This window comes from Battus philenor, unplaced genomic scaffold (genome assembly GCF_028537555.1).
Source record: "Battus philenor isolate CCGP_79_NKW_IND1 unplaced genomic scaffold, ilBatPhil1.0.hap1 SCAF_18, whole genome shotgun sequence".
Taxonomy (NCBI): Eukaryota; Metazoa; Arthropoda; class Insecta; order Lepidoptera; family Papilionidae; genus Battus; species Battus philenor.
Window position 1 is genome coordinate 6,308,160 of NW_027181680.1, and position 71,031 is coordinate 6,379,190.

At 33.5% G+C, this 71,031-nt stretch overlaps 8 protein-coding genes across 10 annotated transcripts; 5 read left to right on the top strand and 3 right to left on the bottom strand.

The window, feature by feature from the left end:
- Positions 1-1,908: 1,908 nt before the first annotated feature.
- Positions 1,909-4,824, top strand: LOC137920424 (prophage side tail fiber protein homolog StfR-like). The gene is made up of 5 exons (XM_068763777.1): positions 1,909-1,970; positions 2,509-2,656; positions 3,353-3,533; positions 3,851-4,044; positions 4,658-4,824. The coding sequence occupies exons 1-5, from the start codon at positions 1,953-1,955 to the stop codon at positions 4,822-4,824; spliced, it is 708 nt and encodes a 235-aa protein (XP_068619878.1). The 5' UTR covers positions 1,909-1,952.
- Positions 4,825-6,249: 1,425 nt separating this feature from the next.
- Nmdar1 (NMDA receptor 1) lies at positions 6,250-22,683 on the top strand. Its single transcript, XM_068763459.1, has 16 exons — positions 6,250-6,405; positions 7,770-7,892; positions 8,391-8,662; positions 9,394-9,546; positions 10,850-11,023; positions 12,357-12,618; positions 14,183-14,284; positions 14,545-14,656; positions 15,329-15,496; positions 16,534-16,658; positions 17,457-17,691; positions 18,356-18,504; positions 20,211-20,368; positions 21,353-21,525; positions 21,951-22,204; positions 22,504-22,683. The coding sequence occupies exons 1-16, from the start codon at positions 6,250-6,252 to the stop codon at positions 22,681-22,683; spliced, it is 2,796 nt and encodes a 931-aa protein (XP_068619560.1).
- A 1,537-nt stretch (positions 22,684-24,220) lies between these two features.
- On the bottom strand, positions 24,221-28,475 carry Vha26 (V-type proton ATPase subunit Vha26). The gene is made up of 5 exons (XM_068763878.1): positions 28,316-28,475; positions 27,975-28,150; positions 26,363-26,531; positions 25,780-25,974; positions 24,221-25,132 (listed from the first exon to the last, which is right to left on the bottom strand). Exons 1-5 carry the CDS (start codon positions 28,346-28,348, stop codon positions 25,025-25,027), a joined length of 681 nt encoding a protein of 226 aa, XP_068619979.1. The 5' UTR covers positions 28,349-28,475; the 3' UTR covers positions 24,221-25,024.
- A 485-nt stretch (positions 28,476-28,960) lies between these two features.
- Positions 28,961-36,516, top strand: Rga (Regena). 3 transcript variants are annotated; one of them, XM_068763517.1, is made up of 9 exons: positions 28,961-29,085; positions 30,556-30,843; positions 31,124-31,307; positions 31,995-32,219; positions 32,719-32,751; positions 32,916-33,120; positions 33,854-34,018; positions 34,896-35,031; positions 36,372-36,516. In XM_068763517.1, exons 1-9 carry the CDS (start codon positions 29,035-29,037, stop codon positions 36,444-36,446), a joined length of 1,362 nt encoding a protein of 453 aa, XP_068619618.1. In that variant the 5' UTR covers positions 28,961-29,034; the 3' UTR covers positions 36,447-36,516. The 3 variants fall into 3 exon arrangements, with proteins under 3 accessions (XP_068619618.1, XP_068619619.1, XP_068619620.1); XM_068763519.1 differs by lacking the exon at positions 28,961-29,085 and adding an exon at positions 29,562-29,760; XM_068763518.1 differs by lacking the exon at positions 32,719-32,751 and having other exon boundaries at positions 28,962-29,085.
- Positions 36,517-38,697: 2,181 nt separating this feature from the next.
- Cdc37 (cell division cycle protein 37) lies at positions 38,698-42,165 on the bottom strand. Its single transcript, XM_068763489.1, has 5 exons — positions 42,025-42,165; positions 41,158-41,724; positions 40,637-40,752; positions 39,925-40,114; positions 38,698-39,226 (listed from the first exon to the last, which is right to left on the bottom strand). Exons 1-5 carry the CDS (start codon positions 42,055-42,057, stop codon positions 39,017-39,019), a joined length of 1,116 nt encoding a protein of 371 aa, XP_068619590.1. The 5' UTR covers positions 42,058-42,165; the 3' UTR covers positions 38,698-39,016.
- A 1,289-nt stretch (positions 42,166-43,454) lies between these two features.
- Positions 43,455-47,865, bottom strand: LOC137920208 (gustatory and odorant receptor 24-like). The gene is made up of 5 exons (XM_068763474.1): positions 47,320-47,865; positions 45,335-45,592; positions 44,720-44,998; positions 44,156-44,317; positions 43,455-43,649 (listed from the first exon to the last, which is right to left on the bottom strand). The coding sequence occupies exons 1-5, from the start codon at positions 47,848-47,850 to the stop codon at positions 43,455-43,457; spliced, it is 1,425 nt and encodes a 474-aa protein (XP_068619575.1). The 5' UTR covers positions 47,851-47,865.
- A 12,498-nt stretch (positions 47,866-60,363) lies between these two features.
- On the top strand, positions 60,364-61,699 carry LOC137920392 (uncharacterized). Its single transcript, XM_068763721.1, has 2 exons — positions 60,364-61,101; positions 61,274-61,699. Exons 1-2 carry the CDS (start codon positions 60,364-60,366, stop codon positions 61,697-61,699), a joined length of 1,164 nt encoding a protein of 387 aa, XP_068619822.1.
- Positions 61,700-63,374: 1,675 nt separating this feature from the next.
- On the top strand, positions 63,375-65,367 carry LOC137920303 (uncharacterized). Its single transcript, XM_068763598.1, has 2 exons — positions 63,375-64,235; positions 64,861-65,367. Exons 1-2 carry the CDS (start codon positions 63,465-63,467, stop codon positions 65,287-65,289), a joined length of 1,200 nt encoding a protein of 399 aa, XP_068619699.1. The 5' UTR covers positions 63,375-63,464; the 3' UTR covers positions 65,290-65,367.
- Positions 65,368-71,031: the final 5,664 nt, after the last annotated feature.

Consider the following 71,031-nt stretch of genomic DNA (forward strand, 5'->3'; position numbering starts at 1 on the left):
TGATGATGATGATTTTAAAATCTAGTGACTTAGCTTCATTTACTTTAAAATATTAATTGGAAATAATAAGGCTTTACGTACTTTATCCTTGATTAAATTTTGATGGCTAAGAAACTTCTAAAGGAAAACGTCTGTAGAAGTATTTTTTTAATCCTGATGCGTAAAATGTTTTAGAAAGTTACTTGTTGGATAGATAAAAAACTAGGATTTTTCGGCTTGTGTATTATAGGGTGGATGTGAGGTTGGTGTTAAATAGTCGTTTTCTCAAGGTAAGTCCGATAACGATAACACGAAAAGAAACTAACATAGACGCGTCGAAGCGAGTGGTTCGACCAAGGCTTTTTTCGAAAGAGATAACTTCGCTGTCCACCTAGACTGCCAATTTAAGTTAGGCAATATTTATTTTGCTTCTACTGTGAAAAAAGAGAGAAATATCAATATTTATATTGCTCTCCTTACTCTCTGCGAGCGTGCCTGAGTCCAGACATAATTGACGCCTGAATTTCGTCTTCAAAAACTTAACAGGTCCTGCGTTGGTCTGAGTGTACGCTAATGTAAAAAAGTTCCACCAGATCTTAGGCCTTCTCTTTTTTTGTTTTAAATCTAAAATTTAAATTATATTATTAAATAAATCTTATAATAACATTCAGGGGTTGATCAAAATGTGTAGTACTTGGTTAGTAGATTCATTTATATGGTCAGTCCTTTCAAGCATCATTTCACTCATGATTCACACTCATTACATGAATTCATTAAACATTGTTTAAAAAATTAGCTGTTGAGTTTGTAGCCGGTTCTTCTAAGGAGATTAGCGTTCTGAGCTATTGCTAGCATACTATATGTAATGTTAAAATAGTGCCATAGCGAATACTTGAACAGATATATTTCGAATTTGTATGCATACCGACCATCCTCATCAGCGGATTAATGGTTTTAGAATGACTCAAACAGCTGATCCATCGTAGAGATTTGAGAAGAGTCTCAACTTTTTTGTCTTGTTCCGCTTGGTTTGTGAGAGACTAGAGTAAATCCATTATCTGTGTATTATATTAAGAGACCGAAACGTAAGATACGCTATGTTTGTACGCCATAGGCTATGTAGCGACGAAGAAGGAACGTTATTTGTGTTGATTTAGATGACGTAATTTTTTTCATTCTATCGGCGGTAACATCTAATTAGTGTTCACTTATTTTTTCTTACTTTCAACTTTATTTTTATTACTGTTTCCCTAAAATAAATAAATAAATTTGAAAACACAAATATTTCTACTAACATCCTTCAGATATTTTGGTTGCAAGTTCATACATACATTTCGTATTGATTTTCTTTGTAAATAGCACAACTCTGGTTTAATGAGGAATGAAGCGGAACATGTTACTCCACACAAGCACACTGGCCGGCGTTTCATTGGTGACCTCGATCTACAGCATATCCGACCCTAAGAACATCAAGACGACATTGTCAGCAAAAGCTTGTACTCAAAACCCACCAAAAGGAATCCTTTAGGGAAAACTGGAATAAACTAAGAGCCTTTACTGCTCCGTCACCTCAAACTCGGTGAAGTTGTAAGTACCAAAGATGGGCTTGCAACATTTGTTTATGAAAAAAAAATTAAGTCTTTCACAATATATTGGTTATATAAAATACGTTTAAAAATATGTTACAATCTGCAGATTGTTTACAATATCTTAATTGTTATCTAGATGATTTTAGACAATGATAGCGTTATGTCATTGTTTGGTTTCAGCGAACATTTTGAAAGTGAGGGAATTAATAGCAGGTGTCCCGCAGTTTGGTATTTTGTTCAATTATCCGCTATTGATCCGGACATTACCTTTCTACTTTTGTTTCGCTGAAAGTCTTCCGTCTAAAATCATATAAAATGTTCTAAGTTCTATCAACGTGTATCACAGTATCAGTTGACTACAAACTCCAAACATCTCCAAACAAAATGGTTTTTAAAACTTTGGTAAGTTTTAACGATTTATATTTTAACCTATGTGTATATTTTAACTTTTTATTACATATAAATTTTAATTTTTTATTACATTTATTTTATGACATTTTTTTCTTTATATTTAAATAGCGACAATAGATTCGCTTCTGTAAGTAAAATTATGAATAAATAATTCAGTATAAAGATAAACTCGAAAATTAGAGCGGTCTACTGTATATGTGTATATTTATAAAAACGTAAATTAAAATATGAATTATAAAACATCTCATTGTCATAATTGAGTTAAATTAAAAGTTTGAATAACATTTATGAACAAATATTAAGGTAATGTTAAAACTCCTATTACATTTAGTTACAGATAATAAACTAAGATTTATTTCCATTTTGTATGACCTATTGATCTTCAGCCTAGGTGTTAAAAATTGCAATTTTGGGTTTTAGATTGCGAGTTTGATGATTGGAAGCATCGCTAATCATCTGACTCAACAGAGATTAGTCGTAGGCGTCAAAACTTTTAGAGCTTACCTTTTTTATTTTTTTATTTATTTAGGTGTTTGCTGCTCTGACGATGACCGTTGCTTCTGCAACTACAACTCAAGAGAAACGAAGTGCAACTTGGGACATAGTGTCATCATCGGGATGGAATTCTGCTGGCAATGGTATTCCTGCGACAGTTGTTATAAATAGCAACAATAACGGTAATTATTTGAATTTAATTACATGATTTTTATTCTATGTTGTGTTTTACTGTTAATGGTAAAATAATAATGAATATTTACAACGCGTCGTGCAAAAAAACGATTCTATGTAATTAATTTATTGTAGTATTTAGATATAATGCAAACATATATATATATATATATATAATTATATATATATATATATATAATATATTTATATATATATATATATATAAATATAATTTATATTTATTTATATATATATATATATATATATATATATATATATAAATAAATATAAATATAGTGTGCTGGCTTATACATAAGTAAGCATTTAAAGTTATGTGTACCATAAACGGGTGTCATTTTATTACAGTTTCAAAATAGAATTTATTATCAAATAGACCAGTATAACGTATTACGTAGAGGACGATGTAATTAAAGAGCTATGTTTCATCAGAGATTTCAAAACAGAGGTTATGAGTAATGTTCTTATCTTCTAAGATAAATAATGAATCCATTCATTTAACCATTAAGCTTTTTGACTAAACACGAAACCATTGCGAAATACATTGCTTATCGTCATTATCATTATCATTTCAGCCGTATGAATTTCACTTTTATTTTTATTTAATTTTTTGTTACTTTTGTTCGTCTATAGTTGCTATACATTGTCTGTCTTAGCTTATCGTTTATAATATCTTTTTAAAATAGCTGCAGGTTGGTCAACAGACGCGAACAGTGATGTGGCAGGAGCGATTGCAGCAGCAAAGGCAGCAGCTAACGCTGTAATGGCAGCCCAGCACCAAGTCGCAGCTGCCAAGCACGCCGCACTCGAACAACAGAGCGTTGCAAGTGCCAAGGAAGCTGCGGCCGCGCATGCTGCTCATAAGAGGTACACATTATGAATACGTTAAACAAGCGTGGAAATACTGAATCAGAAATAAGGAGGTCCGTAGAAGAACCACGGTCACCGACGCTGCTCGAAGAATTGCTTGCCCAAAGTGGTAATGAATGGGGCACACTGCACGTGCTGCAATTGTTGGGGCTGAACAGTTCACGAGGTGGACTGACTTTTTGACTAAGTCGCCGAAAGTCGCTGGATGCGGGCAGCGAAAGACTGGTTAACATGGCGGTCTATAGAGAGGGCTAATGATAATGAATCTGGTAAAAATAATCGTCATAAAATACACATTTTAAACGCATTAACAGTGAAGAAGCTTCGAGAAAAGCTCGTGCTAGAGCATTGGAGGCCGCACAAGCTGCAGTCCACGCTCAGGCTCAACTCGCATCAGCTAAGGCCAGGGCAGCCGCAGCACAGAAAATTGCAGCGGCAAGAGAAGCTGAAGCTGCTAAAGCTATACAACGCGCAGCTCATACACAAGCTGCCAGGCTGCAGAATGCTGGTATGGTTTTATTGTTACATTAACAAATATTGACATTATTCGGGATGTTATAACTATTTTGATAACCATTTAATATTCTCGTTTAATTATTTTACTAGAGTATTTTACATTCAAAATAAGTTCGATTTAAGTTTTTCGATAAAAATAACCTTTCTTTTCGTCTCACATATCGATGAATTGAATTATTAATGACGGTTTCGATGTTATTATATGCCTTAAAGATATATTTATGATATACGGTTCATGATTGAAGGTGTAACATCGATGACAGATTGATTACTTTATCATAAAAAAAAATTAAAAATCATAAAAAATTCTCAATTTGACTAAGGTTCTTAATAGGAAGGGGGTATTTTATTTTGGAAATTGGAATATCGTGTTAGAAGTTTATAACCTTTTTTTACATCGATTATACTTTCACAGGTACATTTTGCTTAATTAATAGCCGAGAAATAATTTGGAAGTATATCATTAGACCTTGTTAAGGTCTTCAGAAGACGCTGGATCCAACACCTGTAATTACGACCAATCTTTGTGCAACTAAATAATTTAATTTGTATTATACCAAGCAATGGCGTTCTTTGTGTAATTAAACATTGCCTTTTTGATTCAGATTTAGAATCTCTGAAACTATCGGTGCTGCAAAGCTCGGGCGCTGCGGGAGCCGCAGGTGCAGCTCAGCATGCTGCAACTGCTGCAGCTGCAGCTCTACGCCCGGATAACGCAGGATGGGTTCCCGCAAATGGTTGGCAACCATCGTCCAACGCTTGGGTTTGGTGAACGGATTCTACAGCGTATACAACTGGCTCCCGATAACATTAATATAAATATGTTATAGAAATAATGTATGAATGGATAATTTGTTTGTTTTTAATAATCTTTCGCTTTATAATTTTTTTTACATGATTATATATCGATATTAATTTTTAAGTTGTTTTTTTATGTAAGTATTTTTCTATAATTAGTAATATTACGAAAACTCTTTTCTTTTTGGTATGTTGTTAAATAGTTTATAATTTTAGGTGAATATATTAATGATTTCAAATTCTGCCTCTATGTTTTGTTTTTATATATAATTCTTCGAGTGAATGTTATACAGCAAGTCGATGTGTGTTTGAGGTTATCGCTAACTCTTTTATGAATTTAAATAAAGTATTTTTGACAAAAGGTCTATTACTTTTATTGGCAAATTATCATTATCTTCTTTAGTTGATCTAAAAACCTTAAAATAATCTTTAGTGACACATTGATTATTTCTTACCGCGACTGCGCGATGGTCTCTATAGCAACCCGAGATCCAAGCTCCATCTGCCGTTATTCTCCAGCATCCAAGCATTTATTATTCTTACATAACCTGCCCTTATCTTACTTTTATATTAACTGAACAAAAATGTAAAAGAAGGCTTAAAATTTAACTGAAAGTGAAATTTCTTCAGGTACTAAATATTTATGTTTATGTGTTTGATTTTGTGTGTGATTTACTTATACTGAGTAATTGTGAATATTTGCGGTCAGATTTTAAAGAAAATATATTTTTCTTGTTTTCTTGTACCGTTACAATATACTTCAATTACAGCTAAAAATTGAAAGTTAGTTCTCTACAACAAGAGGCTAAAAAACTATAAATCTGTTGAAAATAAAGTAAATTGTGAAGAAATGCTATTTTAAATATTCTCCTACAGATAAAATAAAATAAATGTTAGGTTCTAAATTTAAAATAAAGTCCGAAAAACAATTATTTCGTTAAAAACCCAATGTATACTTTAGTTGAAGCCGATTATTTAACAACTGGATAATATTTAGTGTGCGGTTACTCCGTTGTACAATCTACTGATTTTAGTATATAGTGATTGCTTGCAAGATTTCGGTAACACAAAATGACTCCGGCTCTTGAAATGTGATTTGTATTTAAATTTTTAGCTAAATCTTGCCGGGATTATCATTTATTTATTTATTTTAATAAAAATTACAATGACAAAATAAAAGCATGAAATAGAAATCAATAGTTTTACAATAATTATGTAAACATATAGTTAGTATTTGCAGAAAAAAATCAATTAAAAATTTACTATTGAAATGAAATTATTATTTTCCTAGAACATAAGCAGGTTTAAAGTGTCCTGGACGATAGATGCCATCTGTTATTAATAAAAGAAATAGATAAGTTTTTTTTATCACGATGTTTACTGGTTATTTTTTTTTAGAATGTTGATTTATCAACTGACCATTGCACTCATATGGAGCAGCAAACTAGCTAACACGGAAATTGACCGCAGACGTTTCTCCAACCCGACCTATTACAATGTCGGAGGGGTCTTGTCGAGTAACGAGTCAATTGCATTCTTCAAGGACACTATATCCGTGAGTATATTGACTATAAGACTAACTTCAGTCGACGGTTGTCAAATTTTTACACAGATTTCAGGCTAATTAAATTTTACAATTAAAGTGACATTTTTATAACCGAACAGATAATAATATTAATATATATATATATATATATATACATATATATATCTATACATACATATATATGTACAGAAATAAGATATAATATTTATATCATTTTCATTTCGTTATTATTGTTATAAACGTACTTTTTTCCCGATAATCTTATAAAAGCAATTTGTAGAGCCGAGGTTTGATTCTCAAGGGCACGGTTAATTCCGAATGTGTGACGGGAGAATATGCCTTGGGCGCCTTTTGAGCGCAGCAAGCCAATCTAGGGAAGTCCTCAAGCTTAGTTATTATAAAGAGACTAGAACTTAAACACCTTTAACGCTCTCCCGTCCCACCTCAACTCAACCGGTAAACAATATTCGTTAGCAATATAAATAATATACGTATATGATTAAAGAACAATCCAGCTGAACATAGGCTCAGTAGGGAGCGGCCTACATGCCGAATCTTTGGACTATCTGAACGAGGTCGTCTGTTTATCATATAGGTTAAAAATACCACATAAAATAGGTTAGTCAAGAAGGCTAATAATACAATACAATTGATTTTATTACACAAAAAATACGCGATATAATAGTTCCGTTACCATCTTGCGTCTTCTGACGACCTTAGCAAGGTAGGTAGTCTTTTCTTCTAGCCGGCATACATCCTACGCTGCTCTTGCACGTCCATGGTCTCTGCCTTTTTATTTAAAAATACTCTTTCCCCATCTTGTTTTCGGGCCAGGGATATACCAATTTTTACCTTCTTTCTTCCATCCTTCACAATATCTCTCTTTATTCCCTTTTTCAACATTCAACATACAGCATTCACCCATTCACGCATTGCCTCCCATACTTTGCCAAAGGTCCTGTTACACGGTTATGTTATGCCAAATTACGTCACCCGTCACCCTGCAAAACCGCAAGTTAGTGTGGTTCTCGGCTTCAGAACCTTTGGCCTGTCCGCTGTCGCGTCATCTTGCCATTCAGCTGGGCTAAGAAAATACTTAGATATTTTAACGTGATTGCGCTGAGCGAGGTGAGGTAAATAGAAGCAATTAAATTTGTTTTTAACATACCTCACTACACATACCATCGCTACGCATCTTCGCACAGCTCTGATCGAAGCGCAGTCCTAAAGACCAACTCGTTATAAAAACATTGTTACCAAAGAACAGACTTGATATGACGGTTTGTTAAAGTAATAATAAAAAAATAATTTCTTAAACTAATGTTAATTGGCACCGCCAAAAATTTGTTTATCAATTTTTTTTTAAATTACAGAATCTTAATTTTAAAGACAAGTATGTGCCGCGGGGGGTTACTTACCACGACTACTCTATTTTAATGGATCCAAATCCTATAAAAACTGCTCTTAACGTCTGCAAAGACTTAATTGGACATCGCGTAAGTATAATGCTTAAAGTATTTTCAACAATTACTTTGTTCTTTAAATGCGAAGCGAAAAAAATCAAATGAATATTGTATATTACTGAGACTAAAGTTCGGCTGATATAGCACAGAAATCTCATCTTTTATTAAAAAAAAACTGTTTGCCATAATTTCAGTGGCTGCGAGTTTTAGCATCATCACAGAAACCATACCTGTTAAAACGTTATATTATATAAAAAGAAACATTTTCATACAAAAAATATAAATAATAAACGATGGAAATATGTATGAAATTAGACAAGAAATATGCTATAAGCATAAATGCTATACATGCTATAAACAGTAATTTTTTGGTATATTAAATTCAAAATAGCAATATCTTACTACAAAAAACACATTAAATGGCGCGCAATACCTCCATGGGATGGAATAATTGAGCTTTAAATCTTGAATTAATTCACCAAAACGACGAATTAAATGTATTTTTTAATAAACATATAATAAAATTTTCAGGTATACGCCGTGATTGTTTCGCATCCATTAACCGGAGAGCTTTCCCCAGCAGCTGTGTCGTACACGAGTGGGTTCTATCATATTCCGGTCATCGGCATTTCCTCACGGGATTCTGCCTTCTCCGATAAAAACATACACGTATCATTTTTGCGTACAGTGCCACCGTATTCGCACCAGGCGGACGTCTGGGTTGACGTACTCAAACATTTTAATTACATGAAGGTTATTGTTATCCACAGCTCGGACACAGATGGCAGAGCTATTCTTGGACGGTATGACACTAGTATTATTAATATCTCATAAGTTTTTTCACTATGTTCTATTCCTTACATCCACAAATAAAGTCCTCAATTAAAATCAAAAGACCTACCATCTGTAATATTAAAACAGTATTTACAATTTACATAGCAAAAATTTAAGAGGTAGGTTCACATGCTACTGAAATCAGTGTACCGCGCCTAAGGAAATGTGTTCGCACATAAGACTCGTTTTTTTTTTAAAGTCACGAAATTTTTCATTATACAAGCCGAATCGAACACAGTGCGTATTACACTTTCACATGACACATTATGACAGATGTAAGAAATGAGGAGCGCAAAAGAACGAAAATCACTTTCTTGTCTGAAATGACAGTGGGCGGGGCACAAAGGCGAAGGCTATTGGTGACAAAAGATTCTCTAATGGCGACCACGAGCCATAGACACGACTTGAATATGCTCCCTGCTAGATGGGCTGTCGACATAGGCAAGCTTGCGGGTAGTCCATGCGATCTTTGGGATTGCCTATGACATCCAGTCCATCATCTATCGGCAGACATCATGATAATGGTTTAAATAAATACCACTGATAATTGCTTTGATAAATATAGGCAGATGCTAGCAATGTAAACATCAATAATGAATAGATTCTCTAATTTTAAATGAATAGTTTGTAAAACTCAGTCTACGTAAATTAATATTCGTAAATTAATAAATCTTTCTAATATGATAACGAATGTTCTCAGATTTCAAACTACATCTCAAAGTATAGACGAAGATGTCGATCGCAAGGTGGTCGTGGAACAGGTTATTGAGTTCGAACCCGGGTTAGACTCGTTCAGTGACAGGCTAATTGATGTAAAAAGTGCCCAAGCAAGAGTATTCCTTATGTATGCGAGGTATGTGTCTTATATATTGCTTCTTAAATGATTTTTATTAGTACAAAAATCTTGAAATCTTTTGAATGATTTTCCTAGAGTTAAAAAAGTAAGATATAATCGCATAACTTTTATGTAGCTTTCTTTGATACCGTTTTCACCCCACATCAATATATCTATTTTTTAATTAATAAATCAAAAAAAAAATGGTCGTCCGTACACCACTTATCTTTTTATTTATATTAATATTCAATTTAATATCAAATTTCACAAAATTTATTACGAATTAAACAATAGTGTTGCTCTGAAAACATAGAAATGACATTTAAAGTTTACTTGAATATGGAATTGCTATAAATTAAGTTTGTGTTGTATAACATGCTGTACATCTATGTACAGAGCAATTAGTTAAAGGTGTAAAAGGTTTAGTATCTTTAATGTAAATGCTCATTAACTATCAATTAATGTATTGTTCATTTTTTTCATAAATCGTTTCAGAAATAATAAATAATGTAATGATAATAATTAGTAGGAAAAAGCGTTTTCAAAATACGAATTACTGCATATTAAAACTATTGGATACTATCAGTCTCTACAAACTTTTTACTGTCAGAAGATATTGGTTTATCGCATTACAATAAAAAAAAATAATGTAACGTAAGAAATGGACTAATATACGAGTATAACTACTTCGGCTATGTAGCAGTAGTCGTGCAATAAAGAGCACCGCCCGCCAGCTCATTGATAAATGCGCATGCGGCAAACAATGCGAATTACACAACTACCACCGTTAAATCACTCAAGACGTGTTTCACCCCTCCACGGGGCATCCTCAGCTGTAATGTTATACCGATTAGTGCCAAACATCGAATGACTTAACGGTGTGACACATTCACCCATTTAAACCTTTTACAACCTGTAACCAATCAGTTTGTTATTGGTTATAAGTTTTAATTTTAAAGTATGAAAAAAGATTTGCATTATCTAAAATTATATTTTTCAAAAACATATAAATAAAAGTACAAAATAAGTGATATGGCTCGCGGGCCGCAGGTTGGCTACTTCTGTTATAAATATACTTAACAACTGTTAGATTTAGAGACTAGAAATTTGGGAAGTAATGTTCTTTTCGCTGAGTAGAGGTCAACTAAGAATGGATTTTTATGACTTTCAAACTGCAAAGGGGATTGAAGTACCGTTCAATAAGTTCGCGAGGCGGGCGAATAACAGCAAGTAAAATATAATATTTATCACTTCATGAACTGCTATTATGATAAAAGAATGTAAAATAAAAATAACTAAGAATATTGTTTGTTGTTAACAGCAAGACGGACGCTGAGATAATATTTCGGGACGCAACATACCTCAACATGACAACAACGGGCTACGTGTGGATGGTGACGGAACAGGCTCTGGACGCCGCAAATGCTCCCGAAGGCCTCCTGGGACTACGTCTAGTCAATGCTACCAACGAACACGCCCATATTCAGGATTCCATGTAAGCGATTTTCGTGGGTTCTCTTTATCTAAAGTAATTTAGGAGTACGGAACCTTTGAAGTACAGAGAGGTTCTATATCCTAATAGAAGTGAAAGACTAGAGTGACGTTTACCGCATGACTGTTCCATATGGAATGCTTGTATTCTCAAAGTAATATAGCCATTCTATTAAATATAGACTAAAACATATTAAAATTTATTAATGTTTACTATCTGCGTAGAAACAGATAGTAAACTAAGACTTTGTATTGGCAGAAGTTATTGATCTTTCGCATTCCAATGAAAAAAAAATCAGAGTGTTTACGTTATACAGCCGGATTGAAAATAGGTTTAAAGGTTTTCAAACTTTGTCCTGACGGACCACCATGAACACATATCTATAAATAACAAAAAGGATTTGTATTAGACATTTTCTGATTCATTGTCTAAAGATTCAGCTGCAATTTTTTGGCATGTACGTATATTGGCACCGATAGACGTCAATGCCAAGAGTTCTTCATAGTGTTGACTACCAACAATACATACATACTTCACAAAGTTTTCTAATATTATTCACTGTTGATCGTCTGATCGTTGATAATTGATTAAATTAGTCATCTTCTAATTTGAGGATGTGAAATGAAGCAATAACAAACTTTAGTAGTTTTTTTTTAAAGTACTATATATCCTAACTAAAATGAAATTGTTGGATTAATTTTGGAATTATATTAACAGAATAACATGGAGGTTTTCAACAATCGCCTGGCGTAAAACTGGCACATTGTGGCAATATTTGTCAAAGCGTTGTTCTGTTGTGGCGTCGCTACTCGGAGCGCGGTATATTGAGGCGTTCTTTAATGCGAATCAGCGAAAAAATATAGTGTTTCTCTTTTCACTCAAAGCGAGACTTCGGTTGAGGTTTACAAATTATCAATTGTACGAATGTGTGTAGCCTATCATTGATGAGACCCGCTGAAGGAAAGGTGACAGAAGTAACTTGAAGAATTACTCTTCTGAAGTGACAGTGGCCGGTGTTCATCGCTTGGGTAACTGACAACCATTGGGGCCGAAAAGTGGCACGAGTCTCCCCCGATCCGAGGTCCGAGAATGTAGACTTACGATATAGTCAAAGATGCGGAAAGTTGCTAGATGCTGGCAACTCAAGACCGGTCATCATGACGATCATTTAAACAGACCTATACCTTGCTGTGGACGTCTATCGGCTAACATGATAATGATAACGATGACGTGGCTTCTTATTTGTACAATTACAATTACGTACAATACAATTACAATTACAATTATGATTTATGATGATTACAATTTTATAGTTATTATAGTTATTCGTTTATAGCTACGTCTTGGCTTCGGCAATCCGCGACATGAACACTTCTGAAGAAATCCACGCGCCACCTTCAGACTGCGACAACTCCGGGTCCATATGGACTACTGGTCGATTACTATTTGATTACATCCGCCGACAAAGTTTGGAGAACGGTGCCACTGGTCACGTGGCCTTCGACGACCACGGCGACAGGGTCCATGCGGAATATGACATGGTTAACGTTCGTGCACAAGGGGAACATGTCGCTGTTGGCAAATATTTCTACTCTAAAGTACGTACATCTTTTAAATAATAATAAAATTTATTATTATACCAAACCCGCGAAAATAGGGTATGATAAATCTTATCAATCAATTATTTTTTAGATGAAAAAGTTCCTCTATATCAAATGTAAAATTACGCTATTAACACAATATCAGATGACAAAATCATACGTATATTGTTTACTTAAAAGTTGGATACATTGTTCAAGTTTTTGAGTTAAGGCAGTTATTGAAAAGTTATAATAGCTGGACACTGTGGCTACAATAGCTGGATTATTTTTTTACAATCGATAATTTCCACAGTGTTACATTACACGCGATATTAATGCCTTTCAATGTTAAGACTACCTTAATACCTTCTAGTCCTTTCCACTATTCGATCTCAGCAAAGGTGGTTAGAGAGAGTTTGTACTCTTTGACTATCAAAAAGACTTTCTCTAACCATCCTTAATATTTTACACAGCTACCAAACTAAACTGTTACATAAGAGTAACTGAAGTTAGTTAATCAACGTCTTTAATCACAGGTCATGCATCTGGTTTGTAGTAGAACTGCTTGCAGACCGGTTCTGCAAGCTCAATTTATATGATGCTGTATGAATCACAAGCTAGCAACACGGTCATAACAATCCTTTCTAGTCCAACCGGAATCGCTGTACCGTCCGCTGCGTATGCGCGATTCCCTGATGAACGGTATAGCGGTTCCAGTCAGCCGTTCTCGAACTATCACTATATAAATATATATGCTGTATTTTATTACATATATCGTTAAGGCTACAGAAAGGTTCTTTCCTACAAAAGAAAATTAAAGAAATAAGTGAAAACTACACTCCCTTTCATATACAAACCGCAAAGTAAAACACCAGTTTTTAGCTCGTAAACATTTGACATCAAATAAAATAGGGCGTTTTTGATTGTACGTGTACAAATTTTTACATTTAAAATATAATCACGTTATTTCTAATCTTGTAGCGAACGAAATAGAAAACTATTTTTGTAGGTAATCCGTTATGAAGACATAACATCGAACAAAAATAAAGTAATCACTCTGAAATATATTTTATTTCTTTATCACCTTTGACAATAAAGTCTGTTGGTGCAACCAGCAATTTAATAATAAATTCAATACCTATACCAAAATGCCTATCAACTTTTGAGGTTCTACGTGTATTAATATATTTCCTTCTCCGTCTGCATTAACTTAATTTTGTATATTTTGATAGCTGTGTTGAAAACTTCATGAAAAAAGTTAAATTCACAAGAACCTACCTTACTTGTTGTTAGTTTACCAACATTCTGAAACATTTTCATATATATAATTAATGATTTTATATTAAATCAAATAAAAATGGGAATTTTTAAACGAATATTTATTTATTTATTATTTAATACAGACCCTGTTTTCATTTTATTTGAGACCAATCTATAACGCAAGTATAAAAAAAACACATACGATAACATTACATTAAACCTTATTTTTCTTGTGTAAGTTATGTATGTATTAGTTTTTGTGGTATACAACTAAAAATACATTCGTCAATTTCTCTGAAAATATAATGACATTGTATTGCAGGACACGCAGAAAATGCGTCTGGAATTAAAGGAACACGAGATCATATGGATGGGGAGAAGCTCATCGAAGCCGGAAGGCTTTATGATACCAACACATCTTAAGGTAAGAAGATACAACAAAATTTTTAATTTATGAAAAAAGAAAAACTTTATAACGCTACCGAAACTGCTAAACCGCGCCTTAGGTATGCTAGCAGCGAATTTGCGGCAGCACTTATGCTCTTTCTTCCTCGATTCCCACCTCGCCGCGCTGTCCTAAAATATAGCATTTTCGGTAGCACTTCAACTTCAAGAATAACATTGGACATGTAACAAGTAATGTTGATAAAAGTGGAATCATAAAACACATTTATTTAAACGTAGGTGTTAACAATAGAAGAGAAGCCCTTTGTATACGCGCGTCGCATAGACGACGACGGTGAATGTACTTCGGAGGAAATACCTTGCCCCCACTACAACTCCAGCGATGAAACCGGTAAGTGCAATTTACAGAAAAAAAATGAAGAATCATTAAAAGACGATAATTTCGACACTATAGATGTTTTAAATGATTTGTTATGTAAACACATAATCAAATTAGTGACATTTAAACCACTCATGTAAAAAGGTTTAGTCGAATAAGGTTAATAATGTTTTTTTGAAGAAATAATGTATGGCAACATTAACAAGTCGCATCTTTAAACATAACTTCTTGATTAATTAATATTTATTATTATACAAATCGAGATTACTCTACGAGATCAAATCGTAAATAAGGAGATTCGTAGACGAAGTGGCAGTAGTCAGGTCACAAAACGCGCAGAAAAGATGACCACCGGGACCTTAAGCTTCTAAAATAAGGACCACAGCCCGGCAAGCGTAGCGAAAGATATTCATCTTCAAGGTTGATACACGGAAAACTCTTGGTGGAAGCCACATCCTGCTGGCCTGTATTGGAAATAGAGGGGAGACGACCGTGACCCGCAGTGGACAACATACGACCGAAATAATGATGATAATAATCCTACTTGTAATGATTTTTAAGTATGTACAAAGAGAACACTTAAAAATTAATAGTAAAGTCGTGTTATTGTTTGAAAAGTAAATAGATAAAAAGAGGTAGGAAGAAGCAATGCTAACATCGATCTAGTTATATAATTATCCGCAGATCGATTATATTGCTGCAAAGGCTTCTGCATGGACCTGTTACGATACCTTTCGAAGGCTATTAACTTCACGTACTCACTGGCCCTCTCGCCTGACGGACAATTTGGTCATTACGTAATACGTAATCTATCCGTGCCGGGAGCAAAAAAGGAATGGACTGGACTTATAGGTATTTTTTTTTGTTTTAACTTACAATTAATTCTGGTAATTGTAGTCGTTAAGAGAAAATTTATACAAATTAAAACATTGACTCTAGCTTCTCAATTACTATGTGAAAGTGTATTCTGTTTTCACAAAAACATTACTAATTTTTCTCAAAAGTGTAATATACATAATGTAAGTAACAGAAGCAAAAATAGTAAACGTTTCTACGCTCTAGGCTCCCACCGCTATATTTAATTAAAAAGTAGAGTTATTAGTTAGTAAAGTTTGTGTCCTACGCTTTATCTTACTACAAATAAAATATATACATAGTGCCGATGTGTTTCTTTCAACCGTTCTTTTTAGGTTTGGGGCTCGGCTGATATGATAATGACGATGATGACGTGAAATAAAATACAAAGTTTTGCAGTAAAAAGGGCAGTGAACACCTTAGCAATATTCCATAATTTTTAGAATTCTATTACTGTTTGACGTATTTAAATGAGTGTTTGTTGTCGTAGTCGGCGTTTTAGCCCATAGACGCCCACTGCAGGGTATAGCCCTCCTCCAAAGATATCTATACCAGGATATACCATAACATTCAAGCTCGGCAGGAAGGTTAGCGATGGCAGCCAAGTTTTACGATTCGCAGAAGACGCTGCTGCTCATCGTCTGGAAACTTGTTAGTAAACAATGGCAACCCTATATAATTAATGTCTAAAGTATTACATAAGATCGTATCTTGAGAATCGAACCCGTTACCTACGTTCGCAAGTCTTCTACCGCTGGGCTACCAGTGCTCTGTTATTGTTAGCGTCCGGAATTTTATTTGGTACGTCGGAAATATCTTTTGTCAGAAAAACTAATCTTTTAAAAACGCGTCAGTTTTTAACAAATCTATCTATAAAACAAGCTGCCGGAGCGCTGCGCGGTGAAGACAATAAAAACAAATACAGTACAAACCCAACCGACCTTTACTATGCACCTATGCTCGATTTGTCAAACAAATACCGGGTTCTATTCAATTCAATAAATTTATTGAGCAAATCAAAATGTTTTAAACAGGTGAATTGGTTTACGAACGCGCAGACTTAATCGTGGCTCCATTGACAATAAATCCCGAAAGAGCAGAGTTTATAGAGTTCAGCAAACCTTTCAAATACCAAGGTATAACAATCTTGGAGAAGAAGGTAAGCTATATTTACTTATTAGCTTTACTATACATAAGACATATAATCAACGATAAATTTATAAGACAATAAATACAAAGTTTTGATAACATATTTGTACGTTCAGGAAGACGCAGTTTGAATGTAACTCACAATGTTTGCTATGATTAATTTATTCAGTAATTAATCCTAAAAATTAATGCTTTATTGATGTTAAAATTTAACATAAAACCTTATTGAATAATACTGTTAAGCTTAATTACGACGCCTGCTAAAAGGAAATATAATTTCAAATACAGGATGATTATAAGTAATATTAGGGTAATATGAGGGTAATATTCAATTAATTATGGTACACCCTATCCAAAAATCAATGGTTTTGGAAATAATAAATAACGTTATGATAATATAAAAGCGTTAAATTGTCCGTGCAGACTTTGTACTGCCAGAATTATTGGCATGTCGCATCCCAAAAGAAAATATAAATTAATATAAGATATTTCAGAGTGATCACAACATACAGGTTGATTGGACATAGATTTAAATGCATTAGGGTTTTTTTGCCTAAAAATAAACTGTACATTCAACCCTTTATAGTTTTTACACTTATAACTATTTACACTGTGTAACATTATTTTCGACATACAAAAATAAAGAAACATTTTACAAGAGTAAATTTGCATAATTCTTTTTAATATAGTATAATTAGTGATGTTAAACACATTTTTATTAATTGTTAAATGAATTATTATTAAATAATACCTTATATTAAGAAAAGTAATTATTATATGTTCAATTTATAAAGTTCTCTTTTCACAGCCATCTCGTTCGTCAACGTTGGTGTCGTTTTTACAACCATTCTCTAACACATTATGGATACTAGTAATGGTCTCGGTGCATGTAGTGGCGTTAGTGTTGTACCTACTTGACAGATTTTCGCCATTCGGAAGATTTAAATTAGCTAATATTGATGGTACAGAAGAGGACGCTTTAAATCTTTCTAGTGCGATATGGTTCGCATGGGGTGTGCTACTGAACAGTGGTATTGGCGAAGGTAAAGATTGCCATTGATTGATTTTTATTTATTATGATAATGCAATAATGATATATGCCATCATCGCATCGCCATCTGGAGATGTCTTTGGGGGAGGCCTATGTCTTGCAATGGACATCAATAGGCTGAAACGTCGACATGGGACTGTATGACAATAACAAACACAGTTTCCCCAAAACGAAAACTTGATTATAATTTTTTCTAGTGCTAACCATTGCTATTTTCTATATTCATTATTCTCGAAGATCAGATATATATCGATTACATACCGTCAGAATATTTACTTCACGAACCATTTTTTAAGAGAGCCTATAACTCTTCCTCTTTTAATGTATAATCTAACATGCCAAAAAAATTCGCCCAGGTTTTATTGCTATATGATTTATACTTTGAAAATATGCATTTTAATGCCCTCTCTACCTCCCTCGTGGGCAGATTTTAATCATATGACGTAAAATCCGTTCTCAGATTACTCTACTACTGAAATGAATAATCATATCAAATTTCAAATCTATAATGCTTAGAGCTGCTACCAAATATGTCGTGATAAATCAGTATATAGATGGATATCTCTAATATATATGGATAGTTAAAGTATCTATTTTTTGATGGTTTTTGTCAAAGGAAAATAATGCCTTATTTATTTTAATCTGTTTGTTTACAGGCACCCCTCGTAGCTTCTCAGCTCGAGTGCTAGGCATGGTGTGGGCCGGATTCGCAATGATTATAGTCGCATCGTATACGGCGAACTTGGCCGCTTTCCTCGTACTCGAACGTCCCAAAACAAAGCTCACAGGAATAAACGACGCAAGGGTGCGTACCTATTTACGAATCCACGTTTTATATTTAGTCTTGCCATAAATGAAAAACAATAAATAACTTTTATTATTATTACAGTGTGTAAGTTTAATACATTGAAATAAAACCGTAAAAATATTTAAAACATATTCGAAATGTTCTCTATTGTATGCAATATAGTCCTTTAAACGTTTAAGCCAGTTATCAGTAGAAAAACACACTCTTTCTATAGGAAAATTATTCACTGCTAATCGTATGAGTTGGGATAGGAATACCAAATAATCGAGAGAGAGAGCAAGCCTTACTTTCTAAAAGTAATAAATCACAATCCAGTGGATCAGGACTAGATGAGGGCCAGTACTCAGCTCTGATGAACTACGGAAGGTTCGTTTCTAGCCATTTTTGGGTAGATCGAGCTTTATAACCCGGCGTCGAGTCTTTTCAAAAAAATATGGTGCAGTCATTCCTTTATAGCTGACACTCCACTAAATCATCACTAAAGACTGATGCCAACCTTGTATTCTGATGGCTAATTGAGAAATTTATTTAGGGTTTTCAGCGTAAATATTATCGGTCATTTTATTTGTTAAAACATTGCTCAATTATAAAAATTTCTCATCCGCAGACAAAATTTTTCTGCGACCTCCCTTTGCGTACTTAAGCGTAGTTGTTTTGATTTTACCACCCTATCCATTTTTTAAAATTATCGATTAAGAAACGACCAGTCTTTTTTAGGCTGCGAGTATTGAGTCATCTTTTAAAATACGCGACATAGTTCTAGGTGCTGTCTTCATCTCCAGAGATGAAATCGTTTGTTTTCGGACAGGATTTATTCGAATTCTATCCCTTACTGCTTTTATCGCCTTTTTTGTACGGACACTAAGTAGACGACCAGATCTTTTTCTGTCACAAATAGACAAGATTTCATTGTATCTATCAAGTTTTGCGCCATACCTACTTTATGTAATTTAAATCTCAGGGATTCAGTCCTTTTTTCCTCCTGCTCCATTAATGTCACAAAATATTTTTCAAGATATTAAATAAGACGCTAAAATAACACAAAGAACAATCATAAAAAAACAGAGATTCCAAATTTAAACGTAATATTTTGTTTATTGTTACTTATAACAGTATTCATGGCCAGGCTAAATATATTGTTAATAGCAAAATAATTAAAAAAGAAAAGAAAGATTTCGAAAAAACTTCGATTCAGACGGTTAAAGGAAATTTAACAGGCGGAATATTTATTATATAATAGGTGATGTCATGTTAAGATTCTTTTATCAAATACAAAGTTTTGTTCTTAACAATATTTCTGGATCGTTAGGATTTTTTTTTGAGTCTTGGCGAGTTTGAATAAGTATATTTCTAGTACCAGAGATTTGATTTGGCACGACGAAAATTTAATCTTTTAGGAAAATATTCTACTTATATACCAAGCTGTCGGGACACTCAATCGAGTCTTCCTCTTCTTTCCGATGTGCCAAATCAAATGTCAGGTAGTATCACCCTTGTTAGTGGCCTGTCAATCCAATTACTGAGCAACTCAAAATTCATTGAATCATTCACATATATTATGTTCTCACAACATAGGTTTATTTTTTAATACAAAAAATTAAATTCTCTTTAAACACAATGTTCACATATAAAAACTGAATTATTTATATTCTGGTTTTAAGAGTATAAATTTTAAATAATAAATATACTTATTATCCATATAGCTTCGTAACACAATGGAAAACTTAACTTGCGCTACGGTAAAAGGTTCAGCGGTGGATATGTACTTTAGACGCCAAGTGGAACTCTCAAATATGTATCGTACGATGGAAGCAAATAATTATGACAACGCGGAACAAGCTATACAAGACGTGAAAAATGGGTAATTGCTTATATTTTAGATTTATGACGATTTACAAATATTTCTCGATCTTAGCGGTACTGACTTGCAATCGTAGGTCGTGGGTTCGATTATCGGAATACAATTTTAATTAACTCACACTTTGCGTATTGATTATATGGGATTACCACCACTTACATAACAAACTTCCAGAGGATGGGCAGCAGCATCCTTTGCGTACCATAATACCTCACTGCAATCGCCAACCCGCCTGCCAGGCGTGGCGATTATGGTAAATTCGTCCATAGATACTTTGTCTATGGGCTGAAACGACGACGACGTCCAATAGTTAGACCGACGACTTATTAATGTCGCGGAAAGTCCCTGGCTGCGGCGCAAGAACGGTTACCGTGGCGACCATGGATGGCCTATGCCTGCTGTGGGCGTTAATCGGCTAACCTGGTGATAGTGATGAAGTAATATTAGGGCAAAAACTTTGTATAACTAGTTTACTTATGTATATAGCCGTAAGGGCAACGAAACGTGGTCTCACTTTGGACTTTACTGGCAAAGACAGTTGCCCAACAAGCCATGGAAATATGCATGGGATTTCTCTAAAAAATCGAACAAGGACGACAAAAATTACGGAGTTGGTAAGTTGAAGCGACGGTAAGCGAGTTTTATAACGATGGAAAGACGACCTTGTAATGCCATCAGGAGACGCCAGATGCAGGCCACGTCGTACTGATCCTATTTCAAATCTATGAGTTAGCAGTAGCGTCTTACTACTGAAATGTCGACGATGGTGATAAAATGCATATGCAAGAGAAAAGTTATTGGTGTTGGATAATTACTCAAAAAGGCCTTCTACCTCATGTTTCTTTTGAACATTGTTTTATGCATGTCAGAACTGTGCGATGCTGATCATAGATTATGAAACTAATACTAAGTAGAAGTTTATGTTACGTATCAAAGAATCTGGAAAAGATTTTTATTTGGATTGATTCAGAGTGTTGTTAAATTTAGGAAACTTATGGCATTCATATGGGACTCCTCTCGACTGGAGTTTGAGGCGGCTCAGGACTGCGAGTTGGTTACTGCCGGCGAACTATTCGGACGGTCTGGATACGGCGTGGGATTGCAGAAAGGATCACCGTGGGCAGACTTGGTTACTCTGGCTATACTTGACTTTCATGAAAGTAAGTATTCCTTTTGTTGATAAAAGCTATTATTTATTAATATAGTTGATATTAATATACCAAACTAAACATATAGTATGGAATATAGTTTTTCAGCATTGTTTTAGCATAAATAATATATTTATTGATATTGAAATAATCGGTTATTAACATTTTTTTTTATTTATTAAATTTTTAAGTTATCATTCTTTAATTCTTAGTTTCAGGTATTGTAAAGATATTATTATAAATTTTTGGCCGAAATTGTACTATAGCTGTATCGACTTATATTAATAAAGGTTACAATTCCTAGTTCAATGTTATCTTTCGTGTTTGATTACAATATTTTCGTAACTGTCGTATTTAGATCCACTTGTCTCAATGAACATTCTGTCGTCTATTGTTGCTTATTTTTCCAAGTCAAAATACATTTATGTTTAAAACAGGTGGAATCATGGAATCCTTGGACAATCAGTGGATCCTTCGCAATAACTTACTAAACTGCGAAGAAAACGAGAAAACACCTAACACACTGGGTCTTAAAAACATGGCGGGAGTATTCATACTTGTGTTGGCGGGCATAATAGGTGGAATAGTTCTGATTGTCATTGAGGTGGTTTATAAACGACATCAGATAAGAAAACAGAAGAGGATGGAGATAGCCCGCCACGCGGCCGACAGATGGCGAGGCGCCATTGAGGTAAACCGCGCAAAGATCGAAGCCAACAACCACGTCGCCTACAAACCAAATATTGAAACTAAAATGTAAAACTTGCGCTCCTTTTACACGATCTCTTGCAAGAATGTTAACGACCAATACCGCTTATATAATCTTTACTGCTTCTATACAAAATAAACGCGTTGCAATTTTATTGTAGCTTGTTGATTTCTCTCAAAATATCCCCCCACTACTAGAATTGGGCGTGAAGTTGTAAGTAGTAAATACATTTATACGTTTATGGAAGAAATTTTTGAACATTAACTGGAGTTTTATTGCAGAAACGCAAGTCGTTGAGGGCTTCTATACTACCATTGCAACGTCGTGCGAAGTCGAACGGTGTGAAAGAAGCTGGCAGCATCAGCTTGGCGGTGGACCGAGGTGCGAGAAGACGCGATGAGCCCCGTGTGCCGAGATATTTGCCAGCTTATACTCCTGACGTATCTCATCTAGTAGTTTAATTAAAAGTAATTCCTATAAGTATAATTAGGTATTATTACATGAGGCAAAAAATGCTTGCAGTCGGTTATAAGTTTAGATCCCGTGTGAAAAACTAACAAAACTAACAATTACGCGAAACATAGTCAAGCCGTTTTACATTATTCTGAAAGTCTAACTTGCGTTTTATTATGAAATAGCAGTCTCATTTTAACAAGTGTACAGTACAACCCTTGGCCTACACGCGCCGCCGTGCCATTGTGCCATGTGCGTACTTGAACTAGCGCAAAATGTATACCTTTCATGACATATGTTTTTCAGAGCAATGAAAAGAATTGTGAAATAATAAACGATGTTTAGATACAAATAGTAATTTTTAGACGCCTAGAGTGCAATCATAATCAATTTATCAGTTGACAAAAATAGTACGCGGCATCTTATGCACCGATTCTTCACCACGAGCCTGACTCGTGGTTTTCGCTTACGGCACAAATTTTTCACTACGAAACAGCCTCGTGGTTATAGGCCAAAGGGTTAAGGCGCATTTCATACCATAATTTTAACTGAAAGATTAGAAGACTTCAGTGTTTTTAAAAAGCGAACACTTACTTGAAAAGAGTCTTGGTAACGGCCTGAAAAATGTATTACATCATAATTTATATACTATTTACAGCAGTAGGGAAAATATGCCATGTTTTTTTCTCAGTCCAAATTGCCCAAATACCTATTAATTGTAACTTTCTAATTTTATTAAATGAAAAAAAAACTTTAACGGTGGTTAAAAATTTATATGGCCAATAATCTAATATAATTATGTGGATAAATGTTGAATTAAAAATTGTAGGAGTGTTTGTGTTATAAAGTAGAATATAAGGCTGTGACATAGATGCAGGGTAAATACCCTAAGTTATTCCTACAAATATACCTTTTAATCAGTGAACCTAAATAGCAAATGTGTATTAGTATTTAATAGTTACTATGAATGTTTATTATTCATTAATTGATAGGCACTAAAATGTAATTTTCAAAATTATTGTGTTTAATATACTTTAATATTTTGTGAAATGTGGAAGCTATAAATAATTTTATACAATGTTGTAATGGTAATTTATATTACTAAGTTACCGATTATTAATTTTATTTGAAAGCTCCTAAAATGCTAATAAAGGTGTAAGTAATAAAGACACCGTTTTTTCGTAGTCTTTTTGATGCCATGATTAATTGTGATTTTGTAACAAAGATAATCTCACCACAACACCGGTGGGTGTCTAGGTGGCGGCCGCCCACTCCCCAACAGCTTGGGCAAATCGAGGTTGGATTCGGATGCCTCTTTGGATCGCCTGTGGTCCGCGCTACAGTCCCAAGCCGCAAATACACAACTTCAACACTTCACAGCTCTACTCGGGAAGAGTGGTTTACTACGTTCGAATGACTTAGTACAAGTGGAACGCTTCTGTCCAGTTTTAGTTTTATTTTTAAGTTCACGGATCCTTCCAGAACTCAGTTCCAGAAATCATAATTTTGTGAGGGTATGAGTAAGGGTTTGAAATAAAAGAATAATTTAACACATCTATATATTTACATAAGAATTTTAACAGTGCCATAATGGGAATTGTACATTGTACCTTATTCTCTATTAGCTATGTAAGAGTCGAAGCAAGTCAAGGCGTAGTAATGCCAGGATCAAAATAGGAATGTTTTTGTTGCTGCAAGGTTCGAGAGTGACACTACATTGCGACCAGCCAAATCTTTTGTTTCGATTTAAGTGGACACAACATAGGATGCTGCCGTCACTCTTAAACCTTGCAACCCTCAATAATTCCTTTTAAATGCTCTTGGAAGTTTAGATTGCTTTTACATTACGGGAAAATTACATATATTTTAATTTCAAAACATTCTATTACAAAGGGTAAAATACTTGTGCTGTTTGTAATACTGCAATAACATTTCAACAGGGATAACATTATACTTGGAAATGGTTTAATATAATATTTGAATAATTTTATAGAATAGCAATGTTAAAGAACCTATAAACTACACCCCTATAATATATAAAGGGGCTACATGAATGAATTGCATTAATTAAATATTTTATTTTGATATAATATTTAAGGCGAAACTAATGTACAGTTCACTGAGTTTATCATGGCGGATGCCAGGCATCAGAAAACTTACATGATCACACATTTATAATTGAACATTTTCTGACAATTCAACAGTTCATTCATAACACATTCTGAAACAGCGATAAAATTGTACGCATAATATATAATTAATTAGGCAAAGGAAAAAACACTTAATAGTATTTTAGTTCTACTAATTATGAAAGTTTAAATTGTTAGTAGCAACAGCTATACTGTTATCTTAGTCGGTGAATTTGCGGTTAGGGTTGCGACCGAACAGAGCGGTACGGATCTCCGGCAGCAGCTGCTGAGCGATCAGCTCGAGACGCGACTCCAAAGTGTTGCAAATCTAAAACAGTAATTAACAGGAATTAATAATAAAATTGTGACATATGTATGTGATCCCAATACTTCTGAATAAATACTGAAATCAAAAACAGTAAAAAATAAAAACCTAGGGTTATTTATTTTCAAAACTTAATAATAACTGTGTTATTGCATTGATAGAAATTGATATTTAGATGAAAGTTAATTTTAATTTTATAGTATCAAAATTTATATTTTATTATGCAAAATCCACTGTACTGTGGAAATAGTACAATAGAATTTCTCTTCTCTGCTTATCTTTTTCTAAAATGCCATTTTCTAAAATTTTCTCACTGTGACTTCTGCTATACAAATTAGAGAACTAACTAAAAAAAATTATGTAAGTAATGACAAATTTTGGTGTAAACTTTTACTAATATACAAACTTCTTGAGAATAAACATCATAAAAAGATTATTTTAAACAAGTATCTTAATTATTCTTTCACAATACAGTAATTTTGAATGCCTTTGGACAATGAATAGTATATACAAAAATTAAATTTTTCTTACGATAATTGGGTCTCCTTAGCCCTGGTTGGTGATGCATATATTGAATAACCTAGAAGGTTCAGATTTAAAAAGACAAGACTGTAGCAAAATTATAAAGTATTTATTAAAGCTCTTCTTACCTTGATGCGTCCCTTAGCAGCAACAAGCTCAATGCCACCGCAAGTATCAGGTGGCAGGAAGCCCTCTGTGTCAATTTTCAGCTGTACATCCTTCTTAATCTTCTCCTTGTAGTTACTCTGGGCTTTGCCAATCACAGACTCCACAAGAGATTTATCGGCTTCTCTGACGCGAAGGGTCACTGCTGGTTCTATCAGCTAAGATAAGCAAAAAATTTATATTATGCTTAACTTATATTCCAGAATTGAGACTACTTCATTAATAACCATAAAGGAAACACATAATAAATTTATAATTGTCAGCACACAATGACAAAAGTAAAATAGAGTTGAATATGTCTATTACGCTCTATTTTTGCTGCCTATATGAAACATTTCAACCACTTTATGTTACATTTTAATGATGACTGTAGAATAGAACGGAACAAATGCTGTTTCATAAATTGATGAACACATTTCACAATGCTTAATACTTTTTTTGTGCAAATATTTAAATGAACCAAACTAGTACAGCATATAGGTAGGTATATTATAAATAAGACATTTTATAATATAATACATATATAATTAATAAAAATAAATATACCTGGAACAGAGCTTGCACAATAAGAGTGATCAGCAGATCAGTGTACAGTTGGGTATTCTGCGGCACATCAGCCAGGCGCTTGCGGGCGTCGTCTAAAACGTTACGGACGTGATCTTCACGTACTTTGAGTACTTTTAGACGAGCCTGGTTCAGCATGTTCGATGATTGACTGGTAAGAAATTTCCCATAATTAAATTTTTCATATTATAAACAATTTAAAAGACAATCAATAATTACTGTCCTATTATTTTAATATACCACTACCGAAACTATTTTCCCATTCATATCGTGTAACGCGACTTAGGAAATCGCGGCGAGGTAGGCGCCGTGGCTAAAAGAGCATGTGCGTCGCCGCTACTAACATTGACAGCAGACTGAAGGAATGGAGCAGCTAGTAGCTAGTAGTTAAATATTTCAATTCAAATTTATTTCCACTGAACTATTCTTTTTACATGTGAATCATTTCTATTCATATAATAAAAACAAGAAAAAGAGAGATATATAAAATGTTTTAGATCATTACAGGTGTAACTGTGATATAGGAAATAACAACAGTTGAAAAAGAGTATTTCTATAAGATAAAATACAGACAAGATAACTATTTTCAAAAATGTGTGAAGGTCAATATAAGATAACTTCCGAGTTTAATATAATTTATATCTGAATGCTAACCATTCAAAGTTTAATCTCTATTGTGTGCTTTAACTCAGCAAATAATTAAAGTTGTTTAAATTATCTATTTTGTCATACTAAAGAAAATACAAGAGTCAAACTTTTGTTAATAAAATTACATCACATATACATCCTTACCATGCAAGGTTTTAATCCTATATTTGATGTGAAGATATGTCTATGTATGTATCCTATTTTGATTTTGTAGTAATTTAAACATGGCACCAATTTCATTGAATTATTTACTTAGAATATAATTTTTCATGCTTTATTTTAAGCTTACAAAAAAAAATTAACAACTAGTTAATTTTTACAAAATTTCTTCAGAAGTAGGAATTTATAAAAAACATTGTCCATATTAAAAATCCCCTTATAATATGAATAATTTTAAACCTTAATGTACCCCAAGGAGTTTAATAGCAAAAAATTCAGAGATTATTCCCTCCCATTTTAATTATGTATTAGGTTTACTCTTTAAAGAGATGATTATTACTTATGACCTTTATAGTTAGTCATTTTTTTTAACATATTGCTGTTATGAAATAAAAAATTAGAAAATTTCTGTTGCAGTTAGGAATTAGGCAACACTCTTCTCATAATGCATGAAATATGTGCCATAATATCTTAAATGGCCTACAACCAGGTTAAAATATTAAAAAAAATATTTACTTATAATTATTAAGCAATTTGAATGGAAACCTATAGGCTCACTTAATTTTTTTTTCAAGTTACATATTTAGCTAATGATATCATTTTATATGAAATACTAAGCATGTGTATGATTAATAATAAATCATATTAGTAATAAATTATAAACTCATACTATATACAAAATCAATGAAGTTCATATGATTTGATAACTTCATAGACTATAGACTGTCACATGTACTCGCGACCAAAAGAGTAAACGTAATATTATAAATCAATAAAAGCAACCTACATCTTTTTCTGGAGTTCAACCTGTTTCTCTTTCTTTTCATAATACTCCATGATCTTGAGCCGTTGTTGCTGAACAAGGCGACCCTTTTCAATGTTGAACTCCTCTTCGGCCTTTGCATCGATTTCTTCAGCTTTTTCATTGGCCTCTTGTTCGATAAAGGCCATCATATGCTTGATCTGTTAAATAAAATATGTGTAATAAAATTGTAATATGAATTCTTATAAATTCTGATGATAAATTATTATTAAAGGTAAATCTATTTGGAGAAATCATTTTGACAAACCCAAGTCGCTAATAGAATCAAATTTAATACTTAAATTTTTATTCCTTATATTAATTACCTGTTTTTGAACATCTGCGTCGCTTAGCGCCATGGCTGATGATTATTCTTTTACACCACTAACGTTAAACAAACGATGATGAGCCAGAAAATTAAAAACTGGACTGAAGAAGTATGTCGACGCCTACCAGACGTGCTTCTTCATTGAACAATCATATGATCTTCTGTCTTGCCAGAAATATTGAATAATTTTCACACATTGAAGACCATAGACAATTTCTTTCAAAACAATTAATCAATTGTACATTTTTCTATTCAATTTTAAATATCAAGATAATTATAAAACTAAAAAGAGTTGTTTACGGAATGAATAATTCAAGTATAAAGTAAAATAGCACTGTCAATATTCAAGCAAAAATTAAATATAATAATAAACAAATTAGATCGTTTTAACTCTTATTTCGATTTTAATAAAATTGTGCTTAATGTATAACTATTGATGAGCTTGGGGTATCATTTACCTTCGAAATGAATAACACAATATATTATTAATCCTTTCTATTAAAAGTCTATTGTTTATTATTATCTTTTTAACTTAAATTAGTAGTTAAATATTACGGGTATTTCATTTTATTTTAAACGTAATCTTTGTAATTTCCTTTTGAGGGTATTAGAGAAAAATTAATTACATTAACTGTCACACCATTTAAAGTATTTCTATGAGAACTTTAAGAAAAAGTTTGTAACAAATATTTTTTTTAATAATTATCCCGGGATAAGATGAAAAAACGACAGTCCAGCCGAAGTTCGTCATCACATCCTCATCATCAGGTTGTTTTTAAAATTAGGGATTACTTTATTGATACTTTATTTTAAGTTGTGCCTATTCTTTATTTTTAGTGTGTTTTATCATTACTAAACAAAACTTTCGTAATTTTTCTTCCGTATTTAAAGTATACTTTAAAGTGGTAATTTAAATTTCATCGCCATTAAGAATTTAAGTCAAATAAGCATCCGAATAAAATTTGTAAATTTCATTTAAAAATTCAGTAATTTTTAAAAAGGTTATTTATATTAAAAAGCTAACAATTAATTAAAACTATAAATGCGTTTATGTTCAAAAGGCCATTAAATCTCAATCGTGTAGTTTGCGTGAGTGATATTTTCTTAGTTTCCGCTTTTATCAATATGGCTGCCAGTTGTTTAGGGTAATGTGGCGTTCGACAAATCTGAGTGAAATTGTTAAAATTTATACTACCGACGTAAAGATGCATAAAGTTTTCAGCGCTTTATAGCAGTGTTTCATGAAAAGGCAGTACTACGAATATATATAGTTGGTGAATAAAATTTTGAATGCACACAAATTGCAATTTGAAATTGAACAGTCAACAAACTTTTGTTTGTTTCATTCAAGAGGATTTATTTATTCCTGTTGGAATTACACGATTATGAACTATCCATACTATTTCTGAAATAGTGGTACAAGGGCTGAAGTTGACACATTAGGTAAATATTTATATTTTTTGAATGGGGCCTGAAATTAGAACATGTTCCTGAGTCGAGTCGCCATTGTTTGACAGACGGATAAATAACCATCACGATCTACGTATAATATGTACTTTATTTGTTATTATTGACTAACGCTATGTTGTCCATCGCGACAAGATGTATTGTAACACGGTTATCTTGTTTTTGTTATTAGTACCTTTGTAGAATGAATAATTGGTCTATATTCGTTAAATCTTGCACATCCATTAAAATTTGAATATATTCTAAATGAATATCATGACATATAGGTCAACTGCTAAAGTTGTGATGTTGTATATTAATTTAAAGAGATATGTTTAGATATTTTACATTATCTCATTTGATTGTCGTATTTTTCATTCGACTTTGTCGATAGTTTCGTCTTATTTGCATAAACAGATCTGATTAACTTGTTTACATTTAGTCCCTATGCTTTAGACCAACATGTTTTAATTTTTTTTTAATATTAAGGCAGGTCTTCAATAAATTACTATAAACCAAAATACATTACAATAATTTATTTTTTATTAATACTGAATTATGATTCCTGTTAGATTGACTATCAGAAATGATGACAATAGAAACTCATTTTTATCTTAATGGGTGTTTTATAATAATATAGGATTTAAGGAAATTCTTTTTGAATACAAAGAATTTAGACAAAAATGAAGAAAAGTTATTACTCAGTACAATTACGAAAAATCTATTTGAGCTGGGGTCTATACAGGGGGGTTATAATAATAGTAATGATTAGAATATATCTTTTATTTTCAGGTTATGGCAAACTTGAACTTTCAACAAGCACCTAGAAGCCTAGCAAGCGGCGGAGTAGGAGGAGTTGGTGTGGGAGGCAGGGTGGCTTCAGGGTTAGTTGGCGGAGTATCAGGTCATGTGACACCAACATTCGGCGGGGCACTGTCGCCCGGCCGAAACTCCACGGCAATGCCTGGAGGTGCACCGCCTGCTATGTCTGCCCGATCCACACTTTTTGGTCAACGAGCCTTTGCAGACCGAAGAGTACCAATACCAACAGCTTTATCTCAAGCTAATTCTAATTCTATGGTTAGAATCTATACATACATAATTTACATAATTTTTAAATAATTTGGCATAGGTATTTTGTATATGAATTTTTTTATAGGGACTGTGATCTTTGGATAAAATTATTTAACATGTGAAAATAATTTATTTACAAAATTAATTACAATTAAAAATATTAAATTTAAGGAAAACTGTTGTGATACATAAGTAATTCACCATTATTAAAAAATAAACATTTTTCAGAAAAAAAACTGTTTGACATAAGTCAATTATTAACAAATTGTGAAATTATCTCCAACAGTCAAGTATGGCGACTCTATCAAGGTTTAATGCAAGCAGCAGCTACCATTCTGTGTTCGGCGAGGGTGGTGATACCTCCACGCCGCCGCTACTGGATCTAAGCGAATTTCCTTCGCTAACGGCGCGAGGAGCTGGTGACCAAGCGCCGGCTGCTGCACCACCCCCTCCTGGCTCTAAACCTTACGGTAAGGCACTTAGTATTATCATTATCATCATATCAGTTGATAAACACCCACTGCAAGTCATAGACCTCCCCCAAAGATTCCCACAATGACTGGTCTTGCGCTGCCTGCATTTTGACTTTGTGTTGCATTGTGACTTTCCATGATCTGGACTATGTTGTTGGTCCATCTAGTGTGGTGCTGGTAATTAATATAAGTAGCCAGATGGGTATTTTATATTACAATTTACTTATTTTTTACACTATTTAAAAATTATGAGGTTCACCAAAGAGATATGCACTTAAACAATTTTTTGATCTAGCAAAAATTTCAAAGTAAGATTTTATATTCATAAGCTTACTTATACAGCAACAAATTATAATTGAGGGAATAATATAAACTGGAGTTTTGCATACTTATTATTTTGCACAATTATATTTTGTATTAAATATGAATTATTTTCATTTTATAAGAGTTTATGTAATACAGATGTCATTGCTACTTCCTTTGCAAGGTTTTTTTAAGGAAAAAGAAAAGGTTTTTTCGTCTTACACTTATTTTTAAAAGTTATGGATTATATCCAAAAATGTACCATATATCACATATATTTGTCTTGCATGCTTTTATAAAAAAACATGTCTACCATGTAAATAACATTTGATTTGCTTGTTCTATAAGTGTGAAAGTTCATAAAATACAATATATCTTCAGTGGGTATGGTGAAGCAGCCAACGTCTGAGCAATCCGAGTTCACAATGTCATCAGAAGACTTCCCTGCGCTACCGGGTACCAGTACGGGTGGAGCTGTTGCGAATGCCACTCCTCACGTAACGCCTCATGTGACGCAGTCCACCCATTCACATCCACCACAAACATTAGAATATGCAAACCATAATGATGCTAAACAGCGGAAAGGGATACAGACATCACCAGATGGTATGTAAGGGTGTGTGTTACTACAACACTCAATATCAATGTTTTTTTTCTTTTTAGTTGTATTATTGCATGACAGTGGTATTTAGTTACTGACAATAATGCAGACAGGTCATGTTAGTCTTAGCTTCTACTTGGTCTAAATTAGATCCTGGGTTTTGTATCACACATATATATTTATCAGAAGTTAGCCCATGAAAATTAACAAATGGTTAACATGATCTGATGACATTACTTTTTATTATTTATTAACTTACATTTACTACTTACATTACATTACATATTAACTAATTTAAGTTAAATTTTCTTTTATAAGATTCATTTTAAGTAATTTTTATTTACTATTGTTGTTAATGTTAATGAAGCAAAACTAATTGTTACATTAGTTTTAGTGTCTGTTATGCATGCTCCTTATTTCCATTAGATGTTGTAGAGTTGAAAGTAATTTAGTTTTATGAAATTTGAAATGAATAACTGACATGGGTTTTTTCTGTCCCTAAAGTTGTCAGTCAAGGAGCGCATACGGAATACTATGGTGTGTATTTCAAAAGTTTAGGAATCAAATTTATTAAGCAGGTTAATATGTTATTTTGCAAATCGCAACTACTCTTTTCAAATCATTGGAAATTAGTAATAACATATTAACCGGGAAATTGTTCCATGAACATGGATTGGTATTCAGTGGTTATTGATTTTTAGGCAAAGTGACGAATATACCGGAGACAATGATACCAAACCAGTTTGGTATTGTGGGGCTATTGACGTTTATCCGTGCGGCGGAGTCTGACCCGAGTCTGGTATCCTTAGCGTTAGGTCAGGACTTGACTGCTCTTGGATTGAATTTAAACTCACCTGACAACCTTTACCTTACCTTTGCTGGACCCTGGGCAGATACGCCCTGCAGGTAATTTGTTTCTTTTATGATAATTTGCATTGTTTCTTTAAAAAAGTAAATCTCACTGCAGGGCATATGCCTACCTCTAGATTGTATTGGAGTAGTGTTTGCTTCAATGCAAGCTATGGCATAGATTACATCTCTTTCTTTTACATGCAGATTTCTTAAGATTTCTTACACCGCCGAGCACGAGATAAATCAGCACCTAAATTTGTAGACAAAGTTTACATGTGCCATAATTCAGACGTCAACTCGGGAATGAAGTTAAAGGCATATTAGCCATCATTGCTAAAAATATACCTTTATTATTCTATGCCCTTTGCATAGTTCCTTCATTTAAATAGCATAATCTTTCAAGAAAGGTTATGAGCAGTCAGTTTGTTCAAAGTTACTTAAACAAAAAGACAAATGTTAAAACCTTAAACTATGAAACATAAATATGGTAGAAAATTTGTCAGGAGCATTATTATATATTTTTCCGTAAAGATCGTCTTGTTTATTTGCAGTTATACAATGAAATCAAGCTTTCTTCCCAAAAAATAGATTGATAGCTTATTTTTATATATAAGAAGTTTGTATGTATTGATACTTATAATTTTTTTTACTGGTGATATATTTTGTACTGAAATATAAAGTTTTCAATGTGTGATTGATAAGAAAGGTGATGAAACATTTGGATTACCAGAAATTTATTCTTAGACATTAAACATTGATATCAACAGCAATTATTTTTACATTCCAGGCCACAAGATATGGACTATCATGTACCCCCAGAATATCTGATAAATGGAGCTATTAAGGAGAAACTGGCACCCCTGCGACTGAGTCGATATAAGGAAGATCTGTTGTTCTATTTGTTTTACTGCTTTGTGGGCGACGTAATACAAATTGCAGCAGCAGCTGAATTGTAAGTTACAATGATTTCCAGGGCATTTCATGTTTCAACAATTTGCTTACCAACCTTTTGATGTTCTTTCAAACAGGCGGGCATGCCAAACTTTTTACGTCAGCAAATTTATCAGTAAATGTTAACTGAATTTAACTGACAAATATAAACATGTAATTAATTTGCAATAAATTTAGAACACATACTTATAAAAAAAATAAATGACAGTTTAAAAAAATGTATGCTTCAAAATTAAAGTAATAATTTTTTTACTAGTGCTAGGTTCAATCATATAATGCTGAACTTAAATCATTGCAACTAGTGCATATTTTTGTGTTATTAAATTTGTAGCACTTCATTGATGCAGATGTGCTATTCTTTTTGAAAACAAATTACAGTTGTCATTAAAATGCACAAAAATATTTAACATTCAAACCAGATTTCAAAAAACGGGGAATAGGACTACAACACATGTTTTTCTTAGAATAAAACATGGAATATGTAGTCCAGTGAAGCAGGTCCTGCAAAATCCTATTTTCGATAGAGCTCTTGCTTAAAGGATTATATTAGGCTATTGTGTTTTGTTTACAACTAAACTGAACTTAACAGATTTTATATTATACTTAAAAATGAGTGACACACTCAACTGATGGTAAATGATCAGCAATGTCCATTGGAGAGCACTGAATCATCAGCCTTCAGACATAGGATAACATTAACTCAGTAATTACATAAACCATGGTTTATTTCTGCTTTCGTATATGATTTACATATATACATTATTTATGTAATTCACTAATTGTATAAAAATAGTTGTAGCTACAGAAAAAATTGTTTCTTTTAATGCTGTAAATGATTATTTTTTTGCATTATACATTTTATTGCATCTTCTTTTCAGATACAATCGTGAATGGCGGTATCATATGGAAGAGAAGGTGTGGATCTCGCAAGCGCCCGGTATGCCAATGGTGGAAAAAACATCCACCTACGAGCGCGGCACCTACTACTTCTTTGATGCGCACAACTGGCGCAAGGTAATTATCCTCCTGTATATAATCGACAAGTTTGCTCATAATAATAGTACAATCGACGCCTTTTTTAACATGATTTTGAAATAACATGGTTCACCAATAAAGAATACCCCTTTTTCACACAGCATATTCTACCATGTACCACTTTTTTTTTTAATTCTGTCAGTTCTTATTGAAGTTTATCTATAAAGCAACAATGTACAATTGAAAGAATGTTAAGTTCTTCAAAACCAGCAGTTGTGCTAGTCATTTGCATATCAGATATATATTGATATATACTTGTGATAGCATTTTTGGTCCAGATCATAATTGTTTACACTTATTATCAAGTAGTGAGGAGTAGCTGCAAAATTGTTTTTATTCCTAATTTCGTTTTTAGGAATTAGAATCAATTATATATAGTTTTGACTGTAAATTAATTTGTAATTGTTTTATTTTAATAAAAAAGAATTGTTTTCATTATAAAACATGGATTTAATTATTAATTTGCACGGTTTTTAGGGTAAATACTAAGTTTTTTTTTGTCATACACGATCTTTAAAAGCTGTGGACCATGTCCACTATTTTACTCTTAAGTCACGAATATTTTTTCCGCTATTTTATAAGGAATGTGTAAAAAAACAATTGGTTGTACTAAAGTTGTTTATTTAGTTGATTTCTATCCTGATTATGTGGACATTATTATAATAATATGTACATTATAGCAATAACAAGAGATCCTTAAATTATGCAAATTGACTTAACAACATGTATTTTTGTTTTTGCTATAAATATTAAAGCTATACTGTTTCGCTAGACAGTAGTTTTTGGCTACTGCTTTCAGAACATGTTTCAACAACAAAATAAATAGAAACTAATCCATTAGTAGATTAAACATGGAGCAATCAATGTAAAAGCTTGTGAATATATCTGCACCACATAAAGATAAACTTGATTGACATTTGCTCTGTGGTAGGACAAGTATGTTAGAAGGTATAACACCGCCATAGTTGGTTATTATAAACCCATCTGATAGGGCTGTAAATAATATTATTAGACATGGTCCATTAATCCTATTTTAGTATTGCTTGTGGTTAAAGCTATGACTTAACTTGCTAAGTATAATATAATATTATAAATATTGTAATACTAAGTATAATATAATATTTTCAAATTTTTGTCATTGGTTGCAAAATTTAGATTAGCTTGGCTGGACTGATTTACCTTGATACACTAGGATCTCTAAATACTCTGGTATTAACACCTGAGAGCCCACAATAACTATATGCAACTATAGTATAAAGTATAGTAGTAGTAAGGTTTTAACATTTTTGTAATATAATTTGTGTTTATTGTATGTGCAGGTGGCGAAGGAATTTCACCTAGACTACAGCAAATTGGAGGGCCGGCCGCAGCTGCCGGCCCACGTGCTCACGTAGCGTCCGCGCGCCGCACACGCACCTATTGTAGTTTTGTTATATAAAAAGTACAAGTTATTAAGACCTTTCATTTTATATATCTTTTCTTTACAAACACATTTTATTAGTTAATTATCTGTAGAGCGCATATATAGTTGCTGGGTGATAGACTTCAACCCAAGTCAATCGAAGTTTCTACCACCTGGGCGTGTTAATCATTGCTGCTGGACATAGGCCTTACCTTATAAATTTCTAGCAAGATTGGTTGAAACTGGTTGAAAATGCTGATGTTTTAACTTTGAAAAAAGGTACTACAGTTGACTTGTATACAACAGTAAAGGAAGAAAATAATCAAAGGATCTTGCGTGAATATTTCATCATAATTTCAGCAGTTGGTTGTCCACTGCTGGACTAAGGCTCTCTCCCGTAGATTTCCAGAAAGAATAATTAGAAGCGATCTACATCCCGTAAATTCTGATGACCCTTACAATGTTACCTGTCCACTTTATGGGAGGATGTTATATGCTGAGCTTGGTCCATGGTCTCTACTGTAAAACCTAAAGGCTCTGATGGCTATGTAGCCTGCCCATTTCCACTTAAAACTACTAATTGGCAGTGTTAATGCCTGTTACTTTTCGTGATCTCCTCATTCCGGACTTGATATATTTAGAAAGAAATCTCGATCACACTTCGCTCCTTGGCTTGTTGAGTGAATCCGAGCTTGCCAATGAAGCCCATAGTGTAAACTCGACTTTCGTTTTAAGGCACCAATAAATATTAGACAAGATGTTTAGTATCTAGTTCACGGACCCTTCCGCTCCGTGAACTCAGTACCGATGAAGCTGTAAAAGCCTTAAGGATAACAGCATTAACTTCTTCAGAAACAATACAATACATAGATGTTTAGTTTATTGATAACATAGGATTCGGCGATTGACCTTTTTCGAAATTAGCCTTAAAAATACTAACGTGTAAAGTTTACTGTTGGGTTTGACTGCGCCCTAATTAGTGAAATAATTTTAATTATCCAGACAGTTTTATCTTTCTCTAGGATATGGCGCATAATGTCAAATCACAATTTTGTATCCAGAAAATTTGACTCTTATAATACAATGTAGATTATTAATCGAGTTAATATAGAAGTATGTTTTTAGATAGTTTTTGTATGAGAAATATAGAACTCATGTGTATTATTTGTTTTTAAGGTTTTTGGTTTAAAAAAATTGTCTCTTAAGATCTGAAAATAAGTTTTGGATTGGGTAATTTTTTTGGATTTTGAATTAAATGCAGAGTGTAATTGAAACTTAGTTTCGGCTGTCGAACGTTTTTAATTTTTACGAATCGGTAAGTTAAAATAATGAAAATAGTAATTTTGAATATGTTGTGATGACAAAGTACAAACCCCCATAATTTCTGGTAGACTTTGAACAAAACCTGTATTAAATATATACAACTGTCTATTAATAACAGGCTGACTTGGCGAACTTTGGTTCGCCTAACAGTACAATTTTAATATGTAATTCATACAAAGTTTTATATATATATAGACGGTTAATAGACTTTTTTCCTAGTTGAAAAGTGCATAACTGCGATAGATAGATATTGAGTGTTTGGTTATGGGTGTAAAAGTTTAAATGAGTGTTTTGTCTTGTACCAGCCGGTTAATTTCGGCAACCAAGGGGCACTGTGCTCATTTTGCGGCAGAATTAGCTTTTATCTAGCAGATCCTTAAACTTCTTTAATGGAATGAATGTATAGCTTATTTAATATATAATAAATAAAAGCAAAATGCTTTTACGTCTATTTCCAATTAACCTGTATAAAGTGATCAATTCTGAAATATGTTACGTAAATTTTTCTTTTGGAATGTGACAGACCAATAAATTCTAGCAGTACAAAGTAAACAATAATCAATTTTAATAGTGTTTCGAATTTTTTCAAACAAGTTATAATCATTGAAATATTTATTTTAAAACTTATTGATTTTAATGAGTTGTGCTACATTTTAATTGATGTCAAATAAACGCACCCTTTAAGGCTTAGAAGTGAATGAAGTAACTATTTTAATTGCACAAGTTACACCTAAAAAAATGGTGTAACAATGTAAGATGTGATTATTGATTTCATTACGAAATAACAAATAATGAGAAATCAAATTTAGATAGTTAATATTTAATGTGCTAGGTGGACAATAAAGAATACTAATTATATTTTAACAGATAAAAATAAATTTGCCTATATAAAATAATAATTATAAGATAAAGCAAAGATAAATTTAAGGTTTAAAAAAGGAATTGTCTCAACTTTTTTACATAATTTATTTACTCCGACATTTCATTTAGAAGTACAAAGAAGTGCAAATGATGAAGATTTAAACTTTAGGTTAAAATAGAAATTATCTAAACTAGGGACCGCAAGGTTTGAAATTTACATTTCACCTTGTGTCGTGTAGATCTTTGTTTATTGATGTTAACATGGCAGAAGTTACATTGCAGCATTGACATGTTAATATAATGCAAATAATATAAAAATAAGGGGTATTTCATTCTGACACTATGTACAAGAAAGAATAAAGTGTCCTGTGAAAAATATCAGTCTACATCTTCAGTGTTAATAGAAGTGTTAGCTGTAGTGTCTCCTGCATTTTCCTTCATTTTTGGTTCCTCATCATGTTTTCCAGGAACCCAGAGACCGGAATCTACACATCTTTTCATGTAATACACAGCTTCCTGTTCAGGCATTTTAGCAATTGTCTCTTGTAACATTGGTACATCTTGTGCATCAAAACATTTTTTTAGTTCCTGAAAAAAAAGTTATTTATTGGATTTATAAAATTAAACAGATATAGATATAACATCAACTTGAGTATCTTATTGAAACTGCTCTAGAACTGAATGTTTTTGATAGTGATAGCTTGAAATTGTGATCTTTTGATGTTTAAAGATATGAAATTAATTCATGATAATTATGTATTCACACATACATTTGATTTTTTCAATAAATACATATACACTCTACTCTTTTTTGACACACTAGATACATTGAAAAACTTGCTAACAATTTGTATAAAAATTCTAAAAAAATACATGTGTATGTAAACTTGGGGACATATTCCATAACTAAAAAGTTGTAAGATAACAACATTTTACCATTACATTGTGCAAAAGAAGTCGCAGTAAAAATTGTACAGTAAAAATTTAATCCAAATATGAGGCAAATAATAATAAATTTTGCAACCATTTATTACAACTTGATAACAAGCACATATATTAAGAACTGGACCAAAACCAGGGGTTATGGTATTACCCGAATTGTATTTTGTTTGAGTTAATGTAAGTAAGTTAATGTAAGCACTGTCAAGAATAAAAAAATTAGGAATTCATGCTAGAATGAAAAATTCTGATATAGTGTACACAGTGGTGAACTGCAGTACTTAATACCGTAAAAAAGAGTTGTATGTTAAATTTTAATCAAAAATATTATGTCAATTACATCTTACATCAGGAAGTTCTTCATAGACTTCCACTGGGTCAAGACCCCCTGGGCCCAGTCTAGCCTTTCTTTCTTCTTCTTCTTGCTCACGAATCGCTTCTTGTATTTTTTCTTCTGCCCGCTTTCTTATACGCGATTTGAACTGTTCCAGCTCATCATCAAAAGAGTCTTTGTAAGTCTTCTCGGCTAGTTGAATCCTGTTAATAAATGAAATCCGTAAAACAAATAGGTTTAAGTTTATAACTGGTATGCTCAATAATGCTTTTATTTATTTAATTCCAGAATAATAACTGTGCCAAAGATAGACTAATGTGAGAAGTAGCAAACATGACCTTCAAATGAAAGTAATGTGACTTAATTCTTTTTAATTCTCTAAATTGTAGTTTATAGACTATAAATCTGACATTGTGTGCATCTTTTTGTTATGGAAAAGAGTAAAAGATGAGACAAGTTTATCCTGCACATATACAGCTTTTGTTTAATTGAGACAGTTAGTTCTTAGTTTATTAACCTTCCATTTGCTTAAGACATAAATTCCAACAAGCCAAACAAAACTTGATTTAATAAATCATACTGTAAATATTTTGGTAAAAGATATACTTGAGCTGATTCATGGCCGTCGAACATATAGCAGTAGGTATAACAGGCGTGCATCCATCATGCACACAAAAGTTTAACCATAAATGTAAATAATTTAAATAAAAAAGAACATCAAATACTTTGAGAAGAAAGATCCAACACAAGCTCTTGGGTCAACATCCAGTTGTTTGGAAAGTTCCAGAATGTACTGCATGCAGATAGTCTGGTGTGCCACATGTGCCATTAAGTCATGTTTCTGAAAAGGAGAGCAATGTGAGATTATGATTTACTATAAATATGTTATGAAATTGGCATCAAGGATTGCGAGCCCAAATTTGGTAGTCCTTCAATTCAGTTTTCCTAGAGCAGATTCAACAGTTCATGGTGAAAGAGTGTATATAACCTAGACTTTGCAATGCATTCAGGGGTGTTATTTTTGTTCTGGAGATACCTCCCTTGGTCCAATATGTTAAATGATACAAAAATTAAAAACAAAGAAGTAAAGTAAAATCTTAAAAGCAATTGTTTTTCATTAGAGTAATAACTATGAGTAATAAAATAAATGAGAAAGATATCCAATAAAGGCCTTTCAGGATTTTAAATATGACTTACATAACAATTAAAAAAAAACAAAAACAAACAATAATGTTAAGGAAATTACCTCTTCCATTTCTAAATTAATGCACCAAATAACAAGGTAGTTAGCAGTTTCTTCACATACTAATTGGTTATGATCCAATAAGAACTTTTTAGAATCATCATACTTTCGCAACATGCCAAACTGCTTCAACAGTTTCTCATTTTCTTTAATGAATTTCTTCATTTTAGCTTCTTTTTCCTCTTGAGTTAGATTATCGTCCTTAGATCTTGCTGGCTTGGTATTAATTACTGTCTTAGTGAACCCTGGGGCACTGATCGTGTCTACATTCCAAGGAGTTTGTTTTTCCTTCTTTTTGATTTCTTCCTCCCTCTTCTTTATTTCTCTCTCTGTTTTTTCTAATTCATTGAGAGCTTTCTTTAAGGATTCCATGTTGGGGCTAGAAGGATCAGTCTCAGCAATTTTTCTCTTCGTTTCACTTATTTTTCTGAAAGTTTCCGTTTTCTTTTGCTCAAATTCTTCTTTTTCTCGGCGACGTTCTTCCATTCGCTCTATGCGAGCCTGGTGCCGCCATCGGAATAACGAAGGAGTATCAATATTTGGATGCGTCTCATCTTCATCATCAGAAATCTACAACAATTATCTTACTTTATTAACCGATTACTTACGCTTAGCAATGGGTGGTTATCAATGTAACAAACAATAAAATGTTAGGTCACTTTTATTAATTACTAATTTGTTACTGTACAAAGTTTAAATTTATTAACTTTTACTTTAAAAATGTGTACAACAAAAACAAACTAAGATTGGGGGATACAGTCTTTTAATTTTATGTGATCTGCTAAAAGATTTTAAAAGTGCATCAAAAGTAAACGGTTTTGAATATTATGTAGTCAAAGAATGGAAAAGAAATGGCTCTTGTCTACTTACTTCGATATCTTTCCATTTGCTGTAATCAACCATTATCCCGACTCAAAAATACTAATGATTACTTTATTCGCTAAAAATATGTAATGGATAGAACTTGAAAAACACAAGGCGTGTACACACAGCTTATTAATTCATTCTGACAGTTGAATAATCCGGAATATTCTTGAATTTCTCTAGATCTGACCACAGACAATAAGTTATTTTTGAGTAATTTTTTATTATATGGGTGTAAATACTGAATATAAATGTTAATAATTATTTTAATATAAATAAATCACATGTCTAGTTTTATTTAAAGTTGTGGTTAAGGAGAGAATTTTTGAACCACGAATTGAGAATACTATTTATAAATAATGGTTAAAATTTGATTGAAATTTGTATGTGTATTAGCAAGTTAAAAGGTAATCATTTTCAACTTTGAGAGGCTATTAAGTTCATCTACATAAATAAGATGTTTATTTTCATTATATTTTATATACTTTTACAATTATATTATGTATTGATATTTATTAAAAAAACCTTGTAAAATTAGAGGGATGATTGATGATGATTTTTATTGTCTTAATTTTTACTTCTTTTATGACTCTCTTTTGTAGAATTGCAAACTCGTTTCTCATAAGCATAAGCTGTGTATGAAATATACTACTCTACTATTTATGTACGGTAGAGAAAGATTAAACGTACAACTTATGATGACACAAACCGATATATAAAATATAAGATCAAAAACATTCAATTTTAAGGACAGCTAGTAATTCGCTTTAGGCTTCAATAGTGTTACCGCCCCATTTCTGTGTTTATGAGGAAGTCATGTGTCTCAACGTGCAAAAGTTGCCAGGGCAATGCATTACGTATTATCACACAATCTTATGTATTATAGGAGGAAGGAGTAAAACTATATAATATATAAGATTGTGTTACATCCTTATATTTTTGAAAAAAAAAATTAAAGTTTATAGATAATCGATCAGTTTTAGTTATTAGATTCGATTCTATGAAGCCTTAAAGATATTTTTGTAAATTTATTTCACAACAAAAATAAATTATTACAGTATAAGATTTAAGGCTCCGGAGTAATAAAGACTATGTTAAAACATATATTTATTTCTGGGTCCACATGTTTTTAACATTTTATTTTAAAAAGTTGAAATAATAACTAATAGAACCTCGTAAAAGATAGTAAAAAAATTATGTTTGTGCAATATAAATTAAACATGTGCTATACACTTTTGCTTGATTTTGCTTACTATATGTTCATATTCATTTTAAAATATTTAGATACAAAAATATAAATAAAGGGCTATTTAAAAACGGTTGACAATTGAATTTTGGGACTTGTATAATCTACTGAGTATATTTTATCGTAACCATATTTTGTACCAATTTTAAAATTCAATATTATCGAAGTAATATAGAATTTCTTAATAAAACTATTTCTTTTTCTTATTAAGTGTTGTAAGTATTGCTGTCGTCGTAGTAGTAATTGTAGTGAAGTCGGAAGCAGCTGTGGTCTCATTATTGAAAGGTTTCTTTTCATTATATTGAATTTCCTCTTGGTTGTCGTCTGGAATACTTATTTGAAATTGAAGTAGCACTACTAAATATGTAACCATCGTAGCTAGAAGCTGGAAATGAAAAAAAACACAATTTTTAATGTTTTTTCATTTTAATTAATTGATAATAAAGCTTTGGTAATAATTACTTTCTTGCTATTAAATATTATAAAGCAGTATTCTTAGGAGTTACGCGACTGTGGAATCTTTCTATGATATTATTCTTGCAGGTGGATAAATAGCAATGTAATTTCGATTAATACAAGCGTGGGTTGCTTGTTATTGACGTCACTTATCAAATACTCATGCGATCACTTCACACAATTGTCTTTTATTTCATTTAGTACTAGAACCTCTCCACACCTACGGATTTCTATATCTAAAGACGTATGCAGACAATGACCGATTAGACGGAACTTAATATTGCCAGTATTGGTTTTGACGACGACTTTGTTAGAACACTGAGTTAGTATGAGGCGTAGTTGATCGAAATTTTCGCCTTATTTGCCACAACAACTATTTAATATATATAATATTTACAATTCATTAAAATGAATAAAACTGCGGTTGATACTTACCGATTTAAATAGGTTTCTATTTACATCGAAAAAACCTCCTAGGCTTATTTGCGAAGGATTCATTTCAGTTGCGCGTAGAAACATATTTACCTCCGTCTGAGCATCCGTATTCATCCAGGAGAGCTCGACCATTAGCAATTTCTTTTGGAAATTTGTTCGTACCTGATCAGAAGTGGTACATTTATCTTTTATTAAAACTACTCTCTATTATATTACAGAAGTCGATACATTAATTTAGAATGACGAAATATTGTTAAGACTATCAATATGTGTTAAAAGTTTTATGATTTATGTATATATGCAGTATTGGTATAAATTAAGTCCAGTTTCAGCAAAAATAATGTCATTGGTACCGTGTATTACTTGCTATCAGGCAAACACATAGTGTGTTTCATAGGTAATTTTTATGATGTTATAACAACTATTTTTTTTAATAAATCTTTTTAAATGTGTATGAAAACCAAAAATATGTTTTTATTAGTGTTTGCTTCAATATTTAAGGAAAAAATGCTGAAACGTGATTTCATCTGATGTATTACGGTGAAATTTTGGATACATACTAACATTCTGAGAAGCGTAGTGCGCCTCATCACAGATAAAAAAAAGCAAAAAGATGCTACACGTCGCTGTCACTGCCAATCCGATGTCCTTGATGTCGAATCCTTCAGATATCTGACTGAGTAGTCCATATATTGAGAGAGTAATGATAAGAAATAAATAGAGGTTGACAAAGGTGAACGTGTAACAGTTAGCGATGCCCGTTTTTCGGGCTAATTGACTCAAACGAAGCCAAAGTGCTCGGTATTCAGCCACTTTTCCAGCCGGTCCAATATGGCGGAGAGCCTGAAAAATTAATAAAAAACTAAGTTAGTTATGTATATAGATAAACTCTTAAATAATTTTAATAAATCAGCAACGAGGAAACCCAGAAACAAAGAAAGGTCACGAAAAAGCAACAGTAGGCGGGCCGTATCGCCCGTACAACCGACGGCCCAACTCGAAAGGTTCTCGAGAGGCGACCACGAACAGAGGGTAGATGCAGCGTGGGAAGGTCCCTCACCAGTTGGACCGACAACGTAGTCAAGACCGGTCCCTGTATGGGCGAGGTCTATGCCTTGCAGTGGGCGTCTATCGGCTGACATTATGATGGTGAATAAATATGTGGTGAATATAACCTACCTGTTGGAAATCCTCGGCTAGAATTTTTGCGCAAATGCTAAGTGTTTCACAGAGCAAATACCAATAGCCTCCTAAGATGTATGTTAGTGTTTCTAGAAAGGCGTACGGTATGATTTGCTCTGGCTTGAAGTCCACCATGGTAACGTGCGTTATGATAACAGACGCCGTCGATAATATCGGAATGATAACAGCGATGGCTAAGGACTTTTTATACAACCTTAAAGGCAGTGCGTGTCCGGATAATTTTTTGTAAGCAATCTGTGTGAAAAAGAAAATTTTAAAAATTAGTAGATCGAGAAATGCAAGTGATATTAAAGAATATAGATGGTCCCTTTCCTTAGGTAAAACACTGTTGTGTGAAGAACACCGCGTGGCTGCTCTATACAGAGTGCCTTAATGCTAGTATTGATAAAATTACATGACTATTTAATAAACCCGTGGGAATAAAGTCATCGAATAAAATCAAACTTCGGTAGTTGCGCGGCGTGTGAACGGTACGTTGTGTTGATATCTGTTGTCGCGGTGCCCAGTTGCAGTGGTATTTTTCGTGGTAGAATCTGTTGCGGCTGCTGTTTTTTCTTCACTTGTTTTTGGTTTAACAACTTTGCGATTGTAAATAGCTTCAAGTGTAGCAGCTATGAGAATCACTACCTGCCACAGCTTATTTTGTCCCCATACAGCAGAGTACATGCATTACTCTTTAGGTCTGAATAACACTTTAGGTAGTACAAATAATAAGGTTGGAGCCGATGTCAACTCGCTACTTTTTAATACACATTCTTCACAGGCTTAACTTACCTAAACAGTAAAAGTTAGAATGGTTAATAGCACCGAACTTATCCGAATGCTAATGTTTCGGAATAAAAAAGGCTTATTTACTAATAACTGATCTCAATTCTGGCCTGGTTGTCAGACTAACAGTCTTTTAACGAGCCATGGAGAGGGCTATTCTTGAGATTCCTCTACCAAATCGAATCCGGAATGAGATCCGTAGACGAACGAAAGTAAACTGCATAGCCCAGCTGATTGGTAAGTGTGTAAATTGCGTAGCGCGCGGAACAAAGAGTCGCGGTTGTCTCAATCTGGTTTTGAAGTGGAGGCCACGGACCGGAAAGAGAAGCATAAGACGTAGTCCACCTACGTAACATGCTAGATGTTAGTCGCTCCCAACCGGTCCTTTTGGAAATATATGGAGGAGGCCTATATCCAGAAGTGTATGCGGCGCATACGGTTGAAATGATGATTAATTCTTATTTGTCATAACATTAAGATGTCATGTATATTGCGATAACTCTTATAATTATTAAAATATTGCTGTGTAATAGTTTAAAATAGCTGTTGTTAATCTCAAAAAATGAAGAAATTATATAAATAGAAACTAATTTTTAACCAAATAAATGTTTCTCCCAGATAGGTTGAAAACATACTTTTGAATCTTTTACAATGTTCCTATTAGTGTCAAATGGTAACGCTGGCGAGAGAAAATAACTTTACTGCAATAAACTTTGTCTTGGAATTTGTTTTTTTGGGTCATCTGCAGAACATGCTTACCGTCAGGATATGTAAGTAAATTTTCTAAAACTGATACCAAACAAACAAAGACTAATATGTGTATATACTATACATAAGAAACCGACTTGAAATTTGATAGAAATATTTCTTTCCCCAAGTAGATGTCAGCATTGGGGTGTTTATTAAAAATTTTATTTTAATGAATGAATATTTCTCTTATAGGTATAAAACTTGGTCAAAATAATTTTTGGCATATTAAAGATTCGCACAAATAGTATTTATCCAATTATAATGTCTATAGGCCTATACCATACCAAGCAATGGTCGTCTAACGGCTGATATTTTATTGGCCGCAAGACGATTATAAGGCAGAGCGGACCACGTAAAAGCGTGTGGGGGACAGCTAGTTTAATCAATATTTCACAAGAAAAACCAATATTTATGAAAAGTTAATGAAGTAAACACCAAATTACCTCAAAATCGACCCATCCGTTGAGTACTCCTGCAATTTTTTTGGTTTCATACCACACTATCGGTACCACAATCGTTGGAAATAAATACACCGTAAAGAGATAAGCGATTACGGCTTCTTCAAATTTTCCTTCAGCTGTACGCAGTATTTGAACTTTATGTAGAGATAAATACAAAATATAGCCGATAAGGAGTATGTACACTATAGCAGAGTATATCATAGAAGTTGAAGGTAGGATGAACTGGTTAACGCCTGAAGATGGTCTGGTAAGGGGTAGAACACCCATGAACCTCAATAAGTTAAACACAGGTTTTATGTTCTCATAGACAATATCTTTATATATATTTGCATCGATTAAATTGTTTGTTAAAGGCACAATGGCGTTACGTGAGATCAAATCAGGTGTTCTCGTCGGTGTTACGTCCAAAAAAATGATTTTATTTCTTCGTTTTTCATCGTTATGGGCAATAAAACCATTTGGAATAGGCAAAGTGGTAGAGTGAAAGTTTTTTGTGTTATTATAATAGGACATTTTTTCTTATTTACTTCATAAAACAGATCCGAACGAACACAACTGCGCGGTAAGAATGGAGAAAGATTAGTTTTGTAAGAGGCAGGAAAAAGTAATATTTCAAAAGTTGACATGATGATTATAAGCGAATGGCTAAGTGTTTTGACGTCTTTCGTTAATCTTTCAGGCGTTATTCACCTTCTAGTGGCCTTGAAGACCTGGACAAGGTTACAAGGCCTTGACGTTTTGGTGTAAGTCATATTTATGAAACAGGTGTGAAACCTGTTTCATAAATATGTAGCAATTGATAAATGATGGTAGTGAAATAGGCGATAAAGCCTATTTCACTACCATCGTCATATTTATTTTTATGTAGTTAATAGAATTTGCCATAAAATAAAACTTATAAGAAAGTAATTATTAGAAAAATTGGCGGTTTTTAATTATTCAGATTCTTAATTTTCAAATCGGATTCCCCACGTAGCAAAAGTAACATGTATTTTAGCACTTGCGTTGTGTTAGTACATACTTTACAGCCTTAAATAGGTACACAGAAAAATTAAAGTTTTGGTAGCAGAAGAGAGCAACGTTATTGGTACCTGGCAATTAACTTATTTTTGTTATTACTTCTGGGAGACCTGGCTTTTCATTTTCATTTCGTTTCCTGTATTTTATAAATATATAATTTATAAATTCATACATATATAAATAATAATTTTGTTATGAGAAAAAAGTTTATACACAACAACAGTGTACACGCATAATATTGCTTTGTTTTTATCGGGTTTTTATATATTTTAATGTAAAAAAACATATTTACTGAGCAGTGGTAGCCCTGTAGTAGAACACTTATGATCGTAGGCAACACGTTCAATTCTCGGGATACAAACTTATGTAAAGTTCACTTTGTGCATTTTTTTTTAGGATTACTGCTGCTCTCAAATGAGTTTCCAAAGGATGGGTAGCAGTGTCCTCTGTATACCATAATACCACATTGCGATGGCAAACCCGCCGGTCAAGCTTGATGATTACAGTATAATCACCCATAGATATCTTTGGGGGAGACCTTGCAGTGGGCGTCTTTGACCTTAAGCGACGAATGATATTTACTATTAGTACAGAATCGCTGGAGTTTAACGACTAAAAATAAACACTGAGATAACGCTATATGTACATTTCATATATGATCCCTTTTATAAAATTATACAGTATTTTGTTGTTCGTTTTTAATAATATTATTTTTCTTTGTTATAAACTCTGAAATTGATTATGATTAATTTGATTATTGTTTAACAAGTTTGTAAGGATGCTTAACTTAAGTTGTGAACTTAATGCACATCCTTACCAAGTTGTGTTATTATAATTATTAAATTAAATTTAAAATGTGCTAATTAAAATACGAATATATACATTTTAATTTACTGATTATAAATATGAATTGCAAATAAGCTAAAAAAAAATTATAAAGTTAATAACAATTTTTTATTGATAATTGTTGTTAATGATAACGATAATGAAATTCACAGTCGCTCAACGAGCCATGGAACTATACTTGAGATTTCTCTACAAGATAGAATCAGCAATGCGAAGATCCGTAGACAAACAAAAGTAACCGTTTTAGCCAAGCAGATTGGCAATTTCAAGTGGCAGTGGCAAGTTATATAGCGTGCAGAACAGTCGACCGCAAGGGCCTTAAGTTTCTGGTGTGGTGACCACGGTCCGGTAAGCGCAGTGTAAGGTGTCCACATAATAGGTGGATAGGTTACTTTATTAAGGTAGTCGGAAGATGTAGAAATCTGTGAGGGCTATGTCCAGCAGTGATAGTTATGACAATGATGATGGTGAATATGTAAGTCAACCTGCCTCAATGTATAATGTATCATATAAATAAAGTTTTTGTCAAATTGCTTGTACCAAACATACTACAAATCAATACAGAATTATTTCTTTCAGCCGTAAATTAAATGCAAAAAAAAAATACATACGCATAAAATTTAGTTATACTTTTTAACAGACAAAGTATATTTAAATATATACAATGTATATTATACATTAAAGAAAATATAATATAGTTGATGCATTTGCTAGTATATGTTCTAACATTTATTATAATTCTAATTCTTGGTCTGTACTATACAATTTATGGACAATGGATTGTATGATTCATTTTTTTTACCCGATAGGTTCTAGTACGTAAATATATATATATATATAATAGTACTGTCTCAAAGGAAGCGGGCTCTTTATTTTATTGCGCGTAAAAGTCTGAGACCGAAACAAATAAAGACGGGTTGTAGCATTCTAGCCATCCAAAATTGATGCAGTAAAGAAGCCCTTTTTAATTTTGTAACATCTATAGGGCTACCTGACTTTTATAATTTTATGTATTGAAATTGAATTAGAAATAAGAAGATTCGCAGAAGAACTGAGTTCACCGACGTAGCTCGGAGAATTGGTAGCCAAAAGTGCCAGGGGGTGGAGTATTTCACTATCGGCCGCTGGGCCCGCAAGCTTCTTGTGCGAAAGGTGATCACGAGCAAGTAGACGCGGCGTGGGTAGGCCTTCCATTAGGTTTATCAACTACATAGTCAAGGTCGTGAAATCGCTAAATGCAGTTAGCGCAAGACGAAGACCGGTTAATTTTGAGATCTTTGGATGTCCGGCTGAAATGTATATCTAAAATATTTAATTATATTAAATACATATATAATCATTTCTACTTATCTTCTCTTACGTAACCCTTACCGTTTAAAATATTTTGTAAGAACTGTACAAAAAATATTATATTTTTAAATTTCGCTAATCATTTGATTCCAATACCATCCTATTTAAGTACCAGCTTATCTTTTACCCTGGAACTGGTTCTCGTAATTGAGAATCATTATCAGCAGTAATTACAAGTAACAAGGCCATACAATAAGGCGACAGTGGTCAAGTTTGCTATACTCAAAAGAGTATTGCTTAAATTATAAAATGCGTCATATTTTTTATAGTCGTAGCACGATTATTCAAATGAAGGCCTTATTTGATCTAGAAAAAATGGCAAAGTTATCGTGGTAGCATCGATATTTTACTTATATCTGAATTGCCCAGGAGTTCAAGATAAAGCAATGCCTCTCGACAATCGTTTACTCTTGAAGTTGGACATACTTTGGCTATATTATGCTAAAAGAAGATTAAAAAGACGCGGTGTTAGGGGTAGAGCGAATAACTCAAGATTTGAAAGTCACGTCACTTGGGCAGAGGGCAGATCGATTCAATCGACAGTACCCCACAACTGCTATACTAGTAAAGTAAAACAAAAAACAAATTCTACGAACAATTCTAACAAAAATACAAATATATACTTCAAAGAAACATAAAAGTTAAGATATGTTGAATGAACAATAGATTTATTTGACAATAAATATGTCCGTAGCTTTGATAAGTATTTTAAATTGCTTTTACCAAAGTTTATTTTATTTTGGGTCGAAAAATTTCTTCAAATTTGATACAAATTAAAATATTGTTTATTTTTTTTTAATCAGTGTAGAGTCGTGAATTGAGATTGTTTGATGTACTGATAATGCGTATGTCAACATTTGCAGAGCACGATAAGGTAGAAGAGTTTTAGAGATTACAATGAATGCAACAAAGTTATCTTAATTTGTGCATTAAATTACGACAATGTAGGGGGTAATTAAGTTGTACTTATGAGATTTATGGACTAGTAAATAATGTATTTAGTGTTGTCTCTTAGATCTTTTCAAACAGAAATGTCAAATGTTTAATAGATTTGAATAAAGTGTTTTGAACATTGGCAATGCCATGTTATCATCATTATAATAGCCTATAGTCCAATATAAGTGGCTTCTGTGGCCCAAAGTCAGCCATGACTCTTGCGCTGCCCACATACAGTGATTTCCCGCGACTTTGACTGTATCGCCGGTCCAGGTGGATGGTCCATTAAGTAGTGGAGGATGTGCCCATGCTGCGACTACCGGCTCGAGGTCGCCATTAGAGAATCTTTCGATCATAGGTTACACGAACGATACTTCCCGCCTCCTGGCACTTCAGTCAGCAATTCTTCGAGTTACGTCTCAATATTATATCGGATTAATAGGAATTATAATATAAATACTTCCGTGATTTAAGAGAGCATAGAAAAGTACGTACTGAAATTATAAGATATTGCATTAAAAACTTTGTGGAAGATGTTTACCGAATTAAAATTAAAAAATCAATTTACATGAAATTGATTCAACTTTTTATAATGTTGTTATGAGCAAAGTTTGCAAATTATAAATTATTAACTGTACCCCGCCGGTTAAATTTTATTAAATGTGTTCTTGGCAATTTTTTAACATGCCAAAAAAAATTTGGCCAACCTAAGAGCTGTAGCTTGCAAAAATGTTTTTTTATGACCAACCCATCAACTCCACGTGCCGGTCGTATATACAGCGTTTAGAATGCAAAGACATTAACGAAAAACGTCAATAATTTAAATGATTTTTCTGATAAAAACTTTATTTTCCAGCAGATATGAAAATCATAATTATATAATTTCAACAGGACGGTGTCACATGTCACACAGCCACCGAAGCGAGGAATTTATTTCAAACCAAATTCCCCGATCATATCTCACTTCGTAGATTACTCGAAATTCAACTGTAAATGCAATCCGATAATGCTATTTGACACAACTGGACTATGTTTCGTGAGGGTTTACTAAAATGTAATTTAAAAGGTTAATAGAAAGAATATATATATATATATATATATATATATATATATATATATATATGTCCTTGTTTCATTGACTGTATGACATGTGTAATAGGATACGTTCCTGACCTATGTTAATATAAGCCATATAGCGCACAGAACAAATGGCTGCTAAGGACTCAAGTTTTTGGGTTCAAGATCATGGACCAGCTAGCGCAGTGTGCGTCGCCCACCCACAGGGTGGACAGATGACCTTATTTAGGTCATCGAAAGACGCCGAATGCAGGCCCCTTCCAACAGTCCTATTGGATATCTCTGGGAAAAGCTATTTTGAGCAATAGATCTCTTATAGAAATGATGATGATAATATTCATGTTTGCTAGAAAATTAAGTGCTTTTAAAACAATTTTTTAAACAGTTGACGTTTTTCGTTAATGTAACAGGTTGTCAAATATCTCCCTTCCGCTTTTTTGCTCTTTATTCAATGCTTTATAAAAAGTGTTTCAGTGATCGGATTTAGTTCAAATATGCGCCGTTTTGTTCGATAATCTGTTTCCATCTAGACGGCAACTTCATAATACCTCCCTCGTAGAAGCCCCCCTCCTTATTTGCGAAGAACTCGGACAGCCACTTTTCACAAACCTCTTTTGAGTTCAACTTTACACCACCAAGGGCGTTCGCCATGGACAGGAACAGGTGGTCATCACTTGGCGCTATGTCCGGGCTATATGGTGGATGTGATAAAACCTCCCATCCGAGCTCCCGTAGCTTCTGACGAGTCATCAACGAAGTGTGTGGTCTGGCGTTTTCCTGGTGGAACACTACACCCTTCCTGTTGGCCAATTCTGGACGCTTCTGGTCGATCGCCTCTATCGCTTCAAGCGGTCCAGTTGTTCGCAGTAGATGGTAGAATTAAGCGTCTGGCCATATGGGAGCAGCTCATAGTGGATGATTCCCTTCCAATCCCACCAAACACACAGCAAAACCTTCCTGGCCGTCAATCCCGGCTTGGCCACTGTTTGGGACGATTCACCGGCCTTCGACCACGACCGTTTTCGCTTGATATTGTCGTATGTGATCCATTTTTCGTCGCCAGTCACCATCCGCTTCAAGAATGGGTCGAGTTCGTTCCGTTTCAGCAGCTTATCGCAGGCGTTGATTCGGTCCAGAAGGTTTTTTTGCGTCAAATCATGCGGCACCCAAACATCAAGCTTTTTTTTGTATCCAGCCTTCTGCAGATGGTTTAAAATGGTTTGGTGACTAACTCCCATCTCCTGGGCGATGTCACGAGATGCCACATGCCGGTCTAACTCGATGTAGTCCATGATTTGATCGGTATTTGTCGTCACAGGTCTTCCGCCGGCTGGCTTATCCATGGTGTCGTTTTCGCCGGCTCTGAATCTTCGAAACCATTCCTCCGCGGTTCGAAGTGATAGAGTACCATCCCCCAAAACACCATTAATCTCACGGAAAGTTTCTCTAGCGGATTTGCCTTTAACGAAGGAAAACTTGAAAATAGCGCGAATTTCGGCGTTAGTGAACTCCATGTTTACACGTCTATAACTGTTGAACGCAATATCCAAACTAATCATGCATAGCGTCGTTTTGTAGGTTATGTCAAGACCTTTCAAATTATGTATAGTATTGCCAGATACGAGCTCTGTAGCGCTTTGTACATAGCCGCGAAATTCAAAAGACAAAAAGGCGGAAGGGAGATATTTGACAACCTATTATAAGTATTATTTTAAGATAATTAAAGGATGAATAAGACAGAGTCGCTTAGATTATTTTTCTTCCTTTGGGCATGTTAATATTAAACCATGTTAAATACATATTTATGACAAAGTAATTTGAGCACATTAAACGTTATAATGTAGTCAGCCGTTGTACCGCCAATTAATTTCAATTCTGAGGGCACAATAAAGAAAAGGATAACTCAGCAAAAATCTGTCATCAATTTTGGGTCTGGTTAGTATTCGATGGGCGAGAGTTGGGTCCCTTCAACTTATTTAGAACTTAGTCACGCCTTACATACTCGACGTGATTTGGTTTTCTTCATCTAACACCTACGGTTAGGTTAGGTTAGCTAATTGTCAGTAATTTTTGTTTTTCTTTAAAGAAAATTGTTAAGAATAGCGCTATATATGTACACGATTAAAATATTGTAAAAAACGTAAAAGGGCAATAATTAATTCTAATTGATAAAGGTCACGTATAAGAGGCTTGGATATGAATCGTATAAAAAGTATGTAAACTATTTGGGCTTAGACTTGAATTTGGTAACATTGTAACAATTTTCGAATAAGAAAGACAAAACCAAATAATACGTTACAAAGCATTTAAAAGGCTTGAGTTTTGTAAAGGCTCTTCTCAGATCAGGGAAATCATAAAGCCGGATCATAAAGCCAAAATTTTAGCCAAGATTTGATACCTTTCTTACATTCTTTTACTACAAGAAAAAAGGTGCAAGTTAAGGTTTTAAGTTAAGTTCTATTTGTGAAGTTTCCTGCTTCGTGTTCCCTATCCAACGCACAAAAACGGGTTTGAGTGTATTCATTAATAACAGTGCAGACAATGTAATTTTCTTGGATTAAGTGAGCGGAAATATTTTTATGAGAAAATATTTTATAAAGATACGTAGTGAATGTTATCTTAAATATATACATTTCAGAGAACTTATTTGCATTTATAGGAAAATTACATTGCACATAATTTTCATTTTTTTATTTCACATTAAATTACAATACAAAGTAAATGCCTCTGGTACGGGCTGATGAATGCGTGAACGCATAGCCCGCGTAAGTTGCAATTAGGCCGTTGACAGGAGTAAACAATCGTTCGACAATGTATTCACGTCCGCTGAGATAATTAAATCTCTATTTTATACTGTCATTCAAACACTGCAAATATTGTAAGTACAATTTAATTATATTATTGGAACTACTAACCTCCTTTTTACCGGTGGACAGATTTCAAAAACCATCTATGTAGCTTGAAGTTTCTCGGCTGAAGTGGCGGTCACTGTTGGGAATGAAAGATTCTAGAGTGGTGACGATGAGCCGTGTCTACGGTGTGGGTAGGCTTCTCGCTATGTAGACCTCTGACAAAATTAAGGCCGCAAGAAGTTGCTGGAAGTAGGCGGCACAAGACCGATCATCTCCTGAGCGGGCCTAAGCCTCGCAGTGACGCTATCCATGTAGAAATCTCTAAAACTGCATTCAGTATTGCTTCAAAATAATTTTATAGTTTTTTATGACATTATAACTAATGTGCTTTGTAATGGGCTTTGTCATGAAATAACGAACTTGAATGTAATCTTACTGTATATAAGAGGATATCGTTAGCTAACATTTTCAGCTAAGGTTTTTCGATACCTAGCGTACGTATATCGCATGCACAAAGTTCATCCGCGTCATTGTTCTTAAAAAAGGTGTTGAAACTCTATAAAAGTAAATTTTAATTCCCATTTCAAAATATTGTCTCAAGATATTGCAACGTTTGTTGTTTTTGTTTCAACAAATTTCTTTTTTATTATCACAGTGTTCTAATCTACTTGGACAATAAAAAAAGATTAAAAATTATATTTTTGTATATATGAATTTTAATTGCTTGTTATCAAAGACAGTTGACGGTCATTGAAGACGTCACACATTGTACAAGAATAGTTCAAAAAAATTTTTAACGTAAAATTCCCTGTCGATTGCAATTGTAATCGGTTAATTTATTTTCGATTAAAAGAATTAGTTTTATTATATTGAGCAGTGGTAGCCCGGCGGTAGAGGACTGAGATTAACGATCGATGGTCGCGGATTCGATTCCTGGGATAGTGTTATATGATTCACACTTTGTGCATTAATTATATAGGATTGTCATTGTTCAAAAACCAGTTATCAAGGATGGGCAGCAACATTCTCTGTGTACAATAATACTATACTGCGATCGCCAACTCGCCAAGATTGGTAAGCGTGGCGTTTATGGTGTATCCCCCCATAGATATCTTGGCGGGAAGGCTGTGACTTACAGTGGGCGGCTATGGGCTGAAACGATGAATTTATTTGATGTTTTCTATATCCTCTATTACTTTTCATTTATCTGCTAATATTTATAAGACAAAGTAATTCAATGATAAGTTTATTTATAAACAAGACATTTCTTTCATCTTATCTCGTGATTAAAATTATTTTCTTTGCATTTTTTCAGATAACTGTAAAGTGTGTATTAAACGAATAAGTCAGTGCAAGGTTTACTCTCATTAAACAATGTCATTTAATGAAGAACTTGTGAAATTAGCGGTGAGTAAGTTTGCGGAGAAACAAAAATTGCAGAATTATGATATCAACTATCATAACTTATTTGAAAACACCAAGAATTATTTTGGGGTTCTAGTACCTATTACTTTAACCGGGAAAACTAAAGATGAAGAGGTGAAGTATAATTTAATAGTAAAAGTACCACCGAATAATAAAATATTAAGAGATATCGGAATTCTAGAAATCTTGTATACAATAGAGATTACTGTTTACACAGCGGTAATACCGCTTTATAAAAAATATTCTAAGTTTGACACAAGCGAACTATTTCCTGAATGCTACTATTCTGATTCAACTCAAAATAATGAAGTACTTGTAATGAAAGATATGTGTAGCGTGGGATTCAAGCGATATGAAGACAAATTTCTCGATCTAGATCATGTCATAGTTTCTTTGAAGTCATTGGCTCAATTACACGCACTATCTATGATATTGCATGTTAATATGAACACAGAGAACTGGCATTCAATGATACCATATTCTTCGAGCTATCCTCCTGAACTTATACGTACGTCAAAGTATTGTATAAGAAATTCATTCGATATGTTTAAAAATACCGAGAAAGAGAAATATTTCAAGATGCTTAACACTGATTTCGATATTATCGTCAATAAAAACGTATTCAATGTAAAACGTTTGATTTTTGGACACGGAGACTATTGGAAAGAAAACATTCTATATAAATATGAAGTAAGTATTTTCTGCATAACAATTGTCCTTAATTTCATTAATTATTACCAACATAGGAACATTCACAATGATTGTTTTTGTACGTCGTGAGAGGAATACCAGAAAAGATGCTAATTGTATAGAAAGTAGAATCAGATTGAACTCATCTATAATGGCATCCATCAAAGCATGAGGGTTTCAAATAAGCCCTGATCTGAGAGCTGCCCACAACAAAGTTAGACGGGTTTTTTGTGATCACTTTTATCACATCTTTAATACAGTTGTAGAGCAAAGTTTTTGTTAACTGGACTTAAATACCATCGAAACTAAAGCGAGTGACTTATTGCGACGTCTCGATTTAACTGTATTTCCTTTCTTTTTTAAGAACTTTAATTAAGAATGAAGTTATCTCTTCAGGGCAACACACCAATAAAAGCGTGCATACTGGATCATCAAACTACTCGTCTCTTGTGTCCGGCGCAAGATTACCTTTGTCTGCTGCTAACCAGTATTGAAGCCAAAACCAGAAGAAAATATAATGAACTTTTCATTTCAACTTACTACGATTGTCTTAAACAAACCCTAGAGGAACACTGCTTAGATGTCGAAGATATTTACTCTAAAAGTGATTTTTATCACGATCTTAAGCTCGTTGCTCCTTATTGTCTAATAATAACAAATATGTCCTTTTTGTTATGGTTTGGTCTTGAGACAGATGCTATAATTAAGGATAAAACTGTTTTGGATGAGGAAATCGAAAAAAACTCTACGATTAACCTTTATAAGCTATTGATCACTGATATTATTGATGACTTAGTTGCATTTGGATATATGTAACAAACTATTGAATATACGTTAAACATATTACAAATAGAATAAACAATTAGATGATGGCGGTGGAACTATTGGTGACTGTTGCAAGAAATGTGATACCAAATTTCACCCGCCAAGTAATTGTTAGGCAAGTGTTATTGCGTTCGTTTCCGTACCAAAAAGTAACAAATCAAAAGTCCAATGCCGTTAAGTATAGTATTTAGTGGCTCGAACCAAGGCTCCCGAGGAGCCATGGAGCTTCTATATCTTAACAGAGGTTTCAGGTAAACCGCCCTGTGCGTCGTGTCGCCCCGAAACTGCGCAATCTGTAAATGTAAGTTGTATTAATGTGTAAGACTTGCATATCACTTCATAGTAAGTGTTACGTCACTTCTACAGCAGTATAAAACTATAACAATTATATTTAACGGAATAAATACATTTTTTCAAAGAACCAAAAGAACCAAATACCAAAGAAAAGAACGAAATACCAAAAAAAAAAAACGAAAGAAAAACCAAAAAAACCATTGTCCTAGTGTTTCCTTATCGGAAAATTTCAGATAAATCTTTTTATCAAAAGTTATATAAATGGTGTTTGTAGTTTATTAAATAAGTACTGTAACAACTTTTTTTAAATTTTAAATAAAGATTTGTTATAAAAAAGTTTGTTTGTTCTTTGAATATTTGAACTGCGAAACTTTTCTGGCTATATTCAAAGAACTTGGACTTTAGCTGTGCGGAGTAACTATTTCATGTGAAAACGACCGGATTTAGGCATAGGCCACATGGGTCCGGGACGTGGATGGCAAATTTTTAGAGACTTAACTGGTTAATTTTTATATTAAGCCTGTTAAATATTTGCTAAAAATTAAGAGCATTTTATACATTATACTTCATTAATGCACTAAATAAACACTATCACTGTTAAAAGTTGGTTTTGGGTTATGTCTATAGGTTAAGTGACTTTAAATTGACAAAACAATATTTTCGTCAAAATAATAGTTCTGAACGGGAGCGGCTTTGGGGCCATGGGCAGCAAATTTGTAAATCCGGCTCTGCATCTGAGATGACAAAATGCTTTTTACTCAGTGGCACTTTAATTTAACGCAGAATAAGAATGGCTAAAGATACCTTGGGCCATTTAAGGAAGAAGTAGAACGATTAGTAAATTTTGAAAATAGCCACGCAGAAGTAAAAGTCTTAGTTTACTTTGTCTTCCTCTTTGAGGCCAACGGGCGCTGAATTGTAATGACAGTAGGCGCGTGGATGCTTATGAGATGGGGAACTGAAGGAGAATGCTGGGCTTTCCCGGGCTGGACAGATTAAATTTGCATCACTAATAGTAAAGTGACAATAAAGCTTGCGATGACGAAGCCGCAGGTTTGTCAACAAGTTAGTGATCGGTGCAAACAATTCCTTATTTATTGTCCGCTCCTGAGTTCCTTTTATTAATAACAAAATTTTCAGTCGTTTTCATGTTATAGTCCATGGCGTTAAGTTTTTTGATCTCCTTAATTTGTTTAATCACAAGAAATCAGTCCAAATCGTTGTTCAGACAGGAACAATTAACATAAGTAAGAGAACGTTCATGTAAACGTGTATTCAATTCGGTTATTACGACAATGACATAAATTATATGTTTTCTGGTGTTAATTCTATTTGCGAATACACTACTACAACAAGTATAACCAGCGCTGGTATCTTCCTAGAGGCCTTCCTGCAAAAAAACTCATCACAATAAATAATATCAACATTATCTTTGACTTATGGCAGGTGTTAATGCACATTTGTAAGCATTTATAAATAAAATTATATATTTTTATCTCTGAATAGTTTATTCATCACAAAGGGTTTTTTATCTGTCTGACTAAACAAATGCTAAGTATCTTGATTTACAAACGTGATGCTTAACTCTGCGATAAGTCAATTAGAGAAAACAGTACTTATGATTCTCCTTATTTACTTACACTGTAAATTGCAATATATGTAACTTATTTTACAGTGAAATCAACAGAGCAAGTAATGATACGTTTGCGACATGTCGACTGAAGAGCGTTTGAACAGTGTGTTGCGTAAATTAGTGAAAAAGTTTAAATTAAAAAATTATCAATTAAAACGACATAGTTTAGATGAAACAATCGAGAATTATTTCGGCATTCTCATAAAAATCACAATTATAGAAAAAAACAGGGATGACGATCTATACAAGAATTTGATTGTGAAATTGGCGCCAAATATAAAAGAACTTAGAGACTTCGATGTTCTTGACGTTTTGTACGGCGCAGAGATATTTTTTTACAACGATTTACTGCCACGTTACAAGGAACTATATAAATTTGACTTAAGTCAACTATTTCCAGATTGCTACTATTTAGATTCTACTCGAAATAATGAAGTACTCGTGTTAAAGGATATGTGCTACGAAGGATTTAGTCGTCATCGAGGAGACAGGTTTCTTGATCGCGAACATGTCGTAGTATCTTTAAAATCATTAGCACAGTTTCACGCGCTTTCAATAATAATGGATAATAATAATGATATATCAAACAGAAATGTCTTGAAGCCGTATTCATCGAATTATCCCAAACTTCTAATGTTGACTTTGAGAGATAGCTTGAAGAATAATTTGGATATATTTACTGATAATAAACACAAAGATTTCTTTTCTACAATGCTAAACAATTTTGATGAGATTGTAAACAATGCGTCAAAAACTAACTGTTTAGTTTATGGTCATGGAGATTTCTGGAAGGAAAATATATTATACAAATACAAAGTAAGTAGTTTAAGATTTAAAAAAAAAATAACAGTTTTTTAAACCATTTTTTATATTCGATATTTTGTTGCTGTTTTTTATATTTTTTTCCGTGACGCCAAAACAAAAAAAATGTTAAAAAAAGATTCTTTGCAATATTTTGAACACTGATTTAACACGTATTACTTCACAGGATACGAAACCTGTAAAAGCGTGCATATTAGACTTCCAAACTACTCGTCTCTTGTGTCCCGCACAAGATCTTCTCAGTTTTTTAATTACCAGTACAGAAGCGAAACTCAGGAGGGAGTGTTATGAATATTTTCTATCAACATATTATGAATATCTCTGTCAGACTTTAGTAGACCATTTACTACCATCTAAATGTATATACTCGAGAAGAGATTTGGATCAAGATCTTCAGAAAGTGGCTCCATATTGCTTTATAACTGCTAACATGGCTTTTTCGTTGTGGCTTGGTTTAGAAGAGAAGACGATAGTACAGAGTAAAAATATTTCGGCACAAGTAAATCAAAAAAACGCCTCAAAACTTTTTTATAAACAAATTATGCTTGATATCATAGAAGATTTTATAACATTTAAATATCATGTTTCATAAGATATAAAAGAGGTTTCGTGTAAAAAATTAAAGGCAAGTTGAATTAATAAAGCAAATATAGATCCCTGCATTTTTTTTAAAGAATCCCGGTTTTATTTAAAGAATTTTTCTCATTATTACTTTTTTCGTCAAATCTGTATATAGACTTAAAATAACTACTATAATTGTATCTGTTGATTTTAATGCCGCTGGCTTGAAAGCTTTGCAGCCTTATCGGAACCGAGTTCGCGGAACTGAAGGGTTTGCGAAAGACAACAAAATATGATAAGCCGCCATGCCAGGCGTTGTCGAAGGCCTTTTCGATATCGAATAGGTTAGTCCACATGTCCAGAAGTCTGCGAAGAACGAAACCTGAAAGCACGTGTTCAGTGAATTTGTGTGCTTTATGCACACATGAATTTTGTTTTCGAAGTCAAACTGTTTACCCAAGAGAAAATGTTTTTTAGATTAGACTTGCTTGACGAAGATGCACTTTAACAGCTACCCTTAGGTGTTGAGAAGGCTGATAAGGATAGGAACCTTCTTAGGCTTTAGGGCTATTGAGTTTGGGAATCTCTATTACTACTGCTTTATTTCACCTGAAAGGGCGCAATTGGTTATGAAAGAGTTAAAGATGGAAATCAAATAGAGGATAGCTTATCTTCTGTGGATAGATTTTTAGTACTCAGTTGGAGATGCCATCACATCCCGCGGATGACTTTTATTCATCCCTTTCATGATTTCAGTAACCTCTTTGGAAGTCCCGGGGGGATGACTGGGAATCTAATTATATTGCATACATGAATATCCAATTCAGTTTAAATTGCAAATGACACGCATACTTAACTAAAAATATTAAGAATTTTAATAACAATTTATGAAATGCGAGCAACACAAGGAAGAGTAAACACTAGCGAGCTGTATTTTTAGTTCACGGTATATGAAAGTTCTTCACGAGTGTATCGACAAACTTTTGTTCATCGACTATTTTCTGGGTAGATTCTTCGGTGATTGATTGCATGTGATTAGCTAGGGACGTATTGCCTGTAAAACCTCATCGGGCGAGTTGATGGATATCTTTGAGTTTAAGCTCGAGGTAATGTCTGTTGATGCTTAGTTTGGTTATATGCACAACGCTTGTGCACTAGCCCAGCTGCGTTAGGTCAGGCGATGATCTAACTCCAGTTTGTGAAAAGACTGGACGTGCTGGACTTGCTGGGTGATATGGCTAAGAAGGGCTTAAACAAAAATTAATGCTCTAGGCGGAAAGAGATAAGCTACGAAGCGAGAATAGCGGGAGGGTGATGATGGACTCAAAGTGAATAAGTGTAGCTCTTCAGCTGTTCTGAAGAGTCTGGTATTGTTGATGTTAGTATGTTCATAATTATAGCTTTCGTGCTTACTGTTGAAGGCTCTCGCGATCAGGATGGCTAGGCCTAATAAAGTGAGCATCGTAATGTGATTGTTATAAAATATGCTTATATTTCAAGTATTTTTACAGGTCAAGTGTAGAATCCTATAGCAGCGTAAGTTTTTAATTTATTATTCAGTCAATAGTGCAGAAGAATAAATAGTTCAATATAAATTCTATAAAAAAGAAGACAGAAAGGATATTTAGAATGCTGCATTTGGCAGAATGTTTGTAACTTTAGTCACGTTTAATAAACTTCACTAAAACATATGTCAGTGACAAAACTATAACCTAAATAACCGGCCAGAGTGCCCACGAATATGAGCGCGAAGCATAAATGTATTAAATCAGACTATTTATTCCATATATTTAATAATGTCTGATATAATACCTCCGGATTATATGGTCAATGTCGTAAGTTTAGTTGCTGGAGCGTGTAATTTAACTGATTGGGTATGGAACGGAGAAGAAAAATTAGACGCAAAGGCTCAAAATTATTTTGGGGTTCTTATTCCAGTGACAATTAACGGAAAAATTCACGCCGAAAATGTTACTTTGAAACTCGTATTAAAATTGGCACCTACTGACGATAGATATCGCGTAAGCGGTGCAATGGCCATCATGTTCAAGCGTGAAATATTTGTATACTCAAAAATTTTGCCTTTGTATGACGAGTTGCAAAAGCATATAGAAATTTCTTCCCAATTTGTAAGACCTAAATGTTACTATAGTTGTATGGACTATTGTAAAGAAATTATAGCAATACAAAACATGTGTTATGAGGGGTACAAACCCATTGTCCACAGCATGTTTTTAGATTTTGATCACTTAACAGTTTCCTTGCAAAGTCTTGCAAAGTTTCATGCATTATCTTTCATGTTAGAACATAAGGACAAAAAGGCATTTGAAGAAGTATGCAATACCTGTTTACCATTATCAGAGAAGACAAATAAAAGATTTCTGGACATACTTAAAGACAGATTAAACAAGGCTTTGCAAAAGTTTGAAAATTCTGTTTATGTGCCTATATTGACCAACTTAAAAGAGAATTGCAATTCATTTATAGAAGCTATGTTCTATTCTTCAGAGAGGAATTGTTTGTGTCATGGTGATATTTGGAAAGAGAACATTTTATTCAAATGTGAGGTATTAAAAAGTTTGTTTTTTTTCTAGTACTAGTGTATATATATAAGGAAATACACTAAATATTGATTACAATGTTTTAAATTTATATTTCTAACTTAATTCACCAGGCTATTATTGCTTTATAAAGATGAAATTTAGTATTTTTTACATGGTGGAAACAGGAGTTTAATTATAGTCAAACAAAAGTAAGTGGTGTAGCAGATTTACGAGCTAGAAATGGCTGGAGGCCACATAGGGCACAGTGCAGATGGTCACTGAGGCCTTAAGGTTCTAGAGAGGAGAGGTACATACAAGCACAGCAAAGGACGTCTACACATGAGGTAGATAGATGACCTTGTTAAAGTCATCGGAAGATGTTAGATGAAGGATGCTTCTATCTTGCCCTGTTGGAGATTTCTGGATATCCTATAAACGAAGTGATGATAATGAAAGATAGTACAATTAAAAAACCTGGAACCAATTTAAATCATTTCAGCAAATCACATTCAAACCTTTTTCTTTGAATTATGAGTAGATTTGGTTGGCTAAAAGAAGCAATTTTAGTCATACAAAATTAATTGCCTTATAAACATATGTATATAAAATTGTAAAGTTGTTAATTATTTATAAATTGTTGTTGTTTCAGGATAACAAGCCGATATCAGCATGTTTGATTGATTATCAAACAGCCAGGTTGAGTAGTCCTGCATTTGATGTTCTCTATCTTATCACAACTAGTACAAAGAGTGATTTGAAAGGAGAATATTTCACATCAATGCTGGATATTTATTATAACACTTTAATACAATTTGTTTCTGAAGCTCAACTTGCCATTGATATTTACAGTCGCAATCAGTTCAATAAAGATTTGAAGACGGTTGGGCCTGCATGTTTTATAATTGCAAATACTGCCCTGTGGCTCTCATGTGGATTGCAGCAAGAAGGTCATGTACGAAGCAAACAGATTTTGAATACAGAAAGTGAGATAGGCAGAGCAGTTGAAGATTATAAGACTATAATAAAAGATATAATTGATGATTTCATAGAATATGGGTACTTGTCAATGGATAATTAAAAATTCCTTTTTTGAAGTATCTAAATTTTTATCCATGTACTAACTAGTCAGTGAAATTGAACCATTGTTTTTTATTTTTAAATTTAAGGAAGGCTGTTAATTTTTTTTTTAGATTTAAATTAACAGTTTTTTTATGTATATCTTAATCAAAGATCTTTAATTAGTCGGTGCTATGTTATATAAGTACATATAGTTGTAATAGGATTATACTTATAAAAATATTTCATAGTTTGACCTATAAATAAAATATTCTCTACCAAACTTTTTGTTTTGGTTTCTATAATAACTCTATAATATAATTTTGAAACTAAGTGAAGAAAATGTATGTTTTTTAAAACAATTTTTTATTAATACAATATGACAATTATATTTTATTCAAAATATACATGGATATTCAAGTCATGGGGTGTGCATTGTAGGACTTCCACAAGGTGGAGTAATCACCTTGTTAAGGTCATTAGAAGACGAATGCAGGTTTCACACCAATTACATAGGTTTTCTGTGGTGGAGGCTGCCCAGCAGTGGACATCCTAGGGTTGCTGATACTGATGATTATAGTAATGCTATATAATCGAAAAATAATATTTATAAAACTACCACTACTCAAACTGGCAAATAAGGAACCTGTGAAAAAAATGTACACATTCACCTGCTAGTAAAAAAGTTTGTATTAGATTGCGTCATTTGTTATGGCTCGTGTGTATCGGGAGAATTCGGTGTTCCGGAACACTTGGTTCATCATGATCATCATTATGTTGGCCGATAAACACCCACTGCAAGGCATAGGCATCTCCAAAAGATTGCCACGATGACCGGTCTTGCGCTGTCCGCATCCAGCGGCATCTCGTGACCTGGATTACGTCGTCAACATAGCAATTGCTCTTATTCATTCAACTTAAGGCAATAATGAACTCTCGTTAAGGTGGAAAAACCCTACAAAACTTTTTTATTATATTAAATTCTTATAAAGAACAACATGAGAAGAAATTGTTTGAGTTGAAAGCCGTATCACTAAAAGCAGAAACATGCAGGCAACACATTGCTGGTTCACGTCAACGAGGTGTGGATTGAGGAAAAGAGAGACTGACTGAATCGAGTTCGAAATATTTCGATGGAGCTTATCTAGTTGGTAATTCCATAGTGCTTGCATGGAAAGCGTTTGTTTTATCTCTGTAGTAACAGGAATCTCTGTTTGGACTGTTACATTATTCATTACGGAAAATTAAGGGGAGAAATAAAATTAAGAGTTTATTGCAGGAATAAATTACAAATTAAACTTATATGCTAACTTTCCACTTCGTAGTGTAGAGATAGAGTGTCTTCCTCAATATCTATTTCTTATAAGAATATTTCTGGTCACGTAGTGCTGCATCAGTAGTTAGCACCTCGTGTCCTCGTGCCTTCAATATTTGGGATCAGTTTGCATGGCGGATTTATGCTACGTTAGCAGATTCCTTATATGATACGTATGTAACACGCGCTTCGTTGGCGATTCGCTTTGAATAACCGTCGGCGCAACAGACGCGCTGCAACTTCCAATTTAGGTGTAGAGATCCTTATTAGTAGTGAAAGGTTTTCGTTGTTCCTTTTCCTAATAGAAATGGAAGACTATTGTGGGAAGTAAACCGTATGATTATTTCATATGAATTAGAATTGTAATGCTTGTGCAATGATTAACATGGCTATTTAAACACATGCAGCAAAAATATTGTGAACGCACGACTGTGAAAATTTTTCCATATTCGTGCGTTTACAATGTTTTATTATATTAATTTCTATTGAATTACAGCCGTTTAAAAGCCTGTCGTTTGTGCCGACTTGCGGGTAAGCAAGAGGCCGACAAGAATGCGAAGGTTTAAGTGGCAGCAACAACGCCTTGAGAAACATCTCAGCAGGGGAAAATGCGCATACATAAATGCCGTCGCAAACGTCAGCGTGCTACCCGATACACCTTACCCAGCAACGGAATTTTGTAAATATAAGCAGGAACAGCGTTTCATTGCAGTGTTTTACTTCTGTAAGAGCTCTTCTTAATAGTATCTATTATTCAATAGTATTTCAGGTTCGATATCTTATTACGATATTGAACAGCAGGGGAAATATTATAAAGCCCTGTCTAACTCGGGCTTTGGTTTTGAAGTGTTCACAGTTATCACCAACAACTCAAACTGTGGTGGTACCATCTTCGCAAAAACGTTTAATAAGATGTACTGGGTGATGCGGTAACCCCATCTCGTTCAGGATCAGTCATATTTCCCTCCGACTTGCCAGTATGGAACACTTTTCTAAAGTCAATAAAACTTACATAGAGGGAGATTTTTAATTCTCGAGCCTTTTCCACCAATTGTCGCATTATAAGCAGCTTCTCTCTCGTTCCTTGACAAGGGTCAAGCTGCTCTGCATGCTATAACCCGAACAAACTGTCTTTATCCCGTGATAAAGCCAGCTTATTCGGGTGCAATCTCTTTGAACAGATACGCCTAGAGCCTTGTATATATGAAAGGAAAATTTGTTTTTTTTTGTGTAGGCTCAAACGTATCCTATATGTTCTTAAAAAGGTGAAAATGTCAGCTGGATTACCACAGTTTTCCCATATACAGCGATTTTTAGAATATTAAATATGAAAACTTTTTATATTAATGCGCTTTTATAGTTAAAATTGAATGCTATTGTTATAGCCAAGCTCTCAACTTTAAACTCCGTCACAGACGATTGCACTTCCTTTTCACTATTGAAAGTAACGCGCATTCGTTGCTCTCAACTTCCTGTGAAAGAAAGTACTATAAAGGAAATTATAACTCACTATAACAATTCAGCTCTAAAGGAAAATAATAACTGCGTCATTTTTTAACATTTTTCTTTATTCTTTAAAGGCATACTGGTAGTTTTTTTAAATATACTTTTTGATATAAAAAATATTCAAATGATGTACGGAATAAGACATGCTGTATGTTCGAGTGTTCAAGTTGTAGACTCGTACTTGTACCTGGGATCAACAGTCAAACTACGAGTAGGTAAATCCAACTTCGAGAAAGATGGACAGGGTTCATGAAACTACAAAACATTTCGTCCAAGATCCCACAGTTTATTATCAATATGTGTTATCAGTGATGACTTACGGCAATGAAGGTTGAGCCTTCACAGTCGTTCAACGAGCCATGGAAAGGGCTGCTCAGAAGATTCGTAGACGAACGAGAGTTATCGACGTAGTCCATCGAATTGGCAAGTTGTTTGGTAGTGGGTAGGCCACTGGTACTTTCAGGTTCCAGAGACTTACGAAGCGGCAAGCGCAGTGAAGGACGCTGACCCACAAGGTGGAGAAACGACCTAGTCAAGGTCGACGGTAGACGCTGGATACAAGGCGCTTCTAATCGGTTCACTTACAAGTCTCTGGGGAGGTCTAGCTCTGATCGATTATCGGCTGAAACTGATGAAAAAACCGAAGATGGTTTGGAATGTCTGTTTTATCGTTTCTCGTTGCGTTTAGACAAAAAAAAAACGAAAATGGACTTTCTTTATTGGACTAGTCCATGTTTAAGAAATACATATTTCGACCCTTCCTATACATCGCCGTTGTTACCAACCTATCAATTCCGGTAGATTTATTTTAAATAGAACGAATCATTAAATGGAGTGAAAGAGGAAGGGTCTAGCGAATCAACGAAATAGCTTATTGAAAACTTCGGGTCAGGTCGTATTTTTTAAATTTCTGCGTGGAAGCCTCTTAGATTTTTCTGTAAGTATTTACTTTTAAATAAAATATATGCCTGTATATTTTTTTTAGGTATTAGTGATTGGTAAATTTTTTATTTATTTATTAAGTAAGACTAAAAATAAATATGGCTTTAAAAATTAGCATTTATTGTGCAGCGCACTGTATAGATTTTTCTTCTGATTATTTACGCAAATCAGTGGTGATATATTCAATATCATTTATGATGACAAAAACTATAGCGATATTTGAGCAGTCCTTCTTGTGCTTCTGTACAATAGTCTTAGTCAGTATGTAGATAATTATGAATATTGCTTTCATTAAATACAAAATAGTTTTAATAAAATATGCCAGGAATGATCCCTATCCCTAATGATCCCCTCCAGTCGCTTAAAATTAAGTCCGTGGCAAGCAGGGAATTGATTTTGTAAGCATTGCTGTTTAACCTTTGTATGGTAAATGTTATTAATCGCTGTTATTGTTTATAACTATGTAGTTAATGATCTCATTAACGAAGCAATGCTTGTTTGTTCATATTTACAATAAATATATAGAGTTCTTTAAATGAAAACATTATCAGGCATCAGTTAACTAGTTTAGAGTTTATAAGGCTTTAATTGCTGTCTTACTTCTAAAGTTTGTTAGTAGATAGCTTTCTTGCCTGATTTTTATATACCGCATAACTTCCGTGTTAGTTTTAGTAGTCGCTGAAGAACGCACTCCACGGGGATCATCACTGAGTTTAGTTTGTCAACATTTGAAATTGTTAAACTAATTATAGCACGAGATGGAGCGTCATCACGAAAATCAAACCTTACTAACTATCGTGACTTTATTGCTAACTGAGACTGCAATGAACATCATAAAAACCTCAACAACCTCAACGAAAAATGTCACATATTAAATCAGTAAAAATGCTGACACGTATTTTTTGTTGTCGCAATCTTATGAAAATTAATGAAAGAATGTTGTAATGTGTGTAAAAAATTGGGTAATAATTCATTTTTACTAATTTATAAATTTTCTTTTTAATATGTTTTTTAAACAGGAGCGTTCTTACAACTTTAAAATGTTTTTAACGCCTTACTTGTATTTAAATTTCTGGCTCCTTTCGCGCATTACTTCACACACATACACACACACACATATTTATAAATAAATGACATTGTTGTTAGGTGTTAGTCTTCGGGTTAGAAGTAAGCCGTGCTATTCTTATACTTATGTAAATACAAAGAGAACTTGCTGCGTGCTACGAGTGAAGCGGCTAGGTTAAAGGTTAAAGGTTACCACCGTATGTGCTGTCTTTAGCTAACGTGTTCACGCCCCCCTCGTTCCCGCCCCTACCTGTGAGATCTTATTCAGAGGAACCTAATTTCTTTACCCTTTAAGGTAATCTGGTTGATATTTTTTTGCTTCAACTGCCATTAGATTTAACAGATCACACAGTGCTGACCGGTAATGATAATGAGTGAATCGAAATATAAGGTTAAATCAATGATTATAACGAACACTTATAAGTGTAAAAACATTACAGGGGTGATTATATGGCTCATTGTCTGAAATATGTTACATTATTTTTTTCTATTGGAATACGAGAAGCGAATAACTTTTGGAAAGAAAGGTTGGCGGGTATATATACCAATATGTATAATAGTAAACAATAATTAGTAGTAGTAAGTAATCCGTATTTTGAAACAATTCTTACGCATTACGCCATTGATTATTTCTGAAATCAATTATTTTTGGGTAGGGTGTACCATATATCACTTGAGAGCAAATCAATTACATTCACCCCTTTAAGGCTTGCCATGGCCTTGCCATGCCACTAAGGCAAACCGAGATCATATGTCACAGAATATAATTCAATAGCTTTACCAGTCGTGGTCCATGTACAGTTCCTTGTAGGTATTATATAAAAATGCATTTGTTAATAAAACGTGTAGTTATGGTGCAGATAAACGTTTTGTTTTATTAAACATAAAGACTTTCGCCTGTAGATTTTATTAAGTAATTTGGTAATTTTTGATAAC

Excerpts from the sequence above, each read along its gene's own strand:
- LOC137920424 (XM_068763777.1), top strand. Across the intron at positions 2,657-3,352 it reads TATAAATAGCAACAATAACG|CTGCAGGTTGGTCAACAGAC; the intron begins GTAATTATTTGA and ends TTTTTAAAATAG. Across the intron at positions 4,045-4,657 it reads TGCCAGGCTGCAGAATGCTG|ATTTAGAATCTCTGAAACTA; the intron begins GTATGGTTTTAT and ends TTTTTGATTCAG.
- Nmdar1 (XM_068763459.1), top strand. The coding sequence starts at position 6,250 with ATGTTGATTTATCAACTGACCATTGCACTCATATGGAGCAGCAAACTA. Across the intron at positions 8,663-9,393 it reads GGCAGAGCTATTCTTGGACG|ATTTCAAACTACATCTCAAA; the intron begins GTATGACACTAG and ends GAATGTTCTCAG. Across the intron at positions 14,285-14,544 it reads TGATACCAACACATCTTAAG|GTGTTAACAATAGAAGAGAA; the intron begins GTAAGAAGATAC and ends ATTTAAACGTAG.
- Vha26 (XM_068763878.1), bottom strand. The coding sequence starts at position 28,348 with ATGGCGCTAAGCGACGCAGATGTTCAAAAACAG. Across the intron at positions 26,532-27,974 it reads GTTGAACTCCAGAAAAAGAT|TCAATCATCGAACATGCTGA; the intron begins GTAGGTTGCTTT and ends ATTTCTTACCAG. Across the intron at positions 25,975-26,362 it reads TTGTGCAAGCTCTGTTCCAG|CTGATAGAACCAGCAGTGAC; the intron begins GTATATTTATTT and ends TGCTTATCTTAG.
- Rga (XM_068763517.1), top strand. The coding sequence starts at position 29,035 with ATGAAAAAACGACAGTCCAGCCGAAGTTCGTCATCACATCCTCATCAT. Across the intron at positions 32,220-32,718 it reads GATACAGACATCACCAGATG|TTGTCAGTCAAGGAGCGCAT; the intron begins GTATGTAAGGGT and ends CTGTCCCTAAAG. Across the intron at positions 32,752-32,915 it reads AGCGCATACGGAATACTATG|GCAAAGTGACGAATATACCG; the intron begins GTGTGTATTTCA and ends ATTGATTTTTAG.
- Cdc37 (XM_068763489.1), bottom strand. The coding sequence starts at position 42,057 with ATGGTTGATTACAGCAAATGGAAAGATATCGAA. Across the intron at positions 41,725-42,024 it reads GCAAATGGAAAGATATCGAA|ATTTCTGATGATGAAGATGA; the intron begins GTAAGTAGACAA and ends TAATTGTTGTAG. Across the intron at positions 40,753-41,157 it reads TTAATTTAGAAATGGAAGAG|AAACATGACTTAATGGCACA; the intron begins GTAATTTCCTTA and ends TCTCCTTTTCAG.
- LOC137920208 (XM_068763474.1), bottom strand. The coding sequence starts at position 47,850 with ATGTCCTATTATAATAACACAAAAAACTTTCACTCTACCACTTTGCCT. Across the intron at positions 45,593-47,319 it reads ACGGATGGGTCGATTTTGAG|ATTGCTTACAAAAAATTATC; the intron begins GTAATTTGGTGT and ends TTTTTCACACAG. Across the intron at positions 44,999-45,334 it reads TAGCCGAGGATTTCCAACAG|GCTCTCCGCCATATTGGACC; the intron begins GTAGGTTATATT and ends TTAATTTTTCAG.
- LOC137920392 (XM_068763721.1), top strand. The coding sequence starts at position 60,364 with ATGTCGACTGAAGAGCGTTTGAACAGTGTGTTGCGTAAATTAGTGAAA. Across the intron at positions 61,102-61,273 it reads ATATATTATACAAATACAAA|GATACGAAACCTGTAAAAGC; the intron begins GTAAGTAGTTTA and ends ATTACTTCACAG.
- LOC137920303 (XM_068763598.1), top strand. The coding sequence starts at position 63,465 with ATGTCTGATATAATACCTCCGGATTATATGGTCAATGTCGTAAGTTTA. Across the intron at positions 64,236-64,860 it reads ACATTTTATTCAAATGTGAG|GATAACAAGCCGATATCAGC; the intron begins GTATTAAAAAGT and ends TTGTTGTTTCAG.